Below are 72,089 nucleotides of genomic sequence, written 5' to 3'. Positions count from 1 at the left end.
CTTAGAAGGAGCGGCTGGGGGAGCTGGGGTTGTTCAGCCTGGAGAAGAGGAGGCTCAGGGGCGACCTTATTGCTCTCTACAGGTACCTTAAAGGAGGCTGTAGCGAGGTGGGGGTTGGTCTATTCTCCCACGTGCCTGGTGACAGGACTAGGGGGAATGGGGTAAAGTTGCGCCTGGGGAGGTTTAGGTTGGATATTAGGAAGAACTTCTTTACTGAAAGGGTTGTTAGGCATTGGAATGGGCTGCCCAGGGAAGTGGTTGAGTCACCATCCCTGGAGGTCTTTAAAAGACGTCTAGATGTAGAGCTTAGTGATATGGTTTAGTGGAGGTCTTGTTAATGTTAGGTCAGAGGTTGGACTAGGTGATCTTGGAGGTCTCTTCCAACCTAGATGATTCTGTGATATGTTGTTAATTGGCAGTAAATGAGGAATCTCGACTTGGGTGGGGGGAAGAAAAGAAAAGAAACAAGGGTTGAGATAAGGATAATTTAATTAAAGGAAAAATAATTATTAAGAGAAAAATGTTATTAAGTAATTTAACTAAAGGGAAAAGGGGAAAAGGAAAACAAAAACAACAACAACAATCAAGCAAAGGCCATGTGGAAGCGCAGAGGAAAGAAATTACTCTCTGCTTCCCAGGAACAAGTGATGCTTGACCACGTCCTTGAAGCAGGGCCTCAACATACACAGGTGTTGTTTGGGAGGACAGAAGTTTTCAAAATGAGAGCCCACCCCTCCCTTCTTCTTCCTCCTTTATCCACCTTTTATTGCTGAGTGTGACCCCACATGGCATGGAACATCCCTTTGGTCGGTTTAGGTCAGCTGCCCTGGTGATGTCCCCTCCCCATCTCCTGCCCACCCCTAGCCTGCTGGCTCTGGGGGACTTGGAGGGAGTCCTGATGCGGTGCCAGTATTGCTCAGCAGCAGACACAACACTGGTGTGATACCAGTGCTGCTCTAGCTACAAGTGCAAAGCACAGTACTGTGTCGGCTGCTGCAGGGACAGTTAACTCCATCGCAGCCAGACCCAGCACAGAAGGCCACTGTGATGGTGCCTGGGCTGCCACCACAGCAGCCTCCTGATGTCACTTCTGCCCTTGGTGCCCGTTGTCCCCGGCCCCATAAAAAGGGCAGCCCTGCGGCTGGCCACCACTCGCTCCTGGAGTGCCGAGGAGACTTGGAGCAGCCCAGGTGATGGGAATCGCTAGCCTTTGGGTGCTGTCCTGCTCAGCCTGAAGGATGAGAGGAGTGGTGCGTTGTGCAAGGAAGAGGCTACACAGCCTAGAAAGGAGGGACCTCCAATGGCAACCCCCTGCTAAATGTCCCAGAATGGAGAAACACGTGCAGCTGGGGAGGAAGAGGAAGCACAGCCAAGACAGGAGGGACCTCCAGTGGCAACCCCCCGCTAAACGTCCAAGGATGGATGAACACCTAGCAGTGGAAGGGAGCACCATTAAGAAATGGGTGCATAACCATCAGGTGCGCCCCAGGAGGAACAACTTCCATCCAATGCGTGGAGGCCAACCCAACAAGTGGGTGCGGAACATCAAGGTGCCTCCTGCACAAGACAACACGCGGCCTGTGAGCAGGTACCCACCCAAAGAATGGGGGCAGACCAGCAGGGTACCGGCTCTGGAAGACAACTTCCACAGAAGGCACGGGGGCCCACCAACCAAATGGGTGCAAACTATCAAGGGGACACCTGCAGAAGACAACACCCAGTCCCTGAGACAGCCAAGGCACGGCAGCCGGCCAAATGAAAGGGTGCAGACCACCATGGTGCCACCTGCAGGAGAAAACAGCCAGCCCAGGAACAGCTGCCAACCACAAAAATGGGTGCACACCAGCAAGATGCCACCATTGCAGCAAAAGGTCCAGGTCGCGAACAGGGACCCCCACAAAAAATGGGTGAGGACCAACAAGGTGCCACCAGCGCAAGTAAACGTCCAGCCCACAAAATGGGATCCATCAAAAAAATGGGTGAAGACCATCATGGTGACACCTGACAGGCAAGACTACATCCAGCCCACACATGGGGACCCTGAGAAAAAATGGGGGAGGACAGGCAACGTGGCACCCTCAAAGGACAATGGCCATACCATGAACAGGGACTGGCTGAAACAGCAGGTGCAGCCTGTGCAGGTGCCACCCACAGAGGACGATGTCCTGCCCATGGACGTGGACTCTCCAGAAGGTGAGATCCAGCCAAGGCAGGTGGGGCCACCTCCAGAAAGGCTGGCAAGGCCTCACTACGATGCCAGGCCTGGGAGGCGTGCAAGGAATCACCACTCAGGCCATTCCTGGAGGCCGTGGCGTGACACAGAGCCTCAGGCTGGGCCCAGCTCCTTGCCCATGGCTCAGCACCCCGACAGCAGGCAGACGCCGGGGCCGCCAAGATGGGTGTCCCACAGGTGGAGGAAGTGGAGATGGCGTAGCGCAGCCGGCCTGCGTTCGTCTCCTGGCCACCAAGAACAGTGAACTTTGAAGTGGTGTTTGAGTCCTCCTTTCCCGTCCCTCACTGCACCCCCATGCAGTCCTGGAGACTGCGCAGGGGGCATCTCTGCTGCACGCTGCCCTCAGGGAGAGGAGCGGAGAGAGCCCGGCTGCCTCGGGGCTGTTGCACCAGCCCATCACACGACAGCTGAGGCCTCGGGCTCAGGGGTCTGCAGTAGGAGGCCCAGGCAGCTGATGGGGGCTTCCCATGAGAAGAGGCAGCCCCCAGTCTCTTCTCAGAGCCCACCTCTGCATCCCCCCAGCCCGCTACCTCAACCTTGCCACGGAAACCCCATCTATGGGGTCGGGCAAGCCTTGAGAAAACCAAGAGAGAGAAGTCCAGGAACCCTGATGGGATTCCCCCATGAGCGTGGAGGGAGCTGGCTGATGCCATTGCAAGGCCACTCTCAGGAATCGTTGCTTGTTCCTGGCAACTGCAAGAAGTGCCCCAAGAGTGCAGGGAAGCAAACGTCACTGCCATCCACAAGCCAGGCATGAAGGAGGACCAGGGGAACCCCAGGCTGGTCACACTCACCTCCTTCCCTGGGAAGGTGCTGGAAGCGTTCATCCTGGAAACCATTTCCAGGTGCAGGAAGGACAAGGAAATAATTGGTTATCAAGGTTTGAGATAAGGATGATTTAATTAAAGAGAAAAGGGAGAGAGGGGAGATAAAAGAAAAAAAAAAAGCAAAGGCCGTGTGCAGAAGCACAGAGAGAGAGAAAAAACAAGTTACTCTCTGCTTTCCATCAATGAGTGATGTTTGGCCACATCCTGGGAAGCAGGGCCTCCATACATGTAATGGTTGTTTGGGAGGACAGACGCTTCCACCACGAAAGCCTCCTCAAACTCCTTTCCCTTTCCCACTTTTTATTGCTGAGTGTGACATCATATTGCATGGAATATCCCTTTGTCAGTTTAGGTCAGCTGCCCTGGTGATGTGCCCACCCCCAGCCTGCTGGCTCTGGGAGCTTGGAGGGAGTCGTGATGCAGTGCCAGGATTGCTCAGCAGCAGAAAACACTGGTGTGATACTAATGCTGCTCTAGGTACAAGTGCAGAGCACAGCACTGTATGGGCTGCTGCAGGGAAAGTTAACTCCATCCCAGCCAGACCCAGTACACCTCGCCTTTACAGTCTGTCTGCATTGTTAGTTGTTGTGATTGTCACCATTAAACAACCTTTGGTTTCTTTCTTAACTCTTTTGAGACAATAGCTATATAGCTATTATATATATATATAATATATAAAATATATAGCTATACAGCTTCAAAACCAAAAGACACAGATTAAAGAGGTACAGATTATCTGAAAACGATGCATTACAGTCAGTCTGCCTTGTCACCAACCCTCATCTTCAACAGAGATAAAGTTGTCAGTAAGACATTGCTTCTTTCATTGAATTTTACTCAGTTCAGATTCATTTCTATATATTTCACTCATTTTAACTATTTATAAAATATTTTTGCAATAGTTTAGAAGTAGCTGACAGTGTTTGGAGACTACCCTACAAAATCTCTCTACCAAGAAAAAAATACAAATATTTCCCTAAAACTGTCAATCAGCCTAAGATAAAATAGCATCAAGAACAGCACAACCGGTGTTTTAACTTGGGATGCCATCTCTATCTCACCTTAGTCTTCCCATGGGCTGAAGTGCCAAGACAAATTAACAGCTCAGATTGCCTCATATTCATTGCCAGGTTAGCCTGGATTAGATCATTCAAGTGAGCCAGCTGAAGTTACAGAGGCTTATGCTGCAGTATCAGTTGTCTAAATTCACATATCCCATTGCAATCTCATAGCTTTCCCCAGAAAATTTCAGCATGATGTTTTGAAGTTTGATATTCTCATTGCTTGTTACTGCTTTCAAGAAAGCTTCTTGCAAAAATCATTAATAATGTATATATTTTTTTTTGAGAACCTGCTTTAGAAATGTCTACTATGGGTAAAAATTTCTATTTTCCCTTTGAATGTCTTTAACCTGCCCAAATCCCACAAGATTTAAGATAAGAAAATATTAGCCAAAAAGATAGCAGTGGGGTTACAAAAGTGTCATTTATTTCCCCTCTAAGTATCCAGTCAAAAATCAATCCTCATGCACCTGCAGGTTGGAATTTGTCCAATATTTGCAGACTTGGTAACTGCTCTAGCTGCATTGTGCATCCTCCAGACAGTGCATGGCCAAAATGGGTTCTGCTCCTGCAATTGTTTTGAAATGGAACAAATGAATAACAGCAGCAGTTCATGTCAAACAGAAGCTGTAGCAACAGAACCCAGGAAAATATTTTTAGAAGATGTTAAAATTGAAGTTTGCTTTTAGGTCATACAATTGTGGATCAGCGAGGAAATGACAGAAATAAAAAAGTGGCACCTTATAATTTAATGATTGAATAAAACAATTATGGATCATCTGAGAATAAGACATTTAAAACAAAAAAATGTTTTACATTAAAATTTCAGGAACATGAAGCTTTTGGGAAGAAAGGAATAAAATGAAATACAAAAAGGGCATCATCTTCATAGGCAACATATGTATCACCAGGAAATTCCTAAGGAAATAGCAGCAAAAAAAAGAGGAAAAATAGGTATATCAGCTCTGAGATACAGTAGGTTTGCTATTCATTTTGAAAAAGCGACCACAAAAAAAATAGAGAAGAAACTGTAAGACAAAAATAGCCCTTTATAAAAAAAAAAAACAATGCCAATCAACAAACTCTTTCTCTGAGGTATTTTTTAGCCTATAAAAAACAAGAGTTACTGGAAAATTAGACTGCAGGAAAATACTGTAGAAGCAATATTAAATTTGTGTAAGAAAACAAAGAGATGGGCAGGCTCACAATATATATTGGATCACAGAGCTAACAGTAAAAAAACACTTTGTAATCAATAACATCAGAGCACAGGTGGAATGTTCACATGTGTAATACCTGGTGTCCCAAAATAGCACACACAGAAATAAAGGCCACCTAAATGAAGCGATTAATCTGTTTTGTAAGTGCATTATTCAAGCCAAGGTTTGAACATACTGGGTGATTTAAGACAGCAGTGCAATATATTTCAGAGCTACAGGACTTGGATCAAACCAAGTGCCTAACTGTGTTTATTAAGCTGGTGCCCACTGCCTCTCTCACAACAAAATATACACAACAGCTGAGCTGATACTTTTTTTTATTTATTTATTGTTTTTGTTTTGTTTGTTTTTGAGATTAAAGTTTAAGACAAGCATGCATTCGGCTCAACTCCTCAACCCCTCTGGAAATGAATCCTATGAAGCAATTTGTTCCTAGCTATACCAGAGTGCTGAACAAGGACACTGGATGATTAGTGATGCCACCACAAGGGAGATATGGAACTCCACAGGTACAGGGGGGAAGAAAGGATACATCAGAATCTGAAGTTTACTTAATCATTAAACCATGCTTCATAGCAGAGCTTTGAACGTCTAAAATCACATTCACATCTCCAAAAAGACAGCTTGATCAACATGAAATTATCTTGAAAATTACGAAACAGATACAATGAACGTGTCGTTTTTGTTTGCCTTGCCAAGTCTAGAAAAATCTGAATCTTAATAAGGCATCAAGATACAGAAGACATAAGACAGCAGTGATCCATCTTTACTGCCCAAATCCATGAGCACTGGCTTCATATGTGTACTGAAAGATTAACAATTAGATCATATGGGCAGACATGCAGCACCGAGGCAATGATGCTCTCTTGAACCCCTCAAATGACAACATGATTGGGAATCATAAGCTTCAGTACCAATAGTAAAGCTTACGCTGTAGAAAGTCACAAATGAGCTACTTCCCACAAATTCAGGGAGTATGTGCCAACAGATCATGAATATTGCTGTTATTGATAGGGTTTTAGATTGAAGCCTTATGTCAGAAGACTGAAACCATAGTCCATGTGTTTTGCAAGGGGATGAACAGCAAAATGTAGAATGACCTCACAAAGTACTTGGATTTGTAAAAAGGGGGAAACAATCTGCCTAATTTATATTTTTGTTATCCTTAGAAACAACTGTAATTAGTCGAAAGCTAAGAGATTAGCTTTAATAAAAGAGGGGAAGTGCTGGAACAGAACCAAGAAAAACAGTAACTTTTTATGGTTCTGAAACTCTTCAAACAACATGCCAAGTTGCAACTTCAGTATTTTGTGGGATGCATTTGGAATTCTATCATCAGATATGTGAATCCAATATGATCCTTCAAAAGCAAAAATCAGCAGTATGCCATATGCTGTATATCCTAAGCACTATTCAAAATAGCCTCATTTCATTTGACAGTACAAAGAACTGTCTGGATTTTGCATCTTTCTTTGGCAGACCAGATAGACTTATTACCATGTTTGTTTCAAGACAGAAAAATCACATCCAGCCTTGTGCTGCAGTCATGAAAAGAATGCAAACTGGAGAAATACTAATAATATTCTTCATTTGAGGTTTTGGGAGATGTAATATTCATATTATATTTTGTCATGAAGGGTCAATTCTATACTTTACTTTTGAAAGTAAACAGCTTTTCTCACAGTGTGCAAAACCCAGAGGCTAGTGCATAAACTCATCTGGTTAGTTTTTTTTCTAAAAAAAAAAGCTTTTAGCACAAGCTAAATGCAAAAATGCAAATAATGAATTTTGTATTTATATATTTTTTTTTAAAGAAAAAGCAAAATGCTAAAAATCTATATTACAGTCACAACCATGGTCTCTGGGCATGCGGTCCACAAACATGTGACAATTACCCACTACCAAAAAGTCTACTGTTTTCACAGTTGACATTTCAGACTTTCCACTAGTTTCGATGTGTTAGTCAATGTGAGGTATACTGTGGATTATTACTGTCCAGTAACATTGATCATGGAAGATGCATGGAAGACGATCACCTGGAAGTTCTCACTTAGGCAAAGCTTAAGCAAACTTCCCGCATTTGTAACCATACCAAGACAGAATATTTTAAATGTTGCAGAATGGTGTGTGATATGTATAGCCATGCATAGTACTTGGGTTGTGAGATCAGCAAAGAACCACTACTTCCATACCAACAATTCTCAAGAGACTGAAGCAAGATTTAATAAGCTAAAACACAACATTTTTATTGATCTGCACTTGATTTAAATACAGCTGTGCAGTACAAGTCTTACACGAGCCTAAGAACACGCCTGTGCTTCCTGACTGAACTGTGTATAGTTAACTAACTATAGTTAGTGTATTTGCATGCCCAGAGACCTACCTGAGAAAATAACCGCATCCTGAGATCAACCACATTTCGGTCAGTGTTCCAGAAGGAACAGATTTCAGATCCCAGGATACTGACTCAGAAATAAGGTAAATTAAATTGCTGTAGTAAGGTAAAGAAGTAGGAAGCCAGCCTTATAATGGATGATTATAACCTGGAAAGCAGTAAAAGGGGTACAGATTGCTGTGGTGGAAGTCAGGAGGAGCTCACTGAAATTACACATACATCCAAAACATGATTATGAACATAAAGAAACATACTGTGATGGAGTCATGTATTATAGCAAAACTCATCTGATGTTGCAGAAAACAACTCAAAAACAAAACAATAAAAAGACCTCTTTTCTATTGCATATTGAAGAAAGAGGTAAACTCACCTCTGGCTCTCCAGAGAAGATAGCAGATCCTGCTCTCCTCCAGTCTAACAGCAGACAGAAAGGAAGCTATAGGGTATGTGGAGCAAACAACAATATAACCACGTGCATCTGTGTGAAAGAGGTTGAGAGATGCAACCTCCAAAATGGTCATCAGTACAAGCACCTTAATCTCCTGGAAATCATCATTAGGATACATTAGTTTCCTGCCAGAAGAGTGTTTTACAGCTAGGTCTACCACCAGTAACAGGGATTTGTGTTTCTGGTGAGGCATCGTGGCCATCTTAACAGGACACAAACAAGCCACACCCCAGTCTGGCAAACCAACAGCTGTTCTTGGTTTGTTAATAAGAGTTTTGGCTAATATCAGATTAAATTGCTTTGGATTCATATTGGTGACAGAAGCATGAAGAGAATGTTCTCTAAATCCAGAGCCTATATATTTTTAATATGGATCCTCACAGTTAATAACTTAAAACCACATACAGATTAAAAAGCTAAAGTTAATACTGTGCTTATATTGAGAGGCTTATTGCTTTTTCTTATGAAAATCTAAGTTGATTGACCCAGTTTTCAATTTTTCAATTAATCAATTTAATCCAAACAGCAGGAAAAAGTTTCCCATTGATATAAACTAGTACTTCTTCTGACACATTTTTCTTAGGTACACTATTAAGATGGGAAAATTGGCAAATGCATCTAATTACATACAGAGGTTTGGGGACTTCAGAGTTTCAAGGGATATATGATTGACTGCAATATATAAGAAATAAATTTGGGTTAAACAAATGAGTAAGAAATAGATGTGGGGCCAGGGATAAGAAAGTGGGGAAGGAGCAAACAACAACAACAAAAGCAGTTATACAGAAATAGAGTGTAGATTTTTGTAAGTAATGAAAACAGATTTTTAAAATACCTTGTGGCAGTTCTAACAAAGGGCCACGGAGTGGTATATTATTACTCCTTACATGAATGATCTACTAGGTCTACAGCTGAGGGCAAAACAGGCAGTGTTATCCATTGCAGAGTCTTTAATAAGACAATGTGAAGTTCAAGTTGCACACCACGCAATATTTTTCTCCTCTGTTCAATCTATATTAAGTCGATACTCTGCTAAAACCTAACATTTGTTGCATTTTTCCAATTTAGTTTCTGTCAATGTCCCCTAAAACTGCTGAGCCCATCAAACTGACATCACCCACACAAATTTCAATAACAGTTCTGTAGTGAAAATGCCATTAAAAAGAGACTATGCTTTGAGGAAACAGCTCAGCTTCTCATTCACACTACATCTGTTAAAACTTGTCTTTTCATCAGGAACTGAAAAAGTATACAAAGATGCACACTACAGCAATGCTCAGAGGCTCCCTTCCCTTTTTATTGATAGCGCAGCAGGAAAGAATAAGGACCGTTACAGTAGGTGTCTGCAATGAAGACTAACCAAAAATTTTAACCAAGTATATACAGAACAGTTTCAACAGCTGCAGAGCTATCTAAACTGCTACATTACATGCACAGCTGCTTCTAGTCCCTTCCTCTTGATTTTAAACGTTTTTTTGAAGGCTGTTAATATCTCGAAGTTTTCTATTCAATACTTCAGCTAACTACACAACCAAATGCTTTCTGTTCTTATTTCTCCCTCCATCCATCCCCCCACCTTTTTTTTTTCCCCTGAAATTTTTCATTCTGTAAGATCAGCATGTAAATGGCCGCAAGCCATTTTAGAGGATATCACACAAAAGCATGTTGAGGGGGTGGGAGAATCAGCATAGCTTGTTCCTCCTCCTTTACTTTAGCACCAACCCAGAAGCTGCCTTAACAAGAAGACTTGTATTAGCTTCTGCAAACTTACAAGCCATCAGAAAGCCAGAGAGGTTTCTAGATCTCTCCCTCCTTCCCTCCCTCACCCTGCAAAGTGATACCTAAGCCTCTTAATTCTGTTTAGCCCAAGAGACCAAGAGTTTAACAATAATAATGCTTAAAGCTTAAACACTGAGTTCCTTAAAATTATTTAATGACATCCCTCTTTTAATGAATAGAGAATATGAACACTTATGATTTCTCCTTTGGAATAAGTTTCTATAATAACTACACCTTGACCTGTTACAGGTCAAAAAGAATGAGTATTAATATGAAGACAACAAATCTAACAGTCAGTTAGGCAAATTATACTTTTAAAATTGGTTGAGAAACAGTGGGCCCCACTGACTGGGGTTTGGCCTGATTTCACAGGACATAAGCTTCAGATGCAACTGAAGTGGAGTTCAAGACAAGAAAGAAAGGAGGCAAACCTCTCAAGTCAGCCTGAACACCTATCAAAAGCACACAAAAATCCAGATCATGCAGAGTTCGAAGGCTTATTGGAATGCTCAAAAATCTTTCCAAATAGCAGTTGAATTCAGAGAAACACAAGATATAATGAATGGAAACATATTTTGTGCCATAAAGAGAAAAAAAACATTGAGTCAGATGGAAAATATTTTCTGGCATCATGTAAGCTTTTGTGTTAAAACACATTACAGAAATAATCAACCACAAAACACATAACTAAAATGAAAGTAAAAAGGCAAATTAAATGTGAGGAAACAGCTTAAACAGTAAATCATACCTAGCATGCACATTTAGAACACCAAGACCTTATCTAAGTCTCATCCACTAACACATTATGTACTATGTTATCTTTCAGATAACAACTTATTCATCGGGACAGAAAAATTTGATATATATCTGCCAGTTCAAGCCAATAGGGAGACTCTGCCAAGTTTTCCTGTATAAATCACAGCAGTCTTGTTTTTATCAGGCCACAAAATGTGAGAGAAAAGATTACTTTGATAATACAGCATAAAGAAAAAAAGGTCAGTTCTTGAACCTTTTTAAGATACCACAAAATCTATAGTGATTCACTGCAAATACTAAGTGGTTGTATTTAGATGTGAAAAGACTTACACACAAAAGCTCACGAACTCACAAAATAACTAACCAAACCCAACCAAGCAGCAGTATGCATAAAACCTGGTATGACTACAGGCTGATTTTGGTCCCAGTTTTCTTTTTGATTAAATAAATTATGTTTTAAAGTAAACAGTATGTAGAGGGGTATATAGGTATATCTACCAAAAGATGCTTAAGTATTTTGGAGGGACAACGTAAAGGAACATAAAAGGATTAGCAAGAATCCATTTTTTATGCCAGTCAAACCAAGAGTTTCTGGATTCTTACGTGGTACTCCAAATTTAGAAGAGTGGAAATAACTCTAAAATATGAAGCATCAGAAAAGTTCCATTTCTACATTTTAAAATAAATGCTTCTGATTCCCCCCGCCCCCCCCCCCCCCCCCCCCCCCAAACATACGCTAAGCAGGTTTTATATAGGTAATCTCTATACATTAGGAATATATTTAATTTTTATTCCAGGTTTCTTCTGTCCATTCAAACTGTGCCTGTTCTGCAATGCAGTAGTAATTACTTCTACTGTATGAGTACAGTCTTATTCCCTGTCTTCCTCAAAAGCATTTACTGTGACAACTGAAAAGATGGTAGACTTGTTTATCTCATGTAGCTATACCATTTCTGTAAGGAAAGATATTTTGCTTTGATGGTGCAGTAGTACAAGGGAATCAAAATGATGCAACATCTCTAAAATAATGGAGCAGGCAAAGGTCAAGGATTCTTACTGAATTTGAAAGATTACAGCAATAAAGGTTTTAGAAAGCACTCTGGAAGTTGTATGGAAAGGATATCACTCTCTCCTAAATTTTAAAACTATAAAAGCTAACCTGCTGCACCAGTAAACTGCAGCATTTCCAGTATAAAAATAAATCTTAGAATTCATGTAGGAAAGAGGAAAATGGGATGGAGAGTGGGAAAACATCATTATCACTGTCTTCATCCTTATTGACAGAGGTAAACATGAACTTGATCCACAGAACATGACAATCAAATGGAGCCATACACTGGGGGTTTGGTTCTCCCCGCCCCTCCCTATTGGTCGATGTCCTTTATGGGAATGTTTCTCTTATCTTTTTCTTTAAGAAATTAAATATCACCTTTCTCTCACTCCTCTACCTGTCTCAAGAGATGGATGGGTTCCAAAACCAGCTGTGTTTGACTCCCCAGCAACATATTCTTGTTGTCAAGCCTACATGAAACCGCTTGAGCAGACAATATTGAACAAGACAAGTTCTCTTCATGGTTCTTAAAGAGCAATGAGATGATGGAGAATTTTGCCAAAGCAAGCACATCTAGACTTTATACAATAAACCTCCAACATCTTCTTCCAGTAAGAAGAATAAACTTCCCACTACGTAAAGGTGAGGAAAAAATAAAATTATTTTATAAGATAACAACTAGAAGGAGAGGAATTTGAAAAAGAAACAAAAGAAACTGCAGCAAAAAAACCAACAACACTGTCAGCATTGCTTGTGGTCTAACAGGAAGGTTCACAGTTTTATAAGGCAGAAGGTAATGTCGTTACAATATTAGATAGAGACAAACTACTTTGCCTTCAGCCTCAGTTTATCCACAGAGGAAATGGATTATTGCTCTGAAAGCTACAGCAATTTCTCTTTATTGAAAGCGTTCACATTAAGGTAAGAACAAGCTTATTTATATGTTTCAAGCTTATTTATAAAGCAAAAGTAATGTTAATGCATTTACCTCTTAAGAATGTCAGGTGTTAAAAGAGAGAATTCATAAAATGCTTACTGATGTTAAACTTGTTTTGCAATCTAAGGCTTTAGTTGCCATACTGAGCACAAAAGCATATCATATATTAAATCTTCAATTTAGGATGAACGAATTTCTGCTCACCACGCGCAACTCCAGTTATGATGTGATTTCAATCAGAAAAACAAAACAAAAAAAATTGATTGTGATCCTATTAAATTAGGAAAGATGGTCTTCCTGCTTTGATGTCTACAGCTTCAATACTAACAGGTGTTAACAACCACCGGTGTACATTATGTTCATTAATTAGGACACATTATGTTCATACCTCTGTGGGCATCCTGTGCCAGTGCTCAGTCAACCTCACTAGGAGGAAGTCTTTCCTGATGTTCAGGACAGAATCACACGTGTGCCAATTTGTGTCTACTGCCTTTCTTCTGTCACTGGCACCACTGAAAAGAGCCAGGGTCTCTCATCTTGATTCCCTCCCCCCAGGTATTTATATATATTGATGAGATCCCCCTGTCCAGGCTAAACAGTTCCAGCTCTCTCAGCCTCTCTTCATATGAAAGACTGGCCTGTCTCTTAGCCATCTCGGTATCCTTGCACTGGACTTGCTACTGTAAATTCTTATTTTTCTTGTACCGGGGAGCTTGTTGGGTTGACACTGGGCAGCACCTCAGCACCACACAGCTACTTGATCACCCCTCCACCAGTGGGGCAGGGGAGAGAATAGGCAGACCAAAAGCAGGAAAACAACTCATCAGTTAAGATAAAGAATTTAATAAGTGAAAGAAGGGGGGGGGGGGGGGGGGGGCATAACATGAAGGTATTCAATAATAATTTTTTCAGTAAGATCCACAAGTAGACTGATGCCCAACCACTCTGAGCAATGGCTACTGGTGGTGCTTGACTATCCCTCATCAGGTTGAGCAGCCAGGATGAAGGCTGCAGGCATCCTTTGAACAAGGACAGATGACAGGTGTTTAGAAGCTGCTAGAGCTACCCTTACTTATTTTCTTAGCCCCACATAGCAACAGACACCCTCAAGTTCCTTGCAGGGCTCCCAGGATTTCTTAGATTCCAGGCTAAGTGCCCAGATGCTCTAGATCTCAAAGAAGCAGTGCCCAGGAACGGGTGTATAGACTGCTGGTGGATAGGTCTGGTGCCTAGCCTTTGGGAACTGTGCTCTGACACCTCAAGTCAAGCCAGCAAGACAAAATCTATTTCATGGCTGCAACATTTTGTCCTTCCACGCCATTCAGCAATTTTATGTTTAAAAAATACCTGATTTTATTTTTAAAACCTGTTTTTATTAAAGCAGAGGCCATTTTCACACAGGTTGGCATAACACCTGAGCTGATCCTCTGCAACCTGGGAGACTAGTGTGCAGCCTCTGCAGACTAATCCAGGCAACATATGGGGATTAGTGAGACACAGTCATCATGCCTGGTGTTGCACAAGGGAGGAATAGTCTGGGCTGCATTGTTCTTCCTCGGTTGGTATTAACCAACTGGCTTTTACCAGCAATCAATTGAACTGGTCAGCTGCACAGCATGTTTTAATAAAATTTTTTCTGTTTAGCATTTGGACCTTTTTCCAACACATTGCTCTCTTCAGGACAGAGAGGTTATTCATTAGTTGACAGCAGAAGCCAGGCAGGCAGTTTACAGATTCATGCTCCTTAAAGATTTTCAATTACACTTTAATGATAATTCTTCATGCTGGTACAGGACAAAAGTTGAGAGTTGACAGAAGTGAAACGGTTCAAAGAGTTTAGGTATGAATGAACTGGCAACACAAAGCAAGAACAGCAGAGAAAAAATAAGAAGAGCTATTAGTTGGATAAATCAAGAAATCCTTCAGTAACACAATTTTGGTGGTAAAATTTTCAGAAGCTGTTGACTGACTTGGCAGACAAAACATGTTAAGTTTCCGTGGACTGAGATTTCTAAGCAGGTGAATCACATTCAAAAATGATAAAAGCTGTCTAAATCTCAAGTGCTTCTGAAACTTTTACCCACAGTTACTTCAGGTCCTCCAATTCAGACGTTGATGCAGACCAGAGGGATTATGGTCATTCACAGGGTTTCACTGGGAGGACCATTTATTGCTGCAGCATGAGGCTAGGCGTTTTGGCATGCTGGAAGCACAATATAAGGAATGAATTAGTATCTGTAATGAAAGCCCTTGCTTGCATCCCTATCACCATCAACTTTTAACAGCATGTTGATTGCCAAGGCAAAAGCATCACTTACCATTCACAGAAATCTTAAATTTCAAACTGGTTATTCAGGTTCCTGTGCCATAGCTTATATTAGTCATACTGTGTCTCTATGACAGGGACAAACAGCTTTAAAATAATGTCCAGCAGTCAAGATTTCACTGCATATCCTCTGCGGTTATAAAGTATGTTACATGTAGGCAAACAGTACTTCAGCATTTCACAGATAAATACATACACACTTTTATCCTTAACAGCTATTCTATTCTGACAAAAAAAAAAAGCAGCAGCAGCTTGAGTGGCATTAAAATGAACAGAAAGTGCAAATAAAATTCAGATTTATTTCAGTTTCATTTCTACTTAACTGCAGTTATTCATAACATCTAAATGCACATTCACTGCAGTTTCTAGGTGCAATATAGTAGTTTTTATGCAGCTAAAATGAGTTTATGTACAAGAGAATTGCCACAAGCCAATTCAAAACTGCTTTTCACAACCCCTTTTCCTAAGTAAGTTGTATAGCAATAATTCTATTTGTGTTGTGTCAGCTGGCCCACAACTACAAATTCAAAATTACCATGAACAAAACTAGGATTAAAAAAAAAAGTATTTGCAGAATCCCTATGAAATAGATAAACACACCACATGCATTAAAAAGAGGAATAATACACAACAGATTATTCTTGCTTTACTTAGAGACACATTTGCTGCATAAACATATATCCGCATTCTTAATCCTAGTACCTTTCTCAATTATTACACCATAAGATTTTAATGCCCCTCAAGCTCAAATTATTAATCACAGTTTGCATAAGTACTCTTTCGTTTGCCTTACGTGCACTTACAAAGACACGGAACTATAAAGGTATGAAAGGACTTCAAGATATGTTCTTTCATTATGGTTAAAGTAGCTTTTTCTCTAGCATTTATAATACATTGGAGAAGGCAGTGTTGCTCCCCATAGTGTTCCACAAAGACATTTTCTTTTGGATTTCTCATAGCTCTTTGCATAGTAATTTCAAAGATGAGGGAATAATCCATTCAGTCTTACTTGCAACTTGCCATCCATGGAGGGAAATACGATTTCTGGAATCAATAAGAAATTCAACTCCAGTGATCCCCAAAACCATCTCTAGGAATAGCCTATAATTTTAAGCTCACTTGATAAGTACATTCTCCTGCATGTGCTTCAGATGCAGCCAGCCCTTGTTGAGTGCAGGAGTCACAAATGGCAGGTTAATTATTTGTACTTTGATAGTAATTGGAGACCTCAAGTGAGGTTATACAGAGCATAGTAAAATGTTATTTCAGATACTCACTGAGATGTATTCAATACTCTGAAGAGCTTGCAAAACAGCTAACAGAAAATAAAGGAAACAGATGCCCAAATAAATGAAACAGGTGACAGCAAGGGCCAGGAGGAAGCTGAGACAGGATTCACTCGTATAGACATGATGACCAGGAAAATGAGCTGCTCACGGCACTTAATGCAAAAGGTCTCAAAACCCATAAACCCAAACTCAAAATTTCAGTTCAACAGCTTAAAAAAAAAGGGGGGGGGGGGGGGGGGGGGCAGGGGGAGAAGGTGGAGGTAGGACAACATGACAAAAGAGGTATGCAAGAAGCAGCCCAGTCAAGATGTTTTGAACGTTCTTATTGCTGCAATAAACTAAAATTTGTGCAAAGAACCTCAACTCAGAAAATGATCAATGGCACCCAATCATTATCTGAGCAGAATATTCAAGTAAGACATGCATAAAAAAGTAATTTTGATTCATTTTTGAGAAGTGATGGCATTTAGTGAGATTCAGTAAATTGTCCCTTTCAGCACTAATAACATGTTCATAGCTTTCCCCACCAGACATTACATAATGGCAATATAATAGGATTGCAATGACAATTAAATGATTGCATATTTTAGGGCAATGGAGGGTATCCACTAGGGCATGAACCATTAGCAAAATGGTAACGTTGTTACAGGAATTTTCATGCTTTGGTACAGCAACTGATAAATCGGAAGCACTGGAAGGGAACAGGTATTCAATTCTTGCACCATCTTCACTTAAAAAGGCAGAAAAATGGAAGGTAATAGTGAATCTTAAAACATTCAACAAAAACTGAAGTTTTCTTTCAGCGCTTGAGATACCAGCCCTTCCTTCTCTCCTCACCCCTCAAGAAGAGAGGTTCACCTAAGAGTGCTCACAGCTTTCACTAACAAACAGCTCAGAAAAGGCAACAAGGAGGTTTCCTCCTCTTTCCTTCCCCAAATGCCAAGCTGTGAACTCTTAAAGGCTACTCTTCATGTTCGCCTCTAAACAAACAACTGGTCTGCAGCACACGCTGCAGATGGGTTAGTAGTAACACCAGGCTGTACAGCTGTGCATTTTTGCCACACATAGCTGGAAGGAGACTTTCATTTAAAATTTAGTATTGGCGTAAAACGTTTGAATCGACAGCCTGGGAAATAAGACTCTCCATTCAAAGGCAGCAAACAAAACAATGCAAACATCAAACAGTGCTTTGCTTCTGTGGTTCCAGCCTGAACCACAACTGCCATGGCAGAGGTGTAAGCTCATCTTCTCTGGATGACAGTGACCTGCTTTAGGATTTTCCTGAGGCTGACATCAGTGTGATGTGAAATCCAGTTCAACACCAAAGGAGTAGGCAACTACAATCCTTTTCCTCCAGTTACAAACAGTTTTTGGGTACTGGGTGGAGCACAGACCTAAAGTCTCACATAGAACCTGCTGACAGGAGAACTTCATTCCCTGACACCCAGTTGGAAAACCTCTCCTGAACATGACATCTATTTATGGAAGGAAACATGACTGCAAAAATAATAAACGAAGGAAAAAATATTATGTGTTTTTCTACCCTAATTAATGCATGTAACTTCTGCACTAACAATAAGGATAAAGCTAATAATGCACCAAAACCAGAGAGAGTTCAGACTCAGCATAAATCTGGTCATCGGAATTTAGGTTTTTAATATTTCCCTCAGATATCACAACAAGTAGTTCAATGTTAAATGCATGGATAAGTTTAAATGTTGTCAAAACAAGAGTCACCTCGTAGATCTAGTTTACTTCCCCAATGCACAACTGCAGAAAACACTAACATAAGAGAATGCTGAATTCCATCATACAAGAAAGCATACACATTTTTCATCCTTTGCTTAAGAAAAAATGCATTAGAAATAAGTGAAACAGCAACCATAGAAAAAGAATAAGGAGAAAAAAAAGTATGCATGAGAGAATGTTTCTCCTACTTTCCCCCTATTTGATTACAGCTGGAGGGTAGAAACCAAAAGACATTTGTTATATTGCTGCATAATCCCATTTGCAACAATCACTCTTTGATGTGGTAGATATAAGGGTGCATTAGAATGCCTTAAAGTATTTTTTATCCCTTTATTTTAAGCATACAACTACAGGCTGAGATCAGCTGACAAAATATTTCATAATAACTCTGCAAGCGTTTGTGCACATACATAGACACACACACACAGAGTATATATCACATGTGGTTATGCCACTATTTCACAACCTAGAAAACAAGTCAACTAGAATTAAGAACATGTCCTACTGAGAGGGAAAATAACCTACTCATTTTCCTTTTTTGAAATCCACTGAAACAAAAGAAAGAACTAGAACTTTGACCTGTAGAGTAAGAAATTAAATGTCTGTTCTCTACTAAATCAGTGCAATAATTGTTCACTACCTTTTTCAGAGAAGAGTTTGACCCAGAGCCTACCAAGTTCCCTTTCCAATTAATGTAACAACTTCATAAACCAGAATCTAATGCCTGGAATCCTGTTCATCATATCAGTCAGCCCCTTTCCTCCTTTGTTAATGGAAAATACAAATTACAATATTTCAATCAGTATACTGACACTGAAGAAAAGTAAGTCAACAACAATCTTCAGCTCATCAGGGAGGATCTAAACAAATTAACTTTGCCACAATAGAGAGACATCCTGCTTATTAATGACTAGAATTTATCTTCTAGAATGACAACTGAGGCTGAAGCCTATACATTTTATGAAAGCCACTGTATGATTTTATTGAGAATTTTAACTCCCCTTTCATATGTCTCTCCCTAACGTGCAAAACTTAAGTGTTTGAAGTTACATTCTGGGAATTTAAACCTGCAACAGTCTTCATTGTCTTTTCCTTTGTTCCCCAATAACTGGAGTACCACAAAACTACTTCAGAACTAACAGTATCTCCAGAACCATAACACTAGAACAATGAACATCTGCTGGCAGTGCAGCCTGAATGGCATTATTTATTTATTACCTGAAAGGAATACATAATAATCTATACTCCCAGACTTCATTTTCTCTAAGATAGCTCTTAAAAGTTAAGATAACTTAAAATTTAGATAACTCTTAAAAATAGCAAAGTGACTAGCAAAAAAACCCAAAGTTTGAAAAAGGTTGTTTCAGACTTATCACATAACTGGTAGACATTCAGGACTGGATCAAGTGCCTTGGCATACAGGACTCCCTGAGATGTCAACATGTGATTCTACCTAGCGAAAAATAAAGCTTCCAAGGCATTCAAAGCAGTCCGTCACATTCATCCAAAGAGCAACAGAAATGAGATTTGAGAAGAAGAGCAATTTGAGAGCAACATGGGTCCTTGATGGCTTCCTGAATAAATACCAGGTGTTGAAATAGCTTTAAAAAAAGGAACAAATAACCCCCAACACGCACCGCATTTTGGCAAGAACTTAATGGAGCAGATAAAATGATTTTGTATCTTTTCTTCTGTGCAGCTCAGGTTACAAATGCATAAATATAGTGCATTTTAGACTAAGAATCTAGTTTCTGTAATCACGTCTTTAAAGGACAAAGCCCACTGAAGAACAAGAGCAACCCATTTAAAAGGAAAAGCAGTAACAAATCAGGATAAATGCATCCAATTATCCAGACAAATATTGTTTCAAAGCAACTCAAAAACCTTGCATGTAAATCCTTTATCTCTAGGAGAACAAAAATAAATATTTACTGTGTGCCAAATAAAATTAAGATGCATTTGGCACTGAAGGGAGAAAAGCCCTTTGAAACATCATATTGCATATCTGCAAAGAGAAGAAAGAGGGTTCTGCAACTGGAAAATGCCTTAAGCACGTTGTTTCACTTTTAAGGCAACTAATGAAAAACTAAGCTTTTGATTAGTTATCCAAATTATTCTTAATTGCAGCAAATATTAAGAAATTACATTATCTTTCCAACAGTTACACTTTGCTAGTCATCAGAAGGGTACCTTGCATATGAGCTCTACAGTGCCTCTGGTTGGCCACTGGAGATACAGGTAGGTTTGCTACCTCCAACCATTTGTTTCTAGCACAGGAAGCCAGGACTTAAGGACAGAACCTGAACATCTCCTAATGTTTTCCAACATTTCTACATTACTACACAAATATATGCAAACATGCAAAAAAGTTTAAAAAACAAGCAAACAAAAAAAACCCTGCAAACTTATTATGGATGCTGCATGTTTTGTTTATAATAGCCCACAGAGAGCTGAAACCTGGTAACTTATTGACTTCACTCAATTGCCTGAACAATGTGATTGCACACACCTGCATCTCAATTAAGCTTGTCTGCTGCAGTGAGGCTACCTCACTCATTTTTAGATGTAATCTAGGCAGAATTGATCTCCTCCCCTGATTCATTACAAAAGATAAGAGAGATTTTTAAACATTCAAAAACATCAGAACACACGTTTGATTTCTGTCTTTGAAAGGAAAATTTCTGCTGTACATGGTGGGTGTAACAAATGTAATATACCTAAAACACAGTCTGCCCCAAAACTAATGATGAGAATAGAGCAGTGAATTTAATTAGGACTTTTCCAATGTATGCCTCGCTAAAATTTGGCCCAAACAATTATGGTGCAATACCTGGGTTGTTGTCTCTGCAGCTAAACAGGAAGAAAAACTTTTACCTAAACGTTTTACCTTTTGATCTTTGCTTATGGCACTATGTCCTTTTAGCTACGTAAAGAGCACGTTAATTATTTAGATATGTTACATAAGGAAAGAATACAGTTAATACATTTAATGTGCATGTGCAAATTAGCTTGGCACCACTTCTATTGCCTTAGCGTGCACGTTCAGAAATACTTTTGTGACACTGCTCTCTGCAATTAGTTCTTATGTCTCCTTCATTATTTCCTCATCATCTAATTCTGTAATTCATTGTCTTCTTCATCTTGGAAACTAGGACATCTTCTCAGGGCCATGTTATGTAGGATACCCTGTAGACCTGGCACACATTTCAGGGCATTAGCAGAAAGTTGTTTGTTTTTTTTTTTTCCCCATAAATATATGAGCAATGCAATTTTAAGCCCTCAAATAGGTATTTGAGGACTGCCACATTTAAAGTACTTGAATCCAACATACCTCTGTTGTATTAATACACCTTTATGAATGAGGAAACATATGTCTTAAAAAATCAAATAAACAAACAAATAAATAAATATACACATTCTACATAAAATCTGTGTAGTCCATTAGGGTACAGAAGTAATGAGTTGCATATCTGATCTGTTCCATTTTCCTGTGGTATTGCAGCAGGCTGGAGAAATGGGTTTTGAAGCCTTGCCATTAAGAAACAGAGCAGCATCACGGAGCATTTCCAGTTCTCTAATCAGGGCAATCACTTGGATTTAGAGCCTGGCTTTCAGATTTGTGGCACCTGGCCAAAGACTTGAAGAACTGTGCTAAATTTCCATTATATGAATGCAGTCGAGGTACAGAAAAGACCACGAGGTAAGAGTTAGTCCTTCACAGTGACACAGAATAATACAATAACCACATTCCTGAATGTTGGATCTGCCCATATACAGATCTGGCCACCTCTTAACAGTATTGCAGGATTCAGAACTGTTTTCCAATACAATACACAAACACATATGTGAACCTATAATAAGAAGACCTTCCCAATTAGAACTACCAACTATTAGTGCTCTGCAAAGAAGCACATGTACACTGGGAGACTGGGGAAAAGTTCTCATTTGAAATAATTTCCTGTCAGAAAACATGAAAAAGAAAGGTGTTTGTTGTTGTTGTTGTTTTGTTTTGTTTTTCCAAAAAAGCTTTTATTTAAATGTGTTGTGGTTTAACCCGGCTGGCAGCTAAACACCACACAGCCGTTCGCTCACCCTCCCCCCTCCCTCTCTGGGATGGGGGAGAGAAACGGGAAAGTGAAGCCTGTGAGTTGAGATAAAGACAGTTTATTAAGACAGGAAAATAATAATAACAATAATAATAATAATAGTGATAATGGTAATAGTATTAACAATAATAATGTGTAAGAAAACAAGTGATGCACAATGCAATTGCTCACCACCCGCTGACCGATGCCCAGCCTATTCCCGAGCAGCCGGCCCCCCACCCCGGCCAGCCACCCCTATATATTGTTTAGCATGACGTCAGATGGTATGGAATACCCCTTTGGCCAGTTTGGGTCAGCTGTCCTGGGTCTGTCCCCTCCCAGCTCCTGCTGCACCCCCAGCCTGCTCGCTGGCAGGACAGAGCAAGAAGCCGAAAAGTCCTTGGCCTGGTGTAAACACTGCTCTGCAACAATTAAAACATCAGCATGTTATCAGCGCTCTTCTCATCCTAATTCAAAACATAGCACCCTACCAGCTACTATGAGCTACTTAACTCTGTCCTAACTGGAACCAGGACAGATATCCACCCCTTATTCCATACCATTTATGTCATGCTCAGGTTACACTCTGTCCAATACATTCTAATTAATCACCATTTTCATCTATGATATATAGCAATCATGGTAGTGATGACATACATTATTATATAATAATTAACATACTACAATTCAACTCATGGGCTATTCTCACCCAGTATCAAATCCCCTTGAGGTACACACCGGACCTCCCCATTCTTTTGCATTACCCACCAAGTGCATCCAGGTCCCTGAGCAAAAGCAATTCCACGAATGGGTTTGCCTTTTCCTGAGGCAGGAGTAGCCCAGACTGTTTTACCCAGCATGTTTCTTACGTGCACTACAGGAACTTTATCCCCTTCTACAGTGCGTAACAGGTTTGATTGGGCAGGTCCAGCTCGGTTGGCAGATCCCCTGGTATTGACTAACCAGGTGGCCTTTGCCAAATGTGTATCCCAATTTTTGAATGTCCCAGCACCCATTGCTTTCAGTGTAGTCTTCAACAGTCCATTGTATCGTTCAACTTTTCCAGAGGCTGGTGCATGATAGGGGATGTGATACACCCACTCAATACCATGTTCTTTGGCCCAAGTGTCTATAAGGTTGTTTCGGAAATGAGTCCCGTTGTCTGACTCAATTCTCTCTGGGGTGCCATGTCGCCATAAGACTTGCTTTTCAAGGCCCAGGATAGTGTTCCGGGCGGTGGCATGGGGCACAGGATATGTTTCCAGCCATCCGGTGGTTGCTTCCACCATTGTAAGTACGTGGCGCTTGCCGTTGCGGGTTTGAGGGAGTGTGATGTAATCAATCTGCCAGGCCTCTCCATATTTATATTTCAGCCATCGTCCTCCATACCAAAGAGGTTTTGACCGTTTGGCTTGCTTGATTGCAGCACATGTTTCACAGTCATGAATAACCTGTGCTATAGTGTCCATGGTCAGGTCCACCCCTCGATCACAAGCCCATCTGTAGGTTGCATCTCTACCTTGATGGCCTGAGGTGTCATGGGCCCATCGGGCTATAAATAATTCACCTTTATGTTGCCAGTCCAGGTCCACCTGAGCCACTTCAATCTTAGCAGCCTGATCCACCTGCTGGTTGTTTTGGTGTTCTTCAGTAGCCCGATTCTTGGGCACATGAGCATCTACATGGCGTACCTTTACAACCAGGTTCTCTACCCGGGCAGCAATATCTTGCCACAATGCCGCAGCCCAGATGGGCTTGCCCCTGCGCTGCCAGTTGTTCTGCTTCCATTGCTGTAACCACCCCCACAGGGCATTTGCTACCATCCATGAATCAGTATAGAGATAGAGAACTGGCCACTTTTCTCGTTCAGCAATATCTAAAGCCAGCTGAATGGCTTTTACTTCTGCAAACTGACTCGATTCACCTTCTCCCTCAGCAGCTTCTGCAACTCGTCGTGTAGGACTCCATACAGCAGCTTTCCATCTCCGATGCTTTCCCACAATACGACAGGACCCGTCAGTGAACAAGGCATATTTCTTCTCATTTTCTGGTAGCTTGTTGTACAGGGGGGCTTCTTCAGCACGAACCACCTCCTCCTCTGGTGATATCCCAAAGTATTTGCCTTCTGGCCAGTCCATAATCACCTCCAAGATTCCTGGGCGACTGGGGTTTCCTATTCGAGCCCGCTGAGTAATCAGTGCAACCCACTTGCTCCATGTAGCATCAGTTGCATGATGCGTAGAGGGGACCCTTCCTTTGAACATCCAGCCTAGTACCGGCAGTCGGGGTGCCAGGAGGAGCTGCGCTTCAGTACCGACCACTTCCGAAGCAGATCGAACTCCTTCATATGCTGCCAATATCTCCTTTTCAGTTGGAGTATAGCGGGCTTCAGATCCTCTGTATCCCCGACTCCAAAACCCCAGGGGTCGACCTCGAGTTTCCCCAGGTTCTTTCTGCCAGAGGCTCCAGGTGGGACCATTCTCTCCGGCTGCGGTGTAGAGCACATTCTTTACATCTGGTCCTGTTCGGACTGGCCCGAGGGCTACTGCATGAACTATTTCCTGCTTAATTTGTTCAAAGGCTTGTCGTTGCTCAGGGCCCCATTCAAAAGCATTCTTCTTACGGGTTACTTGGTAGAGCGGGTTTACAATCAGACTGTAATTTGGAATATGCATTCTCCAAAACCCCACGACACCTAGGAAAGTTTGTGTTTCTTTTTTGCTAGTTGGTGGAGACATAGCTGTTATTTTGTTGATCACATCCATTGGGATTTGACGGCGTCCATCTTGCCATTTTATTCCTAAAAACTGGATCTCTCGTGCAGGTCCTTTAACTTTATTCTGTTTTATGGCAAAACCAGCCTTCAGAAGGATTTGGACTATTTTCTTCCCTTTCTCGAAAACTTCTTCTGCAGTGTCACCCCACACAATGATGTCATCGATGTACTGCAGGTGTTCAGGAGCTTCCCCCTGCTCCAGCGCAGACTGGATCAGTCCATGGCAAATGGTAGGGCTGTGTTTCCACCCCTGGGGCAGCCGATTCCAAGTATATTGGACTCCCCTCCAAGTGAAAGCAAACTGTGGCCTGCACTGTGCTGCTAGAGGGATGGAGAAAAATGCATTAGCGATATCAATTGTGGCATACCACTTGGCTGCCTTTGATTCCAGTTCATACTGGAGTTCTAGCATGTCCGGCACTGCAGCACTCAGTGGTGGCGTGACTTCGTTCAGGCCACGATAGTCCACTGTTAGTCTCCACTCACCATTAGACTTTCGCACTGGCCATATGGGACTATTAAAAGGTGAATGAGTCTTGCTGATCACTCCTTGGCTCTCCAGTTGACGAATTAGCTTATGGATGGGACTCAGGGAGTCTCGGTTGGTGCGATATTGCCGCCGGTGCACAGTTGTGGTAGCGATCGGCACTTGCTGTTCTTCAACCCTCAGCAACCCCACAACAGAAGGGTCCTCTGAGAGACCAGGCAAGGTAGACAACTGTTTAATGTCCTCTGTCTCCAAAGCAGCTATGCCAAAAGCCCAGCGGAACCCTTTTGGGTCCTTGAAATATCCTCTTCTAAGATAGTCTATGCCAAGGATGCACGGAGCATCTGGGCCAGTCACAATACGGTGCTTTTGCCACTCATTACCGGTTAGACTCACTTCAGCCTCCAATACAGTTAACTGCTGGGATCCCCCCGTCACACCATAAATACAGATGGGCTCTGGCCCTTTATAGCTTGATGGCATTAGAGTACATTGTGCACCGGTGTCTACCAAAGCCTTATACTTCTGTGCATCTGACGTGCCAGGCCATCGAATCCACACAGTCCAATAAACTCGATTGTCCCTTTCCTCCCCCTGGCTGGAGGCAGGGCCCCTCTAGTCCTGGTCAGAATCTTCATTTCTGTGTTTAAAGGACTGCCTGCTGGAAGTTGGAGCAGCAAACCTTTCAGAGAACTCCTTTTTCCCAATTGTTTTCCTTTGCAATTCACGTACCCGTGCCTCTAGGGTCGCAGTAGATTTTCCATCCCATTTTCTCATGTCCTCTCCATGGTCACGTAGGTAAAACCACAGGGTGGCGCGGTGTGTGTGCCCACCATATTGTCTTCCTTGCATAGATGAACGTTTACCCCTAATAGCTGAGACACTGGTTTGTACAGGTGGGGAGGAAAATAAACTCTCTTTAAGTTGGTGGATCTCTTCAGAAAGTTTCTCCAAGGTATTCTCTTTTAGCTGGTGGACACTGGTTCGTTCAGGTGAAGGGGAAGATAATCTTTCTTCAAGTTGGTGGATCTTTTCAGAAAGTTTCTCCAAAGCATTCTCTTTTAGCTGGTGGACACTGGTTCGTTCAGGTGAAGGGGAAGATAATCTTTCTTCAAGTTGGTGGATCTTTTCAGAAAGTTTCTCCAAAGCATTCTCTTTTAGCTGGTGGACACTGGTTCGTTCAGGTGAAGGGGAAGATAATCTTTCTTCAAGTTGGTGGATCTTTTCAGAAAGTTTCTCTAAAGCATTCTCTTTTAGCTGGTGGACACTGGTTCATTCAGGTGGAGGGGAAGATAAATTCTCTTTAAGTTGGTGGACCTCTTCAGAGAGTTTCTCCACAGCTGAGACACAGGCCTTTAGGGAAGAGGAGAGATTTCCTTCGTACTGCCGGAGTATTTTAGTCACTTCATTCACTGTGGGATTCTCCTCCGTTTTCCAGGCTAGCATTGCCAATGAGTTGGCATATGATGATGGGGCACTCTGTACAAACTTCCGCCACATGGGTAGTGTACACCGGACTGCATCTGGATCTGCGGATGTTTGTGCGTCGTCTAGGTCCTTATAAATTACTTCCCGTACGGCCAATTCCCTCAGGTACTGAATTCCCTTCTCCATGGTGGTCCATTTGCTTGGTAAACATACAAGTTCTTCCTTGAAGAGATACCTTTCCTTCACAGCTGACAGGAGACGCCTCCAGAGGCTGCGAGATTGTGCTCCATCTCCAATTGCTTTGTCAATGCATGCGTCCCTAGCAAGGGATCCCAGCCGCCTGGCTTCCTTGCCCTCCAATTCCACATAATTCGCTCCCGTGTCCCAGCACCGGAGCAGCCAGGTGACAAGCTGCTCGCCTATACAGCGACCAAAATCTTTTCGCACATCTCGTAGCTCACGCTGGTATAGAGTCCGGGTAATTACTGTTGATTTTTCGACATCCTCATCCTCATCTTCAGTCTTCTGCACCTTTGATGGCCGGTGTAGAGTCCGGGTAGTTACTGTTGATTTTCCGACATCCTCATCCTCATCTTCAGTCTCCTGCACCTTTGATGGCTGGTATGGAGTCCGGGTAGTTACTGTTGATTTTTCGCCATCCTCATCCTCATCTTCAGTCTCCTGCACCTTTGATGGCCCAGCCTCGTCTTCACTACGCCCAGACTTAGCAGAAGACTGTCTGCGTTTTAAACGACCTGAGCCTCTATACCATTTTTTCACCTTGTCTACAGGGGCAACTTGCACTGCTACAGCTCGTTTCTCTGACCCAGCCACAGGGTCTGCCACAGGGGTTGGAATACCCTCTGCGGGGTTAACTTGCACTGCTACAGCTCGTTTCTCTGACCCAGACACAGGGTCTGCCACAGGGGTTGGAATACCCTCTGCGGGGTTAACTTGCACTGCTACAGCTCGTTTCTCTGACCCAGACACAGGGTCTGCCACAGGGGTTGGGATACCCTCTGCGGGGTTAACTTGCACTGCTACAGCTCGTTTCTCTGACCCAGCCACAGGAGTGGGAGCAGCTGCACGAGCTGGGGCAGCTGCAGGAGCTGGAGCGGCTGCAGGAGCCGGAACGGCTGCAGGAGCTGGAGCGGCTGCAGGAGCTGGAGCCGGAACGGCTGCAGGAGCTGGAGCTGGAGCGGCTGCAGGAGCTGGAGCTGGAGTGGCTGCAGGGGCTGGAGCGGCTGCAGGAGCTGGAGCGGCTGCAGGAGCTGGAGCTGGAGTAGCTGCAGGGGCTGGAGCTGGAGTGGCTGCAGGGGCTGGAGCGGCTGCAGGAGCTGGAGCGGCTGCAGGAGCTGGAGCTGGAGTGGCTGCAGGGGCTGGAGCGGCTGCAGGAGCTGGAGCGGCTGCAGGAGCTGGAGCGGCTGCAGGAGCTGGAGCTGGAGTGGCTGCAGGGGCTGGAGCGGCTGCAGGAGCTGGAGCGGCTGCAGGAGCTGGAGCTGGAGTGGCTGCAGGGGCTGGAGCGGCTGCAGGAGCTGGAGCGGCTGCAGGAGCTGGGACTGGAACGGCTGCAGGAGCTGGAACTGGAGTAGCTGCAGGAGCTGGAGCTGGAGTAGCTGCAGGAGCTGGAACTGGAGCGGCTGCAGGAGCTGCAGCTGGAGTGGCTGCAGGAGCTGCAGCTGGAACGGCTACAGGAGCTGGAGCTAGGTTGCTAGTAGCATCAATTGCAGCTCGATAGGCACAAGCCAGACCCCAGCACGCTACAGTGATTTGTGTCACTTTGGAACTGCCAGAGTCATGACACCTTTTTTTCAAGCATTCTGCCAGCTTTTTAGGATTTTGCAGTTGTTCAGGGGTGAATGTCCAAAACACTGGAGGTGACCACTGCTCTAGAAACCTGCCCATATCCTCCCACACTCCCTGCCACTCGCAACTATCCCGCCTCAAGACAGATCTCCGGATGAGATTCCTAAGTAGTTGTTTAACCCTCCACAAAATCTGAAGCGCATTCAGGAGACATAACAACAAGAGCAGGCTGGTCTGAGTATCCCAAGGATATTCAACATCTCGGAGAACCACCGTAACTAACTCGGGGGATAAGAGGGTGGTGGTGAAGGAGAAAGGGAGAGTGAACAGGTAGGGAAACATGTCTTCCCCTGTCCCCTTCACAGATTGGCTCCCTAACGAAAACAGGCAATAGGTGTAATTGCTAATAGTTTCCGAGATATGGGTTCCAAAGTATAGAGTCGATGTCAGTGCTGAGTACAAATACCAGGTTAAAGTCATGACCAGATATTTCATCATTTCATAAGCCATTGCTACACCGCACAGTACCATAACAATCTTAAACCAGGGCCCGGAAAGGATAAACAGTGCAACAGGGAGCACATACAGAAAGTAACGCACCATAAAACTCAATTTGGAATACAGGTACAGCAGACTGGAGATTAAGGCAATCAACATCGTGACTAGCAACTATTAAGCAGGTCCAATACTTATACCAATTTTAGTTTAACACACTCTGGTCAGATTTGTCGATATCTCAACCCTTCGGGCCCCACGTTGGGCGCCAAAAAGACTGTTGTGGTTTAACCCGGCTGGCAGCTAAACACCACACAGCCGTTCACTCACCCTCCCCCCTCCCTCTCTGGGATGGGGGAGAGAAACGGGAAAGTGAAGCCTGTGAGTTGAGATAAAGACAGTTTATTAAGACAGGAAAATAATAATAACAATAATAATAATAATAGTGATAATGGTAATAGTATTAACAATAATAATGTGTAAGAAAACAAGTGATGCACAATGCAATTGCTCACCACCCGCTGACCGATGCCCAGCCTATTCCCGAGCAGCCGGCCCCCCCACCCCGGCCAGCCACCCCTATATATTGCTTAGCATGACGCCAGATGGTATGGAATACCCCTTTGGCCAGTTTGGGTCAGCTGTCCTGGGTCTGTCCCCTCCCAGCTCCTGCTGCACCCCCAGCCTGCTCGCTGGCAGGACAGAGCAAGAAGCCGAAAAGTCCTTGGCCTGGTGTAAACACTGCTCTGCAACAATTAAAACATCAGCATGTTATCAGCGCTCTTCTCATCCTAATTCAAAACATAGCACCCTACCAGCTACTATGAGCTACTTAACTCTGTCCTAACTGGAACCAGGACAAAATGAAAGGTGAAAGCAAGCAGAAGCTTTTTATTTATTGTTAATATAAAAGATATTTATTCACATGAATGTGGATTGTCAAAAATAGTTTGTAAAACAAGTACATGGAGTTTTGAAACTAAACTTACAAAAACACTCAATTTCACTTTCGATTGCTCCAGGAAAAAAAAAAAAAGGAGGGGAGGGGAGGGGAAGGGAGGGGAAAACAACAACAAAAAACACCAAAACCAGAAATAACCATGCTGTAATTCCAAACTCATATCACAACCTGTTGAAATATTACCCTTAATATCTCACTAGCCAAATGAACAGCCATCCATTTCTCTGAGCAGGTATGTTAAATCAACACATCTATAATGACACCCCTTCCTATTTGCCAAACAGCATTGGCTAGCCCAGTCTATGGCAGTTGGCTGACTGCAGATGTCTGAAGGATAGATGGGCATTTTGAGAATCCATAGCACTGGCAAACACTTTGATAATCTAGTTTATAGTATTACAGACAATCTGCATATGAGGAAATGGACCTGCTACACATTGCAGCATATCTCTTCTGGAGCCAAAATGGCAACATGATTGCACTCAGTTATTCACAATACATGGGAAAATAACAGCAAAGTCACTCTTTAGTTAGCTGTTTTGAAGTAATTAAGTATTTTTCATCAATTTTTCCAGCTGAAGGCAACTCATTCACCTGCACTATCCTTCTGAGGACATCCAGCACTTGACCAAATTTTAGTTATGATGGTTCTCTGAAGGTTTTGATTTTAGTCAGCACCTTTGGATCTCAATTTTTTGTTTTTGTGCTTTCTCCTCTCTACCCACAAGAGCTATCTATGATCTGAGCAGCTGAAACCCAGCAACATCCTCTTAAACAATTAGAAGTTACCCTCATTAAACTCTCTGGCTTGTTATGTTCATGTTACTTAGCAACTATCACCTAAACACAGTGAATTGCCATTTTTCATCAAAGTCCCATAACTCTAAGTTTTTTCTTTATACTCTTAAAATCACTTCAAGTGTTTTTCATATTCTTTGTTCCATAAACTTGCTGTGGCTTTCTAGCTACCTCAGCCTTTCAGTGACTGTTACCCAGAAGGGACGTAGCTCATGCTGCCCAATACAATCAAAACAAGGTCAACAGAACCTGCATTTTGAAACTGAGAAACAGGCAGACACAGAATCATCAGCAATCACTGTCTACGCTGTCCCAGGAATAACTCAGGGTCATGTAAGGTTGTTGGGTTTTGCTTTAAATACTGCTTATTCTACCTCAAGAGTATATTTCTGAAAGGGCAAGGAAATAGCTGATGTCATGAACTCTAACAGCTTGTGCTTGCTAAGCAGCATGGTTAACCTAGATTTGAGTGTTTAATAATAGAGAAGACACAGGTGAAGTGTTATACTAAGATATCGACCTAGGTTAAACCCTGCATTTCTCTAAATAATGGCTGGTAACCCCTCACAGAAAATTCTGGCTGCATTTGTTGTGCCATCTTCACATAGATATGCCAATAGCTGTTTTCTTCATTTAAAAGGATGTCTGATCTTTATAGTCTGAAAATTATGTATCACTTCAAGTGACCTTTCCCAACATGGTAATGCCACATTTTTAAGTCGTAGAAAATATTTAAAAACCCATTGATCATTGCTGTCAATACTTTGTAAAGCATTTCATACTCCATAATGGGTCTGTGTGGGTTAACATCATTCAACAAATCAGCTGTAAGAAAATAAGGGGTGGCATATCCATCCAAACCCCATTGTAAAGGATGCTAGAGGTGGCAGTAAGAGACACACAGCTCTGCCTGAAACACAGAAAGACTATCATTAGAGTAGCTACATTAAAACATTTATAGCAGGGGTGTGGAAGGGTGGTGAGGGCAATTCAAAGTAATAAGTCCAAAGTAATAAGTATGTACATTAATATCGTTGACTAAAACTTCTTCAACACAATAAAACATTGATATTTGCAGTGTGGTTGAAACTAGTATCTCCATGTGTTGTCTCTTCACAGCTGTTTTGCCTCTTCATAAATTCACCTCTGCAGCACACAGGGGAAAATCAACCTCAACCTTAAAACAACAATCCAAAAGAAGAGAAAAAGGAATAAATTCTTATGAGATGCATACATTAAAGAGTTAATGCCAAATCATTAATTAAATCTCTCAGAGGTGCTGAACACATGCATTAATTGTCACTGCTCAACACTTCTAAAATTTCCCAACCCTCATAAAACTGTTCTTGTAGGTTTGATTTTTTTTTTATTGCACCATGTGTTGTGCAGAAGGCACACACAAATCTTCAAAAAGCAGCTTCCAAAAAAATCCTGGTGAACACAGTACAGAAGGCTCCTCTGAAGACAAAGAACAAGACATCAGTGTCTCATCTGCTGTGAATTAGTTTGCCTTTTTTTTTTCCTTCAAGAACTCTCACTATGAGAATCCGATCAACATTTAATCTCCCTGAGCAGACACCGCTTTGTTATCCTCTGTGGTAGTTCTCTGCTTCTGGGGTAATTTGTTGCTGAACAATTGAGGCAAATACTTGGCTCAGGATAGAAAGAAGTGAGATTAGTCTGTAATTGGAATATTTTGTCTCATTTATTCTTGAAGATGTGCCATATTACACTCCATCAGCCAGAGGTTATTGTTTTATGAAATCAAGCTGCACCTGGCATTGCATTGTATAAAACCTAAAGTGCTGCTGTTTTCAATCTAGCTTTCTATTTACCCAGACTCTAGTACCAATGAATGTTGTGTCCTGTGGTGTAACCTTCACCCTCCTCAGTTAATTATTTTAGATGGTCTTAATCTCTCTTTTTCTATATATAGAGAGAGAGAATTTTCCAGGTTAACTATAAAATTTAATTATAATATCAAACACAGAACTGTCATGGATCAAAGAAATCCACACACTTTTCTCCATCGGTTTATTTTATTATTCCAGCAAAAGTTTCCAAAATGATCTCTTATTTTACAACTTCAAATGACTACTTCAGCAAATAAAACATTTATATGCCAAGCTAACTGATTATTGTATCACCATTTCATTTAGTTTGACCTCTGGATGTTTGTTGTTGTGTTTTTTTGTTGTTGTTGTTTTTATGTTTGCTTGTTTGTTTGTTTGGCGGGGGGGAGATTTGGGAGGACTGCAGGCATAAAAACAAAAGGATACTTAAAATTCAGCTACATTTATGACATATTTGCACTATATATGTTAACACGTGTAAATATATTTTTAGAAATTATATTTACAGGAATTTTTAGGATAAATCCTAATTTTCTGTATTTAGAGGTGCCTGGTAGAATAGAAACTTTCATTGTTATTATTATCTACTTTCACACAAGTGCTATTGCACCAGCTGCAGAATCCACCTTTGAAAGACATTCTGCAAAAATGAATAAAGAGGCATTGAAGCTATTCATAGGTAGCTAATTCAAACCCTTCAAACCCCAACTCAGGAAGTTGTGAAGAGCCATGAGGCTGCCTCTCAGCCTCCTTTTCTCCAGATTAGACAAACCAAGCGTCCTCAGCCTCTCCTTATTCTCTTTTGAAAGAGGTTTTCTTCCACCCACAAAGGAAGAGGTTGCCTTGCTCATACTAGGCAAGATAGTCACCATCATTACAATGTATTCACCATAACTTTATTTGATCAGAAAGTATGCCTGGAATAATGCTAGACAAGAAGAAGCTGAAGTATCTCCTTGTGACAGTCATTGCTGTACACAGGCAACGTACCTTGAACTACAAGCTGTTAAGTCTCTTGCAACAAAACTTTGTCATATGAAAAGAGAGGAGGAAGATGGAACATGACTTCAGAGGCCCCATGTCACCTACAGTACCTAGGGAAGGTGGCCTCCATGCTGTATACATTCAGCAATTGCCCCTTCTCCCCAGGGTGACTGTTGCGGTTTAACCCAGCCGGCAGCTAAACACCACACAGCCGTTCACTCACCCTCCCCCCTCCCTCTCTGGGACTGGGGAGAGAATCAGGAAAATGAAGCCCGTGGGTTGAGATAGAGACAGTTTATTAGGACAGAAAAGAAAAGAAAATAACAATAATAATGATAATAGTACTACTAATAATAATGTGTACGAAACAAGTGGTGCACAATGCAATTGCTCACCACCCGCTGACCGATGCCCAGCCTATTCCCGAGCAGCCGGCACCCCCACCCCGGCCAGCCACCCCTATATACTGTTTAGCATGACGGCAGATGGTATGGAATACCCCTTTGGCCAGTTTGGGTCAGCTGTCCTGGGTCTGTCCCCTCCCAGCTCCTGCTGCACCCCCAGCCTGCCCGCTGGGCGGACAGAGTGAAAAGCTGAAAAGTCCTTGGCTTGGTGTAAGCACTGCTCTGCAACAACTAAAACATCAGTGTGTTATGAACATTATTCTCATCCTAAATCCAAAACATAGCACCCTACCAGCTATGAGGAGGAAAATTAACTCTATCCTAGCTGAAACCAGGACAGTAACACATACACTCCCAAGGTTTCTGGAGGTGTTGTAGTGGCACATAATCTCCCTCAGAAAGCCTACCCCATGGCTTCGATAAAATGTGCTGTGGCTACAAACTAAAGTCTGCATGCACTCCCCCTGCCTTCTAGAAGAAAGGTAGAAAAAGTGACTACATCTCCATCTACAAAAGTTGGATTTTAAAGGACATAGCTGAAAACGTTTCACTCTCAAAAGCCCGACAAAAAAAGGTTAAAAGCCACTGGAACAGTTTTCAAGTTACTGGCACAGCAGATGGGAAAGGTGTCATTAATTTTTTTATTTATTCTCTTAATGTTGACAAGCAAGCCTTTTTTTTTTTATTATTTTTTCTCCATGCTGTTATCCAAGCTACTGAGCCTGGGAAGTTCTACTCTGTTCGCTTCAAAGTATACCCATGCAATGGGGGAGGTGGCAGCCTGCCATAGCCCATCATCGTAACTTAAGGTGACAGCTCTTTTGGAGAATGTGCCTTTGCTTATCCACACTAAGTTCAGGATCCCACACTGACATCTCCTCATCCCTTTTCACAGTCCTTCTTCCATGGGTGAGGAAGTAAATGTGTTCATCTTTTCCCTCCCCCAACATTTTCCTTTGTTTGCCTAAAAAGAAGAACCAGATCATGAGTTTTCAGCAACATTTTGTATAAGACTGTGTCAGAAGCCATTACCTGGAGGTGCTGATTACAGTTGCAGCATTCAAGACAAGTTGGCAACCGGTATTCCTTTGGAACGGCTACAGACAAAAATAGCAGGAGTTGCTGCTAGGTTTTAAAATGGATTTCTTCAAAGCAATGTTTATCAGAATGAAAGGAATTACCAGGGCCAACAAATTGTAAATAAGATAATAGAGGGGAAGGCCTAGAGGCGAAGATGTATGAGGAGTGGCTGAGGTCACTTGGCCTGTGCAGCCTGGAAAAGAGGAGGCTGAGGGGAGACCTCATCGCAGTCTACAACTTCCTCACAATGGGGAGTGGAGGGGAAGGCGCCAACCTATTCTCCTTAATCACCAGTGATAGGACCCGCGGGAATGGTGTCAAGCTGAGGCAGGGGAGGTTTAGGCTAGACATCAGGAAGAGATTCTTCACTGAGAGGGTCGTCACACACTGGAACAGGCTCCCCAGGGAAGTAGTGATTGCACCAAGCCTGTTGGAGTTTAAAAAGCGTTTGGACTTTGCACTTAGTCACATGGTCTGAATTTTTGGGTAGACCCGTGTGGTGCCAGGAGTTGGACTCAATGATCCTTATGGGTCCCTTCCAACTCAGGATGTTCTATGATTCTAAGATATGAAAGAAAAGGTAAGTATTTCTATCCCTGGCATACAACCTAAAAAAGGAGATATGGCTTAAAAAAAAAATCTCAGTGGCAGTTAAAAAAAAAAAAAAGTGAAACTATCAAAGTTATTGAAAGAAACATCAGAAATGAGAACCCAAAGATGAGGTTAAAGGCCACAGCACATATACTTATTCGCTGGTAGCTAATAGCTCAGATCTCAAGAGACTGCTGGTGACAATTGCTAGGTAGGCAACAAGGGCACATTTTAAAGGCACTTTCAGAGCACAGGATACAGAATATAGGATGTATTCTTGTTGTTCCTGCTCTGAGGATTTACTAAGTATAACCACCTGTAAAGCACGTGAGCAGGTAGTGACCTCTGATAAATTCATTTGAGATTTAGTCATGATTTCTGATATTTTAAAGAACTTGTACATTTTAGAATTCTTGAGTTTGCTTAGATGGGACACAAGTAAGGTACAAAATAGGCAGCAACATCCACTCCAGATCTACAGCACAAGTTGTTTGTTCTTAGACAATTTGTCTGGTTCACCTTTGTCACAATTTCTTCTGCAAATACACAATAATATTTTTTAGGTACAGTAGTTTCAGGCATACGAGTAATACTTCAGAAGCACACTGCTTTGCCAGAGATAAGGACTTGAATTTTAAAAGGTTGTGTGATTTACAAGCAAGTTCACTGTGCTTTGCATTACACAACACATGCTCTTTGCTTTCTGTATGCTGGTAAACTTCATTACAGTTGGCAGCTTCGGTTGGTTTTATACTGCAAATTAAAGTGGTGCTTTTGCAGAATTTTAACTCCTCTTATTATTTCAATTTCAAACTAAGTTTCAACCCAGGAAAAATGTTTAAAAATAAAAATAAAAAGCAGACATATGTATATTTGCTGCCCCAGATGTTATTTATGTTGGTTTAGGAAAATCAGAGACTGACAGCTTTTGAGGTAACCAAATATATTCTGCTCCTCTCATATTGATCTTGCAAAAATTTAGCTTACTTGATTGAAAACAAGTTGTTAAAGGAAAACTGTGGTCTTTCTTCCCTGCACTTACCAAGTCAGCTGTTTAGGAAAAGGATTATTAAATAATTTTCTTCCTGTAGATATGTATCTGTCATATATACAATAATTATTATCATTCTCTTTTTTGCCATAAATGGATGCTTGCTAAAATTTAGATCCAGTAGTTGGAAGAAGTCAGCCTTTCAGGGTTGCAGGTCTCCTTCACCTCTGTACAGTATTATGTGCCACATGAGCAAAGAACAATCAAATGAATTCAGACAGGGGCTCCAGGAGATCGATCAGTCTGCCATTCCCAGCAGTAGCCTCAAGCAGACAGCTGGGCAAGAACAGGACCAGTGGCAACATGTCTAATACTTTCTCAGAGTTCTTTATCAATCACTATTTTCAGCCCAGGGGAGAGTTCCTTGGATTGTCTAGAAGCCCCCCCAGTGGATCTCACTTCTATATGCTTGCACATGAAAAGTGTAGTAGAAAAGCCAAACACCTAAACTTTTGCCAAAGCCTGTTGTCACAAAGAAGACTCTCACAGAAACTGGGTATCTTTGGTGTAAAAAAAAAAAAAAAAAAAATTTGGTTAGTAAAAACATTTTCAGGGTTACTTATATTCTGCACTCCTAACTTGTGCTATACTGAAACTTCTTTGGCATCTTCTCCCCAGATATCGACTCCACAACTTAGCTGGCAGGATTCTGTTCATCTTCATGAAAGGATATTGTTTCATTTCATTTTTAAGCAGAGCTGAGCATAAATAGTACAGTCATTACTTCACTTGGACAATGAAGTTTGTCTGTCCCTGTAAGCAGCAGTGAATGTGCTTGTTGAAACTGGGACTTGCTTCATTGCACAGGTGCAGCAAGGTCCCTGGATCAGCAAGGACAGCACTTGAATCTCATAGCTAGAGGTGAGACAAACCCAGGCCGCCTTCATCATTTCCATCTGGTCTCAGATATAGATGCGTTGCCAGTATTGTATTTCCAAAGCCACCTCAAAGGGAAGTCTTCCTTTATCTACTTAACAATAATCAACTTATCTGTATGGTTTCCTTTTTATTAAAGACTTCATTCTTATAGCTTTTTTTTTTTTTTTTAATAGAATGTTACTTCTTCTATTGGCCAAGAAGTCATGTAAGAGCTGACTTTCTTGTGCTATTTCCAAAATACAGTTAGGTCTGAAAGGCAACAGGCCAGTTCCCCACCTCAATTATACCAGTGAATCTGTCCCTGTGAAATGTGTCTTCTCCAAGAACAGAGAGAATTTCAGTCCATCTGTTCTGTCCAAAATTAGGAATTACAGAGCAATGTGAGAACAAAATAAACAACATACTATCCCATAAACACTACTCACACTTGAATCAAATCTTATTTTGCTTGAACTAGTTCTCCTATACCTACTAAAAGCATTAAAATTCTCAAGTACCTTTTTTTTTTTTATTATAACTTCACATTGTAAGTGGAAACAAAATGCTGTGTGAACTGAATAGAACTGGATAGCTTACATTAGATGGAGCTAATAGAAATTCAAAAAAAGATGTGTCACACTCAGATAGCTTGGAGTTGAAGTTCAGAAGTCCAGACATTTCAAAATTATCAAAATTCTTTATTATTAGCGAGAGATAAGATTGTGTTGAATTCTAAGCCAGAAGGAATTACATGGGAAGACACAACGAAGAAACGGACTGTGCTGTGCACAGACCTGTACTATTTACAACATTCTGTTTCACATGTCACAGTTCAAATCTAGTTGTCTAAAGCTGATGCAATTCAATAGAGTGAAACTATTCCAGCAGTTGTGGCTATTCAGTTTCATTATTCTTCTTCAGTAAAGCAGGTATGTAAGGGTTCAAAACTTCTGAACTGTGTTTTCAGTACTCTGACCTCAATTTCCTAGCAACTTTCACAGTAAAAAATAGGATAAAAAAGTGTTGCATTTACTAAGGGAAAGTTATACCATAATTTCCTTCCTATCTCTCTTTACAACAAACCAAAATAAAACAAAAAAAACCAACAACAAATCAGATTTGTTATATAGTGGTGCTCAGTTTGAAGCAAACAAGCTCTTCAACTGAAGTTCAGAGGTTTTCCCCCAACCCCTCCTGCTTCTAGGAGTCTCAGTAATTAGAAGAGAGCAACTGAAGTGATTCTGGAGAGAGCTACAAAATACTAGTCCTCAAGGGAGCAATTATAGCATTCCAGTGAAGGAAACTAGGAAATGCAAGCATGCAAACACTACACATAAAACTAAAGATGCACGAAAGATCCCATAGTTGTTTGCAAAACTGGTCCTTGATTTTTTTTTTTTTTTTTGCTGCATGTGATACTCCTCAGCTTATTATCATAAAAGCAAACAGAGATATCTACTTTATGGACCTTTCTGTGACTGATCAGTTCGAGAAGGAGAGAGAAGCTTTGGGGATTTCTTCTGATATAAAGCATCCATCTTTAGTCTGTTGAATTCAGAGGTGAATGACATCAAACTACACTACTCACTTCCTCAGGAGTGAGCACTGTCTTTTTTTCCATGACTCAGACCACAAGCAAATTCTTCATTTGACATAACACTTATTATCTGTTTTGGTCAGATTATTCAGAAGAAATATATATTAAATAAATAAACAAACATAGCCAAGGAGAAGTCAAGGTGCCAGGTATTTCATTGCTGCTGAAGGTGAATCAGGGAACCCAAAACATTAGAGAGACATTCCCTGACCTGCTGCTGAATTTCTGTTGTATCTTTGAATTTTCACTTCATCTATTCTGCTTTTCTTTTGTCTGCTTAGATTCTGAATGCTGACTGACAAAGGCTTCCCCTTCATGTATTTCTCAGCAGCTTTCAGAGTATCAGTGGGCTATTTTGTCAAAATGAAAAACACATGCCATATAGCTAATAGGTTTTAAAGAATCCTATTAGTTCTGATGCCTTTAAATGGGCACCCAAATCACTAACTGCTTTTAAAAAGATACACAGTGGTTCTGTTAAGATAGTCAGAAGCAATCCAATACACTTCACTCTCATCAACCTCAACATGAAAATTGACCTTTCAAAACTCAGATACTTATATTTAATGTTACAGTAACACTCACGGATTTCAGTTTACTCATTTTCAGCTATTATAGTGCTCCATTCACTGTACTAGCTTGAATATGTTATTTTCTATAGGGTGTTGTGAAACATCTGAATACTTTGACAGTTTTTATGTTACAGAAAAATATAATGAATAAAAGTGATCTCTCCCTGCTCCCCCTCCCCCCCCAGTTCTTTTGAATATTGCTATTCTCCCCACCTTCTTTTCCTGCAAGATAGTATGACATGTATAACATGAGTTCTAAAACTGCCTTTCATTTCAGAACAGCATGACACCACCACAATGATAGAGCTGAAAGCCATAAGAAGTTATCATTACACTCTCAGAAATGCTATCACAATCAATCTTATGTTATGTATTCACCAGTTAGACATATACCACAAATCAACCCTATGTAGCCACAGATAGAAATGACATGATTTAATCTTTGGTGCAATAAGGTAAAATGAATCAAATTCACACTGACAGGAACCTGCACCATAAGCAGTGCGCTCAGCTAAAAAAAAGTTTGTCATCAGTACAGACAAATCACAAATGGTAAGGCAACCAAGAGTGCTGCCATTTTATCACTGCAGACGCAGACTGTATGTTTGGGCCTTAGTAGTTTATTCAATGGGAGCTGATACACTTTGCAAGTTTATTTTCTTTTAAGCTATATTATCAAGGAGAAGCAAATTGAGCTATGTTTCGATTCTCTATTTACCATCATTATGCTTTACTTGGGATTTTTATAATCATAGAATATCCTGAGTTGGAAGGGACCCACAAGGATCATTGAGTCCAATTCCTGGCACCACACAGGACTTCCCAAAAATTCAGACCATATGGCTAAGAGCACAGTCCAAATGCTTCTTAAACTCCGATAGGCTTGGTGCCGTGACTACATCCGTGGACAGCCTGTTTCAGTGCGTGACCACCCTCTCCATGAAGAATCTCTTCCTGCACCAAGAAGTTATCACTGAGGTGCTTTAGGAACCTCCTGGACCTGTTTGTGTCAGCCATGTGGTAATCCCAGTTGATGTCTGGCAAGTTGAAATCCCCCATGAGGACAAAGGCAGTTGATCTTGAGGTATTTCTTTGAGGTAGTTCAAATAATAATTCATCGGTGTCATCATTTTGGCCGGGTGGTGTGTAATAGACTGCCACGACGACATCCCCCTTATTTTTTTGTCCCTTAATCCTTACCCAGAGGCTCTCAACTTTTCCATCGCCAACTGCAAGTTCCACACAGTCCAGCCCCTCCTTTACATAAAACGCCACCCCCCACCTCGCCTGCCCGGCCTGTCCCTCCTGAGGAGCCTGTAACCATCTACTGCAACACACCAGTCACAGGAGTAATCCCACCAGGTTTTGCTTATGCCAATGATATTGTAGCTCTGGGACTGGGCCAAGACTTCTGTCTCATCCATTTTATTCCTCATACTGCATGTGTCTGTGTAGAAGCACTTCAAATGAGCCTCATTGTACACAGCACCTCAAGGAGCAGACCAAGGGACTTGACAAGCACACTGTCCTCTCATTCTGGCATGTCATCACCGGCAGGCCTGGTTTTATACCTTTCCCCCTTTGACTCTAGTTTAAAGCCCTATCTATCAGCCCCACTAACTCCTGGGCAAAAATCCTTTTCCCCCTCTGAGAAAGGTGCATCACATTTGGTGTCAGCAGGCCTGGTGTTACGTGAATCCTATAGGAATCTGTATCGAAAGCTTTACAGAAGTAATCTTTTTGCATTTAAAATAAGTAAATATTAGCTTTCTCCATACCATTGAAATAACGTGATCTGGACATACTTGGTGGTCCCACTTGACTAAAATGAAGATCAGTCCCAGTCCAGGCCTTACCTTCCACCTATGATGACTGGAAGAAGACTTATGGGCCAAGAATTAGATCTAGTTATTAGTTTCACTTTACAGAAGGCAATTGCTCTAAATTTGCCTATGTTTGGATTAAACAGATACATCAACCTGCTGTAATTTCAAAATTGATGAGAAGTACAAAGTTAAATCTGAGGAGGCATGTGTCACTGAAATAGTGAAAGTCCATGAAGAATTCTTATCAGAACCATTAATGTGAAAAACATGTGGATAGATCCCAATAGTCAAGAAGCATGCACGTCTCCCAAAAAATTAAAAAGAAAAAAAATTAAAAGGGAGAACCACTCTCACAAACAGTAAGGCCAAAGGCCACTAATTCCTTTAATATACTTGCCCACATAACAAGAGGAAGGAACAGCTGTCAGCTAATGCCTGAACTGAAACGGTCAGGACAGGATAAGTCCTTCCCTAACCAGGAAAGGAAGCTGGTTGGGAACTTTTTTTTTTTTTAATTTTAAATGTAAGTAACTATCTGGGTAGGACTCTATGACTTAACCTTTATTCTATAAGCCGATTCTTGCATCTATGTTTACATACCTTTGAGTTTAAAAGCAAGCTTCTTTTAAGTTGCCAGTCACCTGCAGCTTAAGGAAAGGCTTGTCAAATGCTTCCTTTTGCTGGAGCCTTCACAGTGACAAGCAGAAATAGCATGTCTTGCAGTTGCAGCTGGAGACAGGGAATTCCATGCTTATTTTTCTGCTTGGAGCAAGGAGCTGGGGGAGGCTACAGAAGGCAGCCTGCTAACCAAGTTACCAGCCAAGTGCATACAGTCCCAAAATGCCTTCTCAGTGGACTGCTGCCTCTGGGAAAGAAAACACAACACCTGGCCATACGTTCACAAAAGCACCACAGTAGAAAGAACATTGCTCTATTTTGAGGAAAATGGGCTCTGCTTAAACCCAGCTTAAGTTTTGGCTAATGGGGTTATCCTTCCCAGCCAAACAAAGTGCCAGGAGTCGTTATTCTCTTATTGGTAACTTGTACAGGTATAGCACACAATAAAAAAACACTAAACCCATAAAGTAAGCCCAAATGCGCATTTTTGTTTTAGTAACTTCCAACTATAGGAAAGTTTTTAAGTTTCTTAAAAATGTATTGTTTTAGACAAGAAATCCAAAGCAACCATACAGCTGCAGTATGAAGCATGCAGGAGTTGAAATGATTACCAGAGCTACAGGTTTCAACAAATGAAAATGACAAAGTCAAGTCCAGGATATCAGAGTATGAATTTTGCTAGCTCAGTAATGTTTTAGCAGTCATGCACTGTTGGGAACTATTGTTTGTTCCCCATCAAAAAGATGATGCATATTGCAGTATACAAAGTATTATCTAACAGCAGTTGGGTTTTCCTGAATCCAGAAGTAAGCTGAGAGAGCAGTTTCTATCAACCTTTGAATTCACAATTTGATGTGAATGTGGTCATTATTTCTAAAAGCTTCTAAGGTCATATAACTAAAAAAGAAAACTGGTTATAGAAAAGAAAGGATGCAACAAATACAGTAGAAAAACTCCCAGCTGGAACAAAATTTATCTTAAGCATCCTAACAATAACTCACTCTTGCTTCTGAAAAATCCACCTCAATTCAAAGTTAAAGAAAAGGATTCTGACTAACTTTAGGGAGTGTTCCCCAAAGACACCATAGGCCCAGATAATTAATAAAGCAGTCTTAAAAAGATGTCTTTATTTTTTTTAAGATAAAAGAATACCTACAGAGATTACATTGGTTCCGGTTAAAAGATTTCAATATCATAAGTGTGTGAAAAAACATTGTGATATTCATGAAACCTTACATGAAAATCACCATCTTATTTGCTTTAGTTTTCATCTTATACAGGCCTAAGAAATGGTTATCTGGACAGTGCTTTAAAATAGATGCCCCAACTGCAGTGATCACTTTCAAATGGCTTATGTTTTGCCTTTGAACCAAGACCACTTTTTAATATCATTTTTCTCCCCTTTTCCCCAATAGATAGGTTTCACTCTTTCTTGGTTAATGTTTTATATTGGATAGTCGCACATCCTTCACTCATTCCTAGTACTGGGCCACTCATGTTATGTATCTCTTTAAATACTGAAACTACAGCATTATTTTAATTAGAGAAGTAAATTCTACAGTAAGACAGACATAGACATTCAGGCAGTAGACCCTAAAGTGCATTTAGAGTTTTATTGGATCCACGTTAAATTTCATCCTTACATTTATCTTTTTATTGAAGAATAGTAGAAAAAATACTGTATACTGTAGTTCCTTGGAACTATTGAGAAGCTAATCTGTTGTTATGGAATAAGAATATGTTTAAGTTTGATTTAAAAAAAACTTAATATACCAAAATGCTTACAATAACTCTTAGAAGTTATTTGGAAGAACACTTCACCATCATTTCACAGAATCATATAGGTTGGATTTCAGTAGTCATACAGAGAAATGCACAGAGATAAAGACACAGTAATGAAAACTCATAACTAATGAGATGGTTTAGAGATTTTCTGGGACATGTTTTTACACTCATTTCTGTTCTTACTATGTGCCATTTTGGCAACGTTCATGGCTGGCAGAGAAGAAAGATCCAAATTAACGTCCTATTCCCTGTTATGTTTTCTCCTTCTCCACTCTGAAAACAGCAATGGTGATTGAAGCCCTGCCTTGAAACGCAACCACAAGGTCAGCGCATGAAAACTCAGGCACTCACACACTCTGCATCTCTCCCAGTCAAACATGGGAGACAGACAGCCAGGTGGTAAGATGGAGGGAGAACAAGTGGAGCTGTCAGGGCACAGCAGCTGAGACATGGATTGTAGGACAAAGTCCCAAGAGAAACTAGGTTTTATTTCTCCACTAGCAAAACCATGCCGTGTTTTGCTTTGATATAGCAGTATTTTATTGAATTTTCTTTGTATTTCAAACAACTCATGTACTCTGCTAAGTGGCTAAGTCTATATAACATCTTTTCCTGTGAAAATATAAATAAAATTAATGTAATTATTGAAAATATTCTGAGGCCTTTCGTCATCATCAGTAAGCCCATGGTAGGTAGCTATCAAGTTTCAAATCACATTTATATGTCATTCCTACCAGTCCAAATGAACAACTCAGAAAACATGTAAAATGGACTCAGTCTCTCCTTTAGCATATGAAAGAACTGTTAACAACATTGCCAAAGTCTGTTTTACAGTAAGACCTTTTTTTATTTTGCAGTCTTTGCATGCATGATGCTATAGCAGACTCCTACAGCTGCTGTGAGCTCCAAAGATGTCATTGAGGGCAGCCCTCTTAGAACCTATTTCCAGCTTTTTTCTAATTCAGGTCTTCAGACTCACATCAAACTTCCACCCATCTCAATTTCCCTGGTACTGTTTCATATTTCAAGAACATCCTAGCAGTGGCTCAAGAACCTTTTCCCTGTGACAATTGCCACATGTCCTCGCTCTGAAACATTATTCTTCAGATCTTCTCTTTTCTCTTTTTCTGTCTTTGTCATCTAACAGTTTTATTTATATGACTCTATTTAAAGCTGCTAAAATAAAAGTGTTCAGAACATAATTTCCATTTTGATTTTACAAAATGGATTTACAGCTAGTTGAAAATACAAGATTGCATATAGCAGTTTTAGTGCCCATTGGCTTAAATGTAAATCTTGTACCATGCAAGGTCATTTCATTCCAAAGGCAGGAGATCTACATTTCTATTACAGAATGTTTCATTTCCTCACCTACTGAAAATGAAGTAGTTCAGTCTGATCATCTAAGGACAGTAGGCTTTTAACATATCTGATAACATATTATTTAAATGTGAATGTTAGAATGCACCACTTTTACAAGAACAATGCAAAATAAGAGATATTTTAGAAGATGCAACAAGTTATATAACATTACAAAATTGCTACTGCAGTGCTTTAAAGTCCCCAGACAGCCATGCTTAGGAAAAAAGTCCTCTCTGTAGCAACACTGTTTTGATTAGTAGAAGCTAGCTAAATGCCTGCTATTAAAAAAAAAACAGCAACAACAACAAAGCACTGGAAATTTAATTCTAGTAGAATAAGGTGTAAAAATAATCATTGGTAAGTCTTTAATTCAGAATTAAATAACCTTATTTTATACAAGAAATAAGGAATGTAAACTGAATAAAGGATATTCTAATTACAAGACTTCAAAGAGGTTTAATGCTAGCTAGGTAACCCTCTGCAACTCTTAATTCAGATTAACCTCCTTAAATATCCTTTTTGTTGCCAAACATCATATGTAGGTGTTTATTATATATATATATATATATATATATAAAGCTACACTTTGTGCCTTTTCACCCCAGCTTTTGTTACCAAACACTGACTTTATATATTCTAGCAAATGGAATTCTGCTCCATACCCTACGGTTTAGACAGATGCACTCACACATTTACTAAAGGTACAAATGAAATTTCTGCAGTCCCTTGTATCTTATAAAAACACACAACATGGTATCCCATTCCAGTGTTTGTGCTTACAGACATCTTGCAATGACAAATTACAGAATAGACAATTGGACTGTGTCACAGGCAGCTCAGGAATCCTACCAGGTGCCATTAACATAGCTACCATATTAACTGTAGGTCATAACTACTTAGTTTTCCACAATAAAATAAGCAAATATTGATTAGTTTAGGTGTCATAATTCTGAGTCACCATTTAGAGATATAAGTGTTTAAACCTTTCAAAGTCAATCTAGGACCATTACAGAAAATGCACAGTTACAGACAACAGTATTCTCCTGAGACTTAGGCATGAGACCCAAATATTCAAAATAAAACCAACACTGGCCTATAGCATCAAGAAGCCTGGACATGAAAGTCTTTTTCAGCTTTATGACTCTAATATGTATATTTTAAAAGAAATGTACATAATAGTTACAACCACTGGCAAACTAACTACAATGATGGTTAGAGTATGGGATTCAAAGTGCAAGATCTCAGGGGACCTTTTACCTGACAGACGCTCGGTAGTGGCACGTGAGCCTCACTGGAAGGAAGCCCTGTGTTGCCTTGCCAAGAGAAACCTATTCATCACATTGATCTAGCAAGTATCACTGCCAGCCCTGGCTATGGAGCTGCTGCTGGAGATGGAGAGTGCTGACCCACTAATGCTAACATTAGCGTGCTGCATGGCTGTGCCAGCAGCTGCACACAAAATTCAAACTCCATGGCTGCTTGGACCAGCCAAAACTATTTGGGCCATATTCTATTAGAGCTGATATTGCTTTTGCTCCAACAAGCAGTAACCCTACTGAGATTGGCTAATTCAATTTTGCCCATCTTATCAGATTTCTTTTTAATGAAACTGAACAATAGTTTCATTTGTTGTGTTATTAGTTTTCCCAGTGGTAGCAGCAAGACTAACTCTGCTGAAAGCTGAACAACAGTGTTGTGCCAGTGGTGACTGTTTATCATCACGATATGCCAGCTTCATATTGCAAAGTTGCCCTAGTCCATTCTTTTTTGTTTGTTTCCCATCTGTGGGGATTCACAGCTCAGAGGTCATCTTCCTGCCCCATCTACTTTGTGGATTAGCACGTACATGTATCCATGTACTATGTCCCCGAAGAGACTTGAAATGATCATAGAATCATAGAATAATTAAGGTTGGAAAAAAGCTCCAAGATCATCTGGTCCAACCATCACCCTACTACCAATGTCACCCACTAGACCATGTCCCTAAGCAAAACATCCAACCTTTTCTTGAACACCCCCAGGGACAGTGACTCCTCCACCTCCCCAGGCAACCCGTTCCAACACCTGACCGCTCTTTCTGAGAAGAAATATCTCCTAATTTCTAACCTAAATATCCCCTGGCACAACTTGAGGCCATTCCCTCTTGTCCTATCGCTAGTTATCTGTAAGACGAGGCCAACCCCCAGCTCCCCACACCTTCCTTTCAGGTACCTGTAGAGAGCAATGAGGTCTCCCCTGAACGTCCTCTGCTCCAGACTAAACAACCCCAGATCCCTCAGCCGCTCCTCACAGGACTTGTGTTCCAGGCCCTTCACCAGCTTCCTAGCCCTTCTCTGGACATGCTCCAGGGCCTCGATGTCCTTCTTGTACTGAGGGGCCCAAAACTGAACACTGCACTCGAGGTGCGGCCTCACCAGAGCAGAGTACAGGGGGACGATCACCTCCCTGGTCCTGCTGGCTACACTATGCCTGATACAAGCCAGGATGCCGTTGGCCTTCTTGGGCACGCTGCTGGCTCGTGTTCAGGTGAGCATCAATCAGCACCCCCAGATCCTTTTCCTCTGCAGAGCTTTCCAGCCTCTCTGCCCCAAGCCTGTCACATTGCATGGGGTCGTTGTGGCCAAAGCACAGGACCCAGCACTTAGCCATGTTGAACCTCATCCCATTGGCCTCTGCCCATAGACCCATCCTGTCCAGGTCCCTCTGCAGGGCCTTCCTACCCTCCAGCAGATTGACACTTCCCCCAACTTGGTGTCATCTGATCTGGGACACCGCAGGGATTGGGAGATACTCTGGACTGAATGGAGCAGGTCTCTTTTTTATTTTTATCTTTTATTTTTTTAGGAGTAGGAAGAAGGGGAATGATCATTTTATATATTCATACTTAGAGTCCTTGTGGCACAGACTACACAGGTTGTTGTCTTAGAGAAAACATCTAAATGCTACTATTGTGTTTATCAGCTTGAAATCATATCATCAATTAACCTTCAGAAGTGCTCAAAAGAAATAAATGCATAAAAAGTTGTTATTTCTTCTTCCTGCTGCTTCAGCTGATTTATCACATTACAGAGACCTACACTGCATTGGTGTTTGAAGGGAAATTGAATTGAGAAGGCAGATTCATTTGCATGATGCTCACAGATTTCTTTAGCTCTCTGTCTTTAGAGAAATGTTTTGTTTGATCCATATTTAGTGGTGGCAAGAAAAACAGACTGCCAGCTTCTGCATATTAAACCCTATAGCAGATTCATTCAGTGAAATGGCCCAGAATATGTAAAATACTTTTGCCTTAGTCTCACCTCATTTTGGTTTGTCAGAGGCCCTGATTCTAAACTAGAGAGGTAGGTCTCCTGCAGAACTCCTTGTCAGCATGGCTACATTGGTAGATGGACACACAGTGTCATCCAAAGCCAGAACATGCTCAGGTGAGAGAACTCATCCAAGATACCAGACAAAGCGCTGTCCTGCCCAGAATCAGGATTCAATCAAGGATTAAAACAAAGCATTGGAACAATAGCCTCCAGCTTTAACTTTATGCTGAAACTTGAACTCCTAGTTTACTCCTGGCCTTCAGGTAACATCTAGTTCCCATTCTTACTTTCAGATCCTGAACACATTATACGCTTTCAATCCTCTGCCTCATCACCACTACCTGGCTTATCTCTTGTAAAGCATGTTCCCAAAAAAAGCATTTGTGGAGATGTTTAAGAACTTAAGAGTTCTTAAGTAGAACTATTATTGCCAGAGCCAAATACACACAAGAATCACAGTGGTTATTGAGGGGCAGGTGAAAGATGAACTTTTATACTTGCTCACTGATTGTAGCTGAAAGTCTAGGCAAAAACATTTAGTCCTTACAACACGTCCTCCCTGCCCAAAGGCATTGTTGTCAAAGGTATTATGGTTAACAAAAAACACAGACATAAAACAGCATTTCTGCCAACTGAGAAAACTTGAAAGCTAAATTAGTGCAGATTATAATTTCCTTGGTACACCTAAAGTACACTACATAACATACAGGGCCAACAAATCTAGTATGGCACACTGGTCACCAGCATGTCACAGGGAGACAAACTCAACAGTGGTCTAAGAATAAATGGCTAAATGAATCCAATTTTCTCATCCAAATAAAGTAATAAGACACATTTACATTATATGGAAAAGAAAATAACCTGTTTAGGGCTGCCATCACAGCCACCCAGTCTCCAGCTTCTATCTGTTCGTGTATTTTTCAGCAACAGAGGACTATGCGCTGGTGACAGCCCCAACATAGCCAGTACTGCTGTGAGATGAGAGCTGCTTCACACCAAACTAGACTGAATTCCACTACATGCAGCATGCAAGGAACAAGCCGAAGTAAATTAAAGGTGCTTTTTGAGCTCAAGGTCTGTTTGTTTTTAAAGCATTTACAACAACTTAAATATTTTTGCCCTGCTTTGCTCAGTAAGGTAAAACGAGAGCTAGAGGCCCCAGTCGTGCTGTGCAGCTGGAGCACCCCGATTGCTGCTGTTGTTTCCTCACCAGGAATCATTTGACTTTTGAACTGACTGTAATGGAAATGGCTAGTTCTTAGCATTTTCCTTGTGTGCTATGGGCATACACTTCATGCCTGCCCCCTGGAAATATACCTCTGGCCTCAGAAGGAACACTATTAAGTAATTTCATTTTAGAGCTGAAATCATCTGCTCCACTTCTTGTTCACCTTATCCAGAAAAGTGCTGAAGACTTCAAAGTCCCCCAATCACAGTCACATAAGCTTTTTTCCTGAAACATTATTCTACAAATAAATAAACTAAATTATAAGAGGAATACCAAGGCATTCAGCAAATGTTCAATATAAGAGGTATTTAAATATTTACTCCTAAGCTAGACTGGAGCTCACAGTGTGTTTTTTAAAAAATAGTCATTATTTGCATCGTGGTAGCACCCGGGAACCTAGTCACAAATAAGACCCAATTGTATAAACCAAATGAAAAAGACAGTCTTTGCTCTAAAAAGCTATTACACCTAAAACAACCATGCGGTATTTTCAGCTACTTGGTATTCATTTTAAGAGCTGAGTTCCTAGTGTTCAGATGCACAAGACAGTAAATATATTCTTACTGTGAGCACCCTGTACATAAATTAAGAGCACAAGGAGTGTGTGCATCAATGGTCAGCCCTTACCTATCATAATTTCTCATTGCTCCATAGAAGACAGCAAAACAGAGACCATTTGTAGTGCACTTTTGGCAACTAAATTGCAGTCATAACTCTGTACCTGTATTTTACATATAAAAATATATTTTTAGGGATTTCAAGACTAAATCATTTTTTTTTAACCTTTTGTATTCTGAAGATGGTCTGAAGTGGGTTTTGTTTAATTATATCTACTGCAATATGGGGTTTACCTGCAAAACACTCTGGGCCACACTGATGATTACCCATTTTTTCTCATAGTTGAATAATAAAAACTAACATGCTATACCTTCCACACAAGAACATACACAAAGGCAAAACACGAAGGTACAGCTGTCTTTACCTCCTAAAATTGTGCAAGCTTCAACTTCTGCAGGATTAAAGAAAATGGTTGAAAATATAAAAAACAGTCTTACAAAATAAATACCTAGATATGTTTGCACTGTCTTTTCATAATTGTATAAATAATTTAAAAATACATAAATATAAAACTGTATCCCAGTTTCTGTAGTTCTACTGAAACATGTGACCAATAAATCAGAAAGCTGGGTATCTTCTTCTTACTAAATTAGTCTGCCAAACAATGTTCTAATTGCACTTTGATTTTAATGTTAAAACCCATTTCCATTATTTCACTGGATCATTACAACACAGTTTAATATTTGCCAATGAAGCAAATGATCTGCAAGTAACATTCACAGATGGTTCATGTTTTCTGTTAAGTCTACAAGCTAAGATTTCTTCTATATATATATGCATATATATATATATATTATTTTTTATTAACGTATGATCTCATACTTCATCTTTTCTCCCCAATTAAGGGGTGCAAAACATTCTTTAATTCTACACAGCAATTTTTTCACAAAGCATGCACAACAATGATATTCAAAAGCCTTTCTCTACTGTCTGACAGGACAGAAAGCAGGAGCTGGGATGTAATCAAGATATACAACTTTTGTTCATTATAAGGGCTATAAAAAAAGAAACGAAAACTAAACCCACACAGGTACCAGTTGTTTGCATCACTTCAGACAGTTAAAAATCATGGCAACTCAGAGATTACCTACTGTTTTTATTACTAAACAAAGTATGAAGAACTCTGAAGACCTACTACCTGACAATCCTAGACTGTTCCTGAATCATCATTAAGGCACAGTATCTATCTATGGACCTACTTTCATATGCCCATAATTCTATCTGAATATGAGATACTTATACTGTGATGGCTTACAATGAAAATAGGTATTTGTGCAATTGTACGATTTCCCAACCACACTTCCTGTGTCTGTTGTCTCTAAACAGTGATCACCTTCCAGCAAGAGAGAGTCCTGGATTAGTGAGCACCAGTGAGGGACATTATGAGAGCTCCTGGAGCACACTTCAGGCCAGATCGTTCACCCTGTAGTCAAATGTTTCTAGAGGAAATGGCTTCTTTATTATAATATTTCTGTTATTTCTGCAGTTAGCATTAATTTCAGTAAGATTGGTGACTAGATATCATGTAAGAGGCATCAACGTTACAGGAAAAACCCCAACAACTACAACTGAATTATAAGAGAGATTAAAAGCCACTCAAATACAAACAGAGCCACCAGATGGGCAGTTTGGAAGGAATTCACAAATCTTTTCATCCATCAGGGCATGTATGTGTGTGTGTGTCTGCACCTGCATGTTCCCTTTTTCTTGTAAGTGACTTCAGTAACTGCTTTAGGGATGTTTTCATCGCAAGCTTGTGCTTCTGTTGCTGGTTACAAATTAGGAGGCTTTTTTTTTTTCTGAATGCAGGGACTCAGCTCATCTTCTGTAATGCCCCCTTCTCCTTCCAAGTTCACAGCTTTTTGATTTTGCACTTGCTGCCCTCTTAAACAACTTTAGTCGAGTCTGCTTAATTGGCACCTCCCAGCAAAAGCAGAAAAAGCCAATTAAGTATTTGTACTACAGTTTGTGTGGGTACTTGTGCCAAACTATCAACTTACACTTCTAATCAAGTACCATGGAAGTGATGTATCTTCAGCTGACAGTCCCCACAGCCAGAGGACTTCTTTTTGCAATGATACTTGTTCACATCTGTTTAATGAGTCTGCATCACAAATAGGCAGAGTAAAAGTTATTAACTCATTAAAACTACTTGGGGATAGCACTATTTTAATAAGACACGTATTGCAAAAGACAAATGAAGTGCTACACTGACTGTCTGTCATGGTAGCTCTGGTGTATTGCTAGGAAGTGACCTGAATGAACAACAATACCTGTTACAGAATTTGATCCAAACAGAGATCCTTTGATAAGGGCTCATGACTGGGCACTCCACACAATGAAGATGCACTAAGAACAGCTATCACGCATCCCTTAAGTCCAATTTAAAGCCCGGGTAAAAGTTTGTTTTGTGCCCTGTGCTTCTCACCTCTGCTTTTGATGGCTACTCTGCAGCATTATCCTTTATTGTCTGTTAACCGCGTGTAAACAGACCACCTATTTTTTAGGACAAAAATTTTATTAGTAGCCTCATGCACCTTTTCTCCAAGTTTTCTTGGAAATTCATATACAATGTTTGCATTTATCTCTTAACATATAAAAGCCTTTCATGCCATTGCTACTGAAGTCCTTAAAGTACAACAACATTCAATTATTGTATCTTCCTCAGCCAAGCATCTTGTCTTTCTCTTGCCTATATTAACATTCAACAGTCCCTTGACTTCCTGCTCCCTGTCTCACAGCCCTTTTTCCACTTTCTCCAAACATATGTGCTGTACTCTTTCATGACACCCACTCTTCTCAAAGCACTCCCACACGGTCACTGTGGTGCTCCCTTTGTGGTGGGTCAACCTTAGCTATATGCCAGATGCCCACCCAGTGGCACCCTCACTCCCCCTCCCCAACAGGGTGAGGCTGAAATTGTGTGGAAATAACTTGCCTCAGCAGTGGGCTTGGGCAGCATCACATATCCAGTTCAGCTTTCGTATTCAGGAACGACTCCAACCAGTTACAGTAAGAGATTTTTCATCTGCATATACAAGAAAAGCAGTTGAAGTAGGACAGCCACGTGTTTGTTTGCATTGGGTAACACTCACCCGTGCCCTTTTTCTTGAGACACAAATCCCTACACAGCCAAAAAACTACCCTCCTCCCCCCCAAACATAGTCCAACCCCTGCATGAAAATGCAGTCTGACTTTCAGCTCCCTCACATCTGAAAAATGACCTTGCAGTCAGCAGCACTGTTCAAGGAAGCAGAAACGCCACTGCACCAGTAAAGCCTCTTGTTGATGCCCAGTTCCTCACAAGCAGTTTAGCTATGTTTGGAGACACGGGCTGAAAAATGCCTGAGACTTGAAACACAGGTGTACCTGTTTTCAGGTTTTTAGCTTACTACTTGAGTGATAGCAAAATGACCACACCTTTCAGAGGAAAAAGTAAAAACAAACACCAGCAAAAAAAGCAAGAATAGAAGACTTCTTGAAAAATGTCTATTTTGTATTTTTAAATAGTTACAAAAGTTAACTTTTTCATGTAGTATAAGCCTAATTCCAGTGTAAGAGTGTTCAGATGTTTCAATTAATATAATTGCAGTGAATTCTTTGATCTGAACTTGACAGGTGAAGGAGTTCTCTGGTTTACTGCCTCCATAAAGTAAAAAATAAAAAAAAAAAAATGAGGGCAGTTCATTCTGTCTGAGTGATAGTCTTTCACTACAAACATTTTAGGTTATTTTAAGTGCATTTGCATTTTACATAAATATATGTTAGTATTTCCATCACATAACTAAAAAGTACCCATATTATGTGGGATGTACTATAACAAACCTTGTATATAGAACAACTCTTTGAGTACTAGAGACTTGGCTGAAGAGATTTTGAATTTCAAGGAATATTCTTTTCTATAAAGCACCTTTTGGAAAAAAGCCAGTGACTTGTTTCTAACACATAGCCTTCTGTATTACCTGGCATCATTTAAAACACCACACAGTTGAAATAAAAAGCTGGGGGGACAAGACTTTATGACAATACATATCACTGAGACAGAAAAACCATAAGATAATTATTTTTTTGTTAACATTAAGTCTAATTAAAATAACAATAATAATAATAATATCTGTGTCTTCCAGCTTTCAAGAGTAAGTATTTAGTTTAAAACAATGAAATGGTCTACTTCTGACTGCCTCTTCAATAGTAGTTACTGAACCAGAGGATCTTTAGGGCAAATTTGTTTTACAATACTAACACAGGGTCTTGAAAGCAATATGCATGTGGCCCATGTGCAAAAGCCATATTACAATTTCTGTTAGCAAGACTTCACTGTATTTTAGGAGGCTGGGTCATGATTTATGCCAGTGCAGGATGGGAAGACTAGTTTAAATTTTCTCCATTTGTAAATCTCATTTTATGTTTTTCTATAAGCAAAGAGAGTTTTACCTTTTATCTTAGAGGTAGGTAGAGGACAACTTTGCTGATCAGTCTTACAGTTTCTTCTTTATGGTGTAAGTGCAGTAGATAGACGGAGCACCCCTGATATTTTTTGTAGTTTCCCTGGTGCAAATGGATCTGGCAAGAGTTGGGTTGGAGAAATGTAGCAATATTCAAAGAGGCAAATAAAAGCTTGCTTTTCCTGTACTAACAACAGAATACTCTTTTTTTTTTTTTTTTTTTTCAAGACTTAGGATTGAATAAGATTTTATAAATGTATGCACCAATGAGATAAGGTGGTTTTAGATGAGGAACATGTACTGGAGTTGATGACTATGCTGAGGAGGATACCACAGACCTAAGCCCCTAAGCCTGCTGCTTTACCATCAACAGAATAACTACTTTGTTTTCTAACATCACACAACACTGTCTCAGCCCAGACAAGAAAGGAACTGCTCCATTTGCTTCCACACGAAAAAAAGAGAAATTGTATCCTGCAAATTTGTAGTATATATTTATGAAAAAAAAAGGGGGGGGGGGGGGGGGGGGGGACGGACACAACTCAGTAGTGTAGAGGCTAAATTGCCCTCATCAGCAAATAATAATTTCAGGTGTACCGGGCTGAATGCAATTCTAATCTGAAGTTAATGGCTAAATAACACCAGATTCGTTCAGGCAGGAGAGCATCTAGAAACACCAGGTACTATAGGCATGAGTAGTCAAAGAATCCCAGAAAAAATATCACAAACTCTATTTAGCCTAACCCTAACCCTTTGGCCCTTACTGACTAGGTGCAGCTTGGGGTGGGAGGGAGAGGCCAGCATCTGCATTCAAGGCAAGTGAATGAAAAATACTCAGCAACTTTTTTTACTTACAAGTTTGAATATTAAAAATGGCTTAGGCTGACCAAGAAGAATTGTTTAATCTGAATTCTTACTAAATTAGGTACTTAAAAAGTGCAGGGAAAGCAACATGACAGAAGACACAGTTTCAAGCCTGTGATTCCCCTATACCCCCCTTTTTATTTATTTCTTCATATTTAAAGAATTTAATTAATCCATACAATTTTTTTAATACAATATAGTTGATTAACACTAGTAATTTCAGTGCCTTTTAATATAACAAATCTCTTCTGAGAAATATTCCTAGTTAATTATCCGTGACATTTTTTAAAGTTTGCCTTCTAACTAATTTTAGTGGAAATACCAATAAATTCTTCATTACACTTATTTTAACAAGGACTGAATTGGATTTTAGATGTTATGATTTTAGCATAATAAAAACCTGCAGCTCTCAAAACACACTATTCTCTCTTGGAGCTCTCCTTTGAAGTTTTGGAACTGAGGAGGAGGAGAGGTTTTCTGTCGTTTCACTTTAAAGTCAAACTGAATGACACTGGAAAAAGCTGGGGTGCTGGTCTGTGTTGCCTCCATTCACACCTCTGCCAAACCTTCTGCCTCTCCCCAACCCTATTCTCCCATTGCTCGTTTCTGTCCTTGCACTGAAGCATCCCACTCTCCACTAACACCAGTAGCACCATTTTAAGGCTGATCTGTAGACCTCTGGCACCAAAAGGATGGAGATAAGAAAACTCCACCCCTTCTGTGGAGTGAGTGCTCTGGCATTTGTCTGTGGGCTTGTTGCCCAATTGTTATTGTTATTGATAATCTCCTCTCTCTCTTCTTGCTTCACACACAAGCAGACATTTGCCATGTGTGCCCTATCCAGCTGAGGCTCCTTGCTGTGCTTCTGTGGGCTGTGTCACATTCAGCAACCCAAACCCTTTCAGCTAGAGATTAAAGATTGGGCCTACTAACAACCCACTCAGCAGTGCTGAGCACTGGAGAACTCTCCGCAGCACATATGTATATCAACTAAAAAGGTTATCTCCATAGCTGGCAGACAGGTATATTCCAACAGCACGACTAGTTACCAAACTTATGATAGAATCATTTGGGTTGGAAAAGACCTTCAAGATCATCTGGTCCAACCATCACCCTACTACCAATGTCACCCACTAGACCATGTCCCTAAGCAAAACATCCAACCTTTTCTTGAACACCCCCAGGGACGGTGACTCCTCCACCTCCCCAGGCAACCCGTTCCAACACCTGACCGCTCTTTCTGAGAAGAAATATCTCCTAATTTCTAACCTAAACATCCCCTGGCACAACTTGAGGCCATTCCCTCTTGTCCTATCGCTAGTTATCTGTAAGACGAGGCCAACCCCCAGCTCCCCACACCTTCCTTTCAGGTACCTGCAGAGAGCAATGAGGTCTCCCCTGAACCTCCTCTGCTCCAGACCAAACGCCTCCAGTTCTCTCATCTAATCCTCACAGGACTTGTGTTCCAGGCCCTTCACCAGCTTCCTAGCCCTTCTCTGGACATGCTCCAGGGCCTCGATGTCCTTCTTGTTCTGAGGGGCCCAAAACTGAACACTGCACTCGAGGTGCGGCCTCACCAGAGCAGAGTACAAGGGGAACGATCACCTCCCTGGTCCTGCTGGCTACACTATGCCTGATACAAGCCAGGATGCCGTTGGCCTTCTTGGCCACTTGGGCACACTGCTGGCTCACGTTCAGGGGAGCATCAATCAGCACCCCCAGATCCTTTTCCTCTGCACAGCTTTCAAGCCTCTCTCCCCCAGGCCTGTAGATCTGCATGGGGTTATGGGGTCATGGTGGCCAATGTGCAGGACCCAGCACTTAGCCATGTTGAACCTCATGAACCTTAGCCATGTTGTACCATGTTGAACTTGCTGCAAAGTTGGCAGATGCCAGTTCGTAGTCTGTAATTACTTCACATTCTTGCATTACACATGCAAATATTACAGAAAATGTAACAGAAAAGATTATAGATGCCAAAAATCTCATCAAAGTACCACCATGGACTTATTCTCAACAATGGAATTGGGGCACAGGTGAAGAAAACTGTAAGAAGGAAAGACTTTCTACCCCATGCATCTGATAGAACACCTATTAATGGAACACTGAGAAAGGACAAAAAAACCCTTACTACCTTGAATAAGACCATTCATTAAAAACATATGATGGGGTAACATTTCATGTAAAACTGTCATCCGTGGAGTTGTCAAAAGGCCCCAGAAAACGAATTCTAGAAATATGACCTCCACAGCATGGTATATGCTTGGCCCACCAATATCTTGGTGTGTGTCGCTGCTTCCTCCACCTCCTCCTCCTCCCCCTCCTGGACTGGAGCTGGTGGCATCTCCACGTCCTTTTCACTCCCACTGTACTCCTGGCAAGGCCAGGGTAAAGGAAACACTGTAACAAACGGGCAGTGGTGCTCTGGGCCAAGGACACACGCAGCAAGATCTGGGGAGCCTCGGCCCAGCAGGTGATAGCTCCAGGAGTAGGCCCCACACCATCATGGCCTCCACTTCCACATAGAAGCTCTGCTGGAATGAGCAAAGATTGCAGCATCAACCCTGGTGTCAGAAACCAAAAGGTTTTTATCCATGCTTTTGGTCCTGCAGGGTCATACAGATCATCCTGAATGAAACTGGAGAAGGACATTCTACACTGATGGCTGCTGTGTGGGATAGACCTTGGCTACCCCATGCTCCCCTAGTGGCCCCCATGTTTCCAGGCACTATCTGCATGATCAGTTTGGTTCTCTCTCCATTTCCTTCAAGGGCTCTCTTTATCTCTCTGATGGAAAGAAACTCATGGTGGATAGGACAGGCTGGTGTAGGGTCTGATTCAAATCAACAGTGGAAATGCAGAATGTGCCATTTAGGCCTCCCTCACCTGGAACAGGCCAAGGTAGTGCACTCACACATCCCTACAACCATCGAGACGTTGTAAAACCAGAATTGCAGTGGACTGCAATGTACTGCTTACTTTATTTGGGGAGTTTTTATAAAAACAAGCAAAACAAAACAACAACAACAACAAAAATGAATGCAGTACTCCAGGCGAGGTCTCACAGTTTCCAGTTTCCTTCATAGCTTTCCAGGAACTGATGTGGGGCTGACCAGACTGTAATTACCTGCATCCTCCTTCTTGTTCTCCTTTCTCTTTCTTTTTCTTTTTCTTTTTCTTTTTCTTTTTTTCTTTTTCTTTTTCTTTTTCTTTTTCTTTTTTTTTTTTCTTTTTCTTGTTCTCTTTTTCTTTTTTTTTCTAAACACTAAACAGCACTAAGACTAAGCATAGAATTAATTCACAAGGGAATTGTATGTTTTATGCCTGCATGGTCATAGGCCCAATATCTTGTCCAGTATTTCGATTTAATTTATCTGATCCTTTATTAAGCAAACCACACTGGAAGCTGAGAGTAAGCTGGGCCTGATCTTGTGTTCAAAAGGTGTTAGGAATTTCAGACAAACTGAGAGTGCACTATGCTTATGCAGCGGCATGCACAGGCACAGCTGCGTGGCAAATGTCTGTGGTAGCTTATGTGCATATATACCATCATCACATGAATTATACATTTCTTGTCGTGTAAAGTACTAAGCATATTTATGCATTTTTCTTGATTCTTTTTCACTTTACTGGACACACAATGATGTATTTTCCATCATTATATTAGACTTCGAATGAAGGCAAGTTCCTTGTTCAGGGTAAGTTTGTTTTTTTTTTTTAATTGCTACTTTTAAATTCTAGTGAAACAACAAGTAAACAAATAAAAAATTCATTAGAGAGAGGCAGCTCAACTTAGATAAAAGTTTTACAGCACATAGCTCTGCTTTCAAAAGCACAAAATCCAGTCGCCAGGTCATTAGCACAGCATGTAGCACCACAGAAATGAGCAACATTAAAACTTGTGTCGTTTGCAAGATTTACTAATATTTCAGTGTCTTAACAACAGTGTTTCAGCCTAAAGCTTCCCAAAAGGCATTTAAACATTTAAAATACCAGCTCCAAATGGCTATGAATACATTTACTCATTACAAACATATTTAAAACAATGCATTTGGGCTGCATTGTGACAACTTTGGGGCTACTGTGGAAAGGCAGAGGGAAGGCATGAAGAATATTCTTTTATTTTTTCACCCCTTTGCAAGGGCAGCCAGAGCATCTCTGCTCTTGAGCATGCGTGGAACGATTGCTACAATGTGCTCGTGGGAGTAGTTGTATGTGCAGATTACCTTTTAGTGTTTGGCTGTGAAAATTCCCCTGAAGAAGCTAACACTGATTACGATCCTAGCTTGATAGCTTTGCTTCTTTGAACACACCAAGTTAATTTCATGCTGAATAAGGAGAAAACTTATGCCTGTCACAGTGCTATATATCAGTCAGGGGCCAATAACAAAGGTCTTAAAACCAGGCTGACTAGGTTTGCGACAGGTCTTGGCTAAAAAAAAAAAGTGAAATGCAGCTGCCTTTGTGCTTTCTACAGCACAAATGAACTTTCGTTTGAAAGAGAAGGTAGCTAAGGAGGGGTACACATTATCTTTTAAAATGGCTTTGTATTATGCTTTTCAGCATAGGCCAAAGGCACTGTCTGGAAAGAATGGCTCTACAAGTGTGTTGGTGGGCTGCTTCTCTGCACAGACATCCCCTTTCCCCAGCTCTTTCTTGAAAGATAGCTTTTGTAGTTAGTCAACATAATTACTGAAAAAAAAAAAAAAAGAAAGAAAGAAAAAAGAATCTTTGGGGGTTTGCATAAGTCTTCTATCTGTTTGCTTCCCTCCCACCCCCTCAACTCTGCTATACTTAAATCTTTACTCGCTATTTGATCTTCGCTTAAACTCCCTTATTTTAATGTTAGGAATTGGAAAAAGAGTCTTTAAAATAAATAATAAAAAAAAAAAAGAAACAAACAAATAGAACCTCCACTGAGTTGTTATTTAAGTAAACTGCTTCTCCTGGATCAAATATAAAATAAGATGTCAGAAAACTTTCGTAAGCTGTGCTGTAGGAATGCAATTGCTACTGAAAAGAGTGCAATCACAGCTGCTAAATTTTAGTAGTAATCTTTTAAACTTTAGTAATATTTCCATTAAATACATCTTAGCTACAAGTAGCTCAATGTATAAGGGGAAGGCCCAAAGGTTTTGTAAATGCCTGTCATAAGGAAATTTTGCAAACTTTTGCAAGGTCCATCTTGAGGCATTTTCAGTTTTAAGTTAAGCTTTCTGAAAGACAGATGGCCAATTGTAAATGAGGGCATGGTACCAAACACTTAACAGCAAAAAAAAGTCTTCTGTTATTGTTTCTGTTATTTTTTAGGTCAGACTTTTATTTTTATGAAAGGAAGGAGTGTCCTATGGGCATTTTACAAACTACTGCTGATTTTTCTATTTATGTGGAGATAATTAGAAGTGGCTTGAAGGGCAAAGCCCCTAAACCTCTCCCCAAGACTACCAATTTCATCTGGCAAAAGTCTTTCTCCTGTTTTCTCCACATTATCAACAAACTCACAGGAGAGTTGCTTTGCCTTTGCAGTTGAGATTCTAGAAAAGCTTGGTTTTCAACTACCCTTAAATAACATATCTAGGGTGGATTATTACACAAAATGTTTGTGAAAGTATAAACACAAAATAAATAAATAAATAATGATTTGTGCTGTGCATACGGAGGAATGAAACTTAGTTGGAGAAAGGCCTGCATTCTGTTTTCTTTGAGGTCAAATTTATCTTTGAAGGCTGAAAGAGAATTTCCATATGCAGAAATTAGGGAGAACAGATTGAGTCACCCTCAGCTCCCAACTCCACAGAAGGCCTGATGAAAGATTGGCACCAGGGATGGCAGAGGAATAGCTTTAATCCCATTGGAATGAACTATGGAATATTAATTTACCAGGACAGACTGCATTGAATTGCTATGGCTCTCTTCCATGATTCAGCAGTTGTCATTGTGGCCTTACATGTAGACAGCACAAAGTTATCAGAATGTAGCTAAACCTTTACAGGTATGCAGCCTGTGCCTACATGTTGCCTTGCTACGCAAGTGACTATCACTAATCAGTGTTACTAGACATAACTGACAACTTGGAGTTCCTTTTTCAGGCAACCCGTGGTGATATCTTAATAATCCTGAGATGGCTGCATTTGCATTATGTAGTTATTCTTTGATCATGTTAAATATTCAATACACAGCTGTTTTCCTTAAGTAATGATCCATCAGCCAGAAAGCTCAGCTCAGTTCTTAGTACAGGTTGCCAGTCTAACCCCAGGGACAGTTGGAGCAATTCGGGGGGGGGGGGGGGGGGGGGGGGGGCGCTAATTGTTACTAATCTGTAGCTTCCCAAAGCCAATTTGCCATAAAAGCTCATGCTTTCTTCCTGTTGCGTGCCCGGGGGAGGAAGGAGGAGGACAGCTGTGGATTCTCCTGCTTTGGTGGAATTTTCAACCAAAAATTAAATACCTTCAGTGATGTCAAAAACTTTTATTTATTTGTTTGTTTGTTTATTGTAACAATGACACTACACATTATTAGTTCTATCACTCCTTATGTCAAAGTAGAGCTAGCCTATGACACATGAAAAATATACATAACCTATCCAAAACCAGCTTGTTACTTGGCTCATGCTAAAATCCTGAAATTCATTCTCTCCAGTCAAAAACATTTACTTCCATAATTTTGTATAATAAATGTTTGCTTTTAGACATCCATTCTTGAATTTACAGAAAACAGCTCACCTTAGATGATCAACTGCTCTGGTCAAAGCCCTGTAAATTATGACTAACTAACTAACTAAATATCAAATTTACACCATTGTCTCTTCTCTGATTAAAACACACTATTAATATTGTTGCACGCTTGTACTTACATGAAAAATATTTCAAACTTTTCTCTTTTAACACTGTCTAGTTTTCTGCAGAATGATCACAAGCACCATAGACTATATGAGTTTTCCTTTTCAGCAGCCTTAAAGTTATTTAAGATTCCTTCATTCTGCTCACTCAGCAACATGACTTCTGTTGCCTTGTTGCTAAGTTCCCTCAGCATACTGGCATAACTACCAGCACATTTTCTCTTTTTCCTTCCCCCTTCCCTCCTCTCTCCTTCTTAAACCTTAAATGTAATACTAGCAATGAGTAGGAAGAAAGTTATCCAGATTTCTTGGCCAATAGAATACACAACTTATCTGGCCAAAAGCATAGCATATCATCTACTTTTGCAGTACAGCTTCTTGTCCATTGAAGAGGAAAAACAAAAGAAAGTTAGTTTAGGAGAAAAAATTATCAAAGATGGTATCTGACCATCCTTTTACAACATTCATACACAGGCAGGAGATATTCAAAGCTACAGTAAGGCTTAGCAATTAGTGCATGGGAGAAAAAAGAAGTAATAAACAGCTAAATTTAACAAAATAAACAGCTGTGTCCTTTACGATTCTAAGAAGGTTAAGGAACCACAAAGTCTAAAAAGAACTGGCAGTTTTTGCCTTATACTAAAATATATAGTCACTATTACATACAATACAATGGTTGCTTCTCCAAAAACAATAAACAGAAGTAACATGAAGCAAAAGAAGCCTAGAAAATGTCAAGATTTTTTTTTTTTAATTGACAGCTGATTTCATTAACTCAGACACCAGCTGTTGCACTGGAAAATGTTATATGATTTTTTAAGTTATCACAAATAGGTGACAACAATATTTGTAAATATTGTACCATTCTAACTAATCTTCATATAATACAATTTTTAGAAAACGATGTGGCAATTGGCAAGTTAAGATCTTAATATCTCTTTGAACTAAATTTGAAAAAATTACTTGCTCCTCATTCACTCATGAATCATGAACAAAATGAAATTTTAGTTTAGGAATTAAATTGGAGGGGATAAGAACTTTCAAATTTGGGAAAAAGTGCAGAAATCTCTAGGTAAATAAAGCAGATCTTAAAAGTGTCTTTTGTCAGTAGACAAGGCAAGTGTAGGCAAACATCTCTGCTGAAGCTGGACCGCACCTCTTTAGGTGACTTCAGTTATATACAAAACACCTTGAAAAGACCAGAAAAATCAGAATAAAATACTGTAACCAGTACTTGGGGAATTTCCACTAGTCCTGACTGTAGCTTGCTGTGTGATGAAAAAGTTCTGAAGAGCTCCCTCTGGATTTAGGCAGATCAATGATAAACATTTCAGTTGACTCGGCTAGTTCTGCTGCAGCTGTAATTGACAGTACCTAATTCCTTCTGCCCTTCTGTAAGAGTAAGATACTTGATTTCTGCTTCCACAAATCTCCAGTTGTCTTATGATAATTCATTTCATGGGGGACCTGTTTCTCAGGGTGTTGCATTTATGACACACAATTTTCCTGTCTCCAACCCTATGGTAGGCTCCACACAGCTGTAAAATTCTACTTAATGGTGCCAGGAGGCAGGCTGACCGAATGCGACAGAGGTGAACAACTCAATGAGAGCACAAATTTACACATATTTCCATTAATCTGGCATTGGGTAAAAATACTTCTCTGTTGACTTCCCGTCAAAGTCACTGAGAGTAAAGCTATAAAAGAAGATTATAAAAAAGTAGGCCATGTTTCTCTGCTTATCCTATTCATGTTGCCACTTCACATTTTCCAGAGATAAGAGTCTTCAGATTGGACTGAGAAAGGATGATTGGCACAACACTTTGTGGTGATGCATGCCCTCCTCTTAATCTCAGTATACGAATTACATTTTCTCCCCACTAGGGGACAAAGTCAACTGAAGGCTGGGTTAAGTGAACAATTTCTATACCAGGGCCTAGTGGCAGGTCACATTTTAAAAAAGAAAAAAAAAGGAAAAAAAGGGCATCCATCGAAATCCAGAGACATCCCATAGGAACTCATCTGTACAGCAGAATTTACTGGCTTTGGCAACATGCAAATTTCTCTCTATATTCTCTTTCAGCCAATAAAAGCTGCTTCTCGGCTTCCCAGATAAAACTATTTTTTCCTCATTTGCTTGCTTTTTTACCTGAAATAACTTTACTTTCTAACTGTGGAGCAATGGGGCTCCAGATCTCTCTTTGATGAAACCTCAGTTATTTTATCAGCTGTATCTGTAAATTAAGGATGACTTAAGAATGTTGTTATCTCCAGGCCGTCACTTTTTCTTTTTTCTTTTCAGAAAATATGAAGTTGGATTGTTGCCCATCTGGGTGAACATCAACAGTTGTGTACAAGGAGATGTGAAACAGAGGTTCTATAAGAATAAGGTGAGGATGGCAGAAACATTCAGAGTTGCAAGTGCAACTGCTCACTTCACAAAAAACATGGCAATTCTGCGGGTGACAAGGTCACACATAGGTGGGTGTATTGCAGCCATTCCATTTTTTCTCAAAGACTGCAGAGCTGACATTCTCACCTATCATTTGAACATTTGCAGACTTTTTTTTTAATATATAAATCAGGTGCTTCACAAACTTGAATTCCATTTTGATTCCCCTGGTAAAGCCTAAAGCCTCTGTCCGAGTAATAATTTTCTGCTTTCTGCTTTATAAACCATCTTATGAAGGGGAAAACCCCAGAAAAGCCTTTTGCTGCATGTTAATTCTGCTGCAAATGGCTTGAATTGAATATCCTATTAGAAAATTTGTCTGTGGTTATAAGTTTCCAGACTTAGAAGCTCTTGTTTTGGAGACCTACTCCAAGGGACAGGTTTAAATCTTGGCTTAAAATGAAGATCTGCTCTGCTGCCAGTTATGAAGATACAAACAGCAGACTTCTTTTCTATAGCAAAAGTGCAAACAGAAGATACATTTCTCTACTCCTACTGCCTCTTCTGATTCTGATCTCACACTTCCCCAATACTTAAAACTGCAGATTGAAATTACTTGTCTGAGAAACAAGCAACCATTGCTCTACATGATCTACCTAAAAGCTGCCTTTTTTAAAATGTCAAATCTTGTTCATTTAAAAGTGGTGATCAGCAGCTAACATGCCACAGCCAGACTAAAGAGAGTAGAAGCTGCAGGCTACTACACTACCATCTTCTACAGAAGTTGCAAGTAATGATTCTAGGTAAGTTTTTCAGTTACTGTAAAAAATTTTTAATATAAAAATATTCAGAACTATACTGCTGTATACTTCAGAAGGGTTTGAATTTCTCTTCTCAAATAACAGCAAACAAACAAAAAATTACTGTTATGCTTAACTCTCAGGACTGCCTTAAGTTACAGCAAGTATAAACACACAAAATGTAAAAATCTGCACACTCAGAACATTATCTTCAATATGATGTTTCATGTGGTAGTGGAAGAAAAAAAGTGTCTTTATATAGAATCACAGAATCGTCTAGGTTGGAAGAGACCTCCAAGATCACCCAGTCCAACCCTGACCTAACACTAACAAGTCCATATAAGATTTTAGAATCTGAGGACACTGAGCCAAATGCAAAACTGAGCCCACAGAGACATAGAAGATTTTGCATTTGATCCTCCATTAAGGCCTTGTTATATGAATTGCTGCAACACAAGCACAGCTCTTTATAGCAATGCATTAAATAATAATTTCTTTTGAGTATCATCTGTCTTTTTTGCCAATTGGTTATACAGAAAGCTGAACTGTGGATTCATGCCAAATAAAATATGACCTAGTGAGACATCAGAAAAAGAAGATAAAAACAAAACCAAACAAAGCATGTGTAAGTTAAATCTAACCATGCCTTGCTATAATTCTGCAATAGCCTTCAGTGTATGCATTCCAAGGCTCCTATCTGAAACTCTGAGGGAGTAAGTGGGTCTGATGTTGCTAAGCAAAAGAAATCGTGTTGAATACCCTATCCCTAAAAACTTCCTGCATTATTTCTACTTAAATATTAAAGTTGGAATAAATCCAAAAAGAACAATAAAAAGTGATAGATCTATTGAAGGTCACGAAATGGCCAAGACTTTTGGACACTTATAGAGCTGTTGTAGCTCAAATGAGAAAGAGACATGCTTAAGATCATCTCTAAGACTAATAGGATGATTAAAAAAGAAAAAAAGTGGCTTCAATTCTAGGGAAAATTTGCTATCAATGAGTTTTACTGTGAGGAACAGCCTCACAGTGCACATGTTACAGAGATCACAGTACTTTGCACTCTTTGCACTATATATAAAATGTGTGAGATCTACAGTCTCATTCATATAGGGATATCTCAGATACCAGTTCTACAGTGGAAGGACATTGGGTCAGATCAAATGACCTAAAGGAATTACATAAATTTCCATGTTGACACCATTAATTAGCACAAGAAAGGAAAATAAAATGGATGTATCATATAGCTGTTATTCTTCACAAGGGTCCAGTTTAATATAAACTAGCAGTAAGTTCATGGTAGTGTTACAAAAAAAAAAAAAAATCTGTGGATATGTCTTAGGGATTGTTTGCCAAGCAAACTATTAACTGAAGCCCAGATCATATCCCTTAGATCCGTGTTCAAAGAGGAACCTGTGTTCACATACTTTTCTCCTTCTGTGCATTAGGAGCTCCACTGATCAGTTTTTGTTACTTACGGCCTATAGCACTCTTCCATGATCTGGGTATACTTGCATGAGCTAAGTAGAGACCGGCATAAGCGAGAGAAAGATAGCTGCAAGAAAGACTGTGACAGTAGGGAGTCATATTGTATCAGTGACAATACTGAAATTTAGATTCAAATATTAATATTTGGTACCTGCTATCTCTTCTCTATTGTGATTTATGGCAGAAATCTACCAACGGCAATGAGATCTGAGAAAAAGTGAAGTATCACATACTGGACTACAGGAATGGGGTTTAATGAGAATGATCCTTGATGCGTCTTTTTAATCTGTGAGACAATATGCTGATTTGTTAGTGCAATCTCTTTCTACCACTGACTTCTCATTGATATGCAATAATCTCCTTTTGTTAGAATGCAACAACAACAGATTAGGTTAAATTGCGTCTCTCACTGTTGGTTTTGAAACTTTGCGGCCTCTCTCAAACCATCCATGCACATGCCAATGTTTAAAAATATCCTCAGTCTTTCCTAGGACAGGAATTACTTCTAGATGAAGACTTTTCCCCTAAATTACGTTTATGCAACTTGTTAATACATTTTACATGAAGTATCAGAAAGGATCTTAGGAAAGAGGAGGGCACCTACCATAGTATCTATTTCCCATAGAAGCCATCAGGGCAAGTTTATTAGCACATTGTGGTTGCAAATAATGAATTCAATTTAATATTTGGGGTTACCTGGGGTTTAAATTGGTACTGATCTTAGTCTAATGTTTCTTATTTCAAAAATTGAAACACATTACTATATGACTTTGCCAGCATGCAAAATGTTAATCTTGATAGATTACACTAAGCTTTATAGAGAGCACTTTTTGCTCCACTTATATTTCAGGATCTTAACTCCTCAGCATAAGGATGCTTTAGCTCTTTATACTGAGAACACCGCACATTTATTTTAATTGGATAACTGAGCTTTTTTGCTTACTGAGCTGTCTGCCTGACATTTGCAAAGCGCAGGTTTTTTTCCCGAACGTAACCTAGCTGTTCATTTTTATAATGCCTGTCATCCTGAATGTGGAATCTCATCCTTAATTAGTTGTCATATTTGTTTAGATGTTATACATCATCTATTGGTCTGAACTGTTTGGTTTAGCGTCCTTTCATAATGTCCACTAAATGATTATTTTTGCATTCACTTATGTTTTATTTAACAGTTTTCCAATTTATTGAATTCCTGACTCACAGGTCTTTCACTAAACAATGGAATCATTAAATTGGTTAGGCATGCAGGTTCTCAGTGCAATACATGGGCAAATCAAAGCTAGCAGAGAGCAAACTAAACCAATCCATAAGCAGTAGTGAGAAGCAGACTGGAGTGTTCTACAGTACCATACACACAGTGAGCTCAGTTTCAGCTCAGGTTTTCAGCTCTAAATCTCGTTTGGAATCAGAACCCTACCACAAGTCAACCTATCTCATGTGAAACAGAAAGAACACTTCATTGTCATATGACCCCTGTTAAGCAAGCAATGGGGTCATATAAGCATGTTTTCACTCTGTCTGAAGTGGAAGGGGAATGGAATCCAGGGCAGAGCCCAAACCAACAGATTACTGAAAAAGTGTTTCTCAGTGACTAACTCTTTAAGTAAAATGGAAGATCTTCAACAGAGCTGAAAACAACTTTATCCAACATACATATGGCAGCTACATATGGAAAAAACATCTCAGTTACTGTATAAAGTTGAGCCAAGACAAGAGTTTAGAACCACCTCCCACATATATTTGTGAGTGCCTTAAACACAGTTTCAGTGAAATTGGTGATTACCTCTACCTCCCTTTCCACCCAAACTCTCTTTCTTAATACCTGTATCCAAGTCGGGTACTGCAAACCATGTAAGATGAGATCGCTAACCCTGAGTAACCTGATAGGACATAAAGCAGGAATTTGAAAAGCTTGACAATATCTACTACTGAGAGAGAAACAACAGCTGAAGAGGGAAGAGCTCCTGGCCCTGAATGTTGCCTGGAATAGTGAAACATCTTCTCTTTGAAAATGGATAACCCACTTTTGATTGCTTTTCACTGTAACAACAGTACTGTTGTTGCATAACAGGTGTTATATCCTAGACAACTAAAGCTAGTGGTGAATTGTTCAGGCAATCACATCACTGTTTCAATTACACTGACATTGCATCAGAGTCATCCTTTGTGTGGATATAGGCAACATACCCACATGCTTAAAGACAAACCAGCATGAAATAAAAATTTACTTTTCCAAATATGAATGTAAGGACTAGCTCTTGGATCTAGAAGGAGTTTTAGCATTTTTCTTCCCCATGTTAAACTTAATCTCACTCATTAAGAGAAAAGGCTTGATTTCAAGCTGATGATACACCAACAAATACTACCTAGGCTTTTCCTGATCCTAGTCTGTTCCTTGTGCTTTTTATGAAGTGCTGCAAGACAATTCTTGGTATGCAGAGCACTAGGTTAGTGCTGGAGAATCATAAAAGCTACCAGAAAACAAATTCCCCTTCATATCAAACCCAAACATCTCCATTGCTGTATGAATAAAGTTAGGTATTGTAAGGACTCAAATTCCTGTCCGGAAAGACTCAGGATAAAGCTCATGTTATAGTGAGAGATGAAGCTTATGGCCTTTAACAACAACTGAAGAGTTGCAATAAGCTTTTATAATAGTGGTAACAAGACTGGTTTTGATGACAGGGAGGCTGAGGGAGCTGTGGTTGTTCAGCCTGGAGAAGAAGAGGCTCAGGGGTGACCTTATCGCTCTCTACAGGTACCTTAAAGGAGGCTGCAGAGAGGTGGGGGTTGGTCTATTCTCCCACGTGCCTGGTGACAGGATGAGGGGGAATGGGCTAAAGTTGCACCAGGGGAGGTTTAGGTTGGATATTAGGAAGAGCTTCTTTACGGAAAGGGTTGTTAGGCATTGGAATGGGCTGCCCAGGGAGGTGGTTGAGTCACCATCGCTGGAGGTCTTTAAAAGATGTTTAGATGTAGAGCTTAGTGATATGGTTTAGTGGAGGACTTGTTAATGTTAGGTCATAGGTTGGACTAGGTGATCTTGGAGGTCTCTTCCAACCTAGACAATTCTGTGATACTTTCATAAATTCTTCAAAGACATCCCCAAATCATTGTCTTCCTTCTGATTTCACCTCCCACTCAAATCTTGCCTTCAAACTGAAAAAAGGTTGTTTTTTTCTGTTTTTTTTTTTTTTTTTTTTTCCCACTCCCTTCTGCCTATCAAAATGCTACTTCAGTTCTGCTTTGGAAGAAATCCTTTGCACAGCCTTTTATTCCTCATGCGTCTGTACTGTAAAACTGTAAATAAATAAATAAAAATGTGGAAATAGGAACATGCCAAAGTGGCAACAAATCACTTGAGATAAGAAACTATAACATAACACAACAGCAGTTCAAACTGTAGACAAATAATATTTCCAAGGAGTTAGAAAACTATATTTTAGTTCACAAACCAAAGCCAAATATAAAGCTAATAAACAATGTGCACGCACTTAAAGACAATCAAGGACAGAGTAGTGCAGGACATGGTAGAGAGGGGTGATTCTGAGGTTTCCTAAAAATATTAAATTTGATCTTTGCTGTATGATCTGCTACAGTGAAAGTTGTGTTAGAATTTTAACTAATTGAGAAAAATATCCTAAAGAGTTTACTGCATTTTCCTTTTCTTGTTGTTGTTTTTGTTTTGGTTATACATGATGCTTTGCTTATTCTTTAGCCAACTGCTCAATAAATATATATTTTTATTAATTTACCACATGTTGGCTATTTGGTTAAGAAAGGAAGTGCTACTGCATCAAATCATGAATAATGATACTGTACAACAAGTAGATGAATCCAATCACATGAATTGTATGGTGTTTCAGGTACTTTCTGTATGTGTGTCCCACTGATATTTATCTATCCACATGCTTCACACCCTTCTTCAGTACAAATCTTACTCAGTATTACTGCCTTTGTCATTTTGTCCAACCACCAAAGGAAACATTGTCAATATAGCCTTTGTGTATGGTGTGTAGGAGAGTATACTCAAACATGTAGTGCTCGTATTTTGTATAAAGCTATAAAGTAAGCAGAAGATAGCATCTCCCCACCATTGCTGGCACACATCAGGATTTCTTTTCTTTACTTTCCCTGAAGGATCAAAACACTTTCCAGAGAAGAACTTGCTAGTAAATTGCAAAGCATTCAATATTTAATGCCTTATCTTTATGTCTTCTCTGCCCCTGTTAATTTATAATGCAACAGGAACCCAAGTAGAAGAGATACAATTCTGTTGGCATGCATGTGACATGATTAATGGCACATTAAATACATCAGTCTCATCATATGTAGCTGTCATTCCTATGGCTTGAACTATAAACCTGGGAGAGACAAGGAGCCTTCCAGAAACGCAGAAATACCATTGTTGGTTTAAGATCAGCAGAATTATCTTTCCTTCCTTTCCTGTACTCGGAAGTGAACAGAAATAGAAGCTGTCTATGAAAAAGACAGCTAAAGAGAAGGTTAGCTGCCATTCATCACCAGAGAGAAGTGGTGCAGGGCCCTGGGAAAAGCAGCAGTCACATACTTACCAGTCACCAGCCCTCCCTAGTGTCGGTGCTCCCTGAGCAGCAC

General features: G+C 40.5%; 2 long non-coding RNA genes across 2 annotated transcripts; both read right to left on the bottom strand.

Annotated features, from left to right (window-relative positions):
* Positions 1 to 4,507: 4,507 nt before the first annotated feature.
* On the bottom strand, positions 4,508 to 8,406 carry LOC308178452. The gene is made up of 3 exons (XR_013939767.1): positions 8,270 to 8,406; positions 8,107 to 8,172; positions 4,508 to 4,689 (listed from the first exon to the last, which is right to left on the bottom strand). It is a non-coding gene; the product is annotated as an uncharacterized lncRNA (long non-coding RNA).
* A 21,609-nt stretch (positions 8,407 to 30,015) lies between these two features.
* Positions 30,016 to 62,246, bottom strand: LOC308178457. The gene is made up of 4 exons (XR_013939776.1): positions 53,870 to 62,246; positions 53,584 to 53,673; positions 42,324 to 42,588; positions 30,016 to 32,084 (listed from the first exon to the last, which is right to left on the bottom strand). It is a non-coding gene; the product is annotated as an uncharacterized lncRNA (long non-coding RNA).
* Positions 62,247 to 72,089: the final 9,843 nt, after the last annotated feature.

The sequence above is a fragment of the Anser brachyrhynchus genome (genome assembly GCF_964034855.1).
Source record: "Anser brachyrhynchus genome assembly, chromosome: 15".
In the NCBI taxonomy this organism is placed as follows: domain Eukaryota; kingdom Metazoa; phylum Chordata; class Aves; order Anseriformes; family Anatidae; genus Anser; species Anser brachyrhynchus.
This window is presented reverse-complemented; position numbering and strand designations above follow the sequence as displayed.